Below are 72,089 nucleotides of genomic sequence, written 5' to 3'. Positions count from 1 at the left end.
AACCTATTGAGTTGAAACTCCTGCTGAACTTTTATTGCCTCCTCAGTGTTCTTTTAAAGTTGTTTGGTTTTTTTCCCACTTTTTTCTACTAAGAACAAATCGTAAAATGTAGTGAGGAGACATATCTTTGGATTGAACAACTGCTATCTATTTAGTCTTTGTTTCCAGGGTCATTTTCAGCTAATTATAAAATCTCCAGTCATAACATGAAGGCTTTTAGGACAGCTGAGTAATGGCTTTTAAAGGGAGAGAAGAATTTGAAACATTTCTTAAGGATACTTGTTTTTCTAATGACTCCTGAACAATTCAGTGCTAGATACCATGGAACCAGAGAATCACCAAGGCTGAAAAAGAACTCCAAGATCATTCATTCAGTCCAACTGTCCATTTGTCACCATTTCTCCACTAAATCATGTCCCTCAGTGCAACAGCTAAACGTTTCTTGAACACCTCTAGGGAAAGTGACTCTACCACCTCCCTGGGCAGCCCGTTCCAGTGCCTGACTGTTTCACTGACTATTTGTATATGTTGTAGATTTCAGCCATAGGGAAGTGAAGAGAGCTAAAGGGAATTACCCTTTCATATTGCAAAAAGGGCTTGGATTTTGCTATTTTTACACCTTCTTCAGATGAAAAGTATATGCTGACATTCCAAAAAGAGGTAGAGGCTGAAAGATTTTAATAATCTCAGGATTTTTGGAGTTAATAATATTTCAGAAACTTAACAGCTAAAACAGTTTAGAGAAGGAACAGAAACTCTTGCTAACAAGTGTTAAATCACAGTGTGAAACAAGGTTTTGATTGCTATCAGATAGACACAGATTTTGAGAGGAAGCTCAGATATGTGCCCTTGAAAATTTTGTATACCAGTTGAACTGGAACAGCACAGCTGGGTGCATTTTTGGAAATTATTCTACATCTCTCAGTATTAATATTTCATCTTTTTTTCAGATTTTTACATGTTTCCATGTATCTTAGAGCAGAAGCCAAATTTTTCTTTAGTGATGTGGAAACTGCAAGAATTTGATTGTATAAGTGAGAAAGTTCTTTGGAGTTGTGATGATTATAGATAAATATTCTTTAATAATACTTAAGTCAGATGTTATTATTGAAAATACTGATTTTAAATGTTGTTTTGAATTTGTATAAATATTAAGGTTCTGTGGTTAGAAGAGAGGACTAAATCCTCTCAATTAAAATTCTTGTAAAACATAAAAATGGCAGGTAGCCCCACACAAAATAAAAATGTACCTTTAAGGTTATAGCTTCAAATGGAAGTTTTGGGGTTTTGTTTGTTGGCCTATTTATTTATTTATTTATTTTTACTAGCTTTAAAGTTGTTTGTTAGCTTTTTTAACAGTAGATTTCTAAAAATAAAAACCAAACCTTGGATAATTTAGTGGCAATAGTACACATCAGAAACTAATCTCTTAAACTATTTTGACTGTTAAGAGGTGTTTTTATTACAAATTGAAGAGTGTTCAGTGGCTGGAGATTTCCCTCCTTTGTAAAGGCAAAGGTACTTCCTGGAAATAGACTGAAAGGAAAAGAGCTTAAAAATCTTTAAATCTCAAAAAGAGTGCAAGACCACAAACAGCAAATAGTGCTTTAAAATAAATGTCTATAGAGTAGTGGGGAAGGCATTTTATGCTTTCTCTCTCTCTTTTTTTTTTTTTTTTTTTTGCTTTAATATATTGAGTTAAACTAATTATTTTACTTCCTTTACACTGCAGTTCCCTGATTCAAGAACTGTTCAAAGCAATGGCTGAAACTTAGAGAATATGGCCCTCATTACAAATATCTTATAATATTAGAAAGTAATCATGTTTTACAGCTTTGTCACTAATTTTAATTTTTGTTCTATAGTATATAAACTACTCACGATCACTATCTGTCTTTCAGGACCTTAAGCCTTTCTGTGATTTATCAACTGAAAAGAGCTTCTTTGACAATTCTATGGCACTGTCTAGTGAGGAATTACTTCCACAATTCTGTCGATAATGCATATTTATTGAGTATACTGTTTCCTGTCTTTCCATCAGCATTTTTAAATAGCTTTGATTTTTTTCAAAACACGTTTTAAATTACAAATTTAAACTAAAACAGTATGAAGTTAAACAAGTCTTACCAATAGGAATTCTGGGGACATTTCGATTGGCTAGATGGATATGTCACCTTTGTCCTCTCCTGTGTAACTCATTCAGGCCATGTATTACCAATCAGTAGACGGGTATCTGATGCTATATTATGGCAATTTGTTATCCCATGTTATGGCAATAAAACTGATTTGTTTGTCCCATCTTTGGCTTACCTTATATTACATTTAAACAAGTCAAAGAAATTTAGCTGTAAAACCTGAAATGTGACAGGATTCAGAAAGATTATTTTTTTATTCAGTTAGTGACTTAGTTTTTACTTGTATTATATACAGGAAGGAAGCAAAAGAAATACAGCGATCTGCTGAAAAAAAATTCTTAAACAGTTTTATCTAGTTATTCATAATCACCTAGAGGCATGATATTGAGAAAATCTAGTTTGAGTCAATAAATACAAATATATTTAGTACTGTTAACATCATCTCTGTCAGCAAGGACAACATTGTTAGCCTCAAGTGCAGCAGAAATCAGTTTAAAGTTCTGACCAGAAACGAGGGACATCAAAGTTTTGATAGTAACTATTGTCAATTAAATTTTAATAACGGATTTAATTCTGTAAAAATAAATACTGCGAAACATTGAAATTAAGTGACTCTTGCAGAGTTTTTTTTTTTTTTTATGAAAGACATCACAGCTTTTTTTTTTTTAGGTTATGACGTGCTTGTTATTGAGTGGGAGTGTCTCACTTGGAATTGCTTAATCTCAGAATTGAGCTTGCTCCGTTGCTGTCAGTAACTTAGAGAAAATTAGGTGCTATTTTTGTTGGGTTTGTTGTTTTTCTTTAATAAGAGTGGCTAGACAGGAACTGTGAGTGGAAATGGAAGTTTTGGGCCATTACCCTGAAATGAATTACAGTGTTGACTCTGAATATACACATTTCTTTTTAGCAAAATTAAGAGAATTTTCTGCTTTTTTGTTAAAGTCCATGGTGAAATTCATAGTGGGATTCAGTTTCACCATAATATAAAAGTAGTGAAGCCGGTCTTGACTTTCACCTTACAGCACAGGCTCTTGCCTTAGGACTTTTTATTTTAATACTAAAAGCAGTGTTATTCTTTCATTTATTAAACTGTTTAAACAGGTATTGCTATGGCAAACTTTTAATACGTTCCACCAGAAATTGTCTAGTTGTGCTTGCAAACAGATCTATTCAAATTATTAGAGGTGTTTCTTATGAAAAATGATTTTAAAATTTTCAAGTCATTCCCAATTTTAGTAAGATTTTTTTAGAGAATGATTTATGAATTATGAATTTTTGAATTATGAAAGTAGCAATACTTTTAGTCTCTTAGATAACTTATGCTATTGCATCAACATATGGGAGCCCTCTCTTTATACTTTTTTTTTTTTCAAAATAGTGAAAATTTAAATATGAAGGTAATTTTTGCCTTTATTTTTCCCTATGAAACTTTCAGAAGGTTCCCTGGTTCTGCTTTTCATTCATGCAAGACTCTTTTATATCATAACATTAAATTCTAGGCTTTCATTTCATGCTCTGTTTTGAAGTCCAAGTGATTTTTTAGCTGTTTGTTGTGGTCAGTGATTCTTGCCATGTACAGTATTCCTTTACAGCACGTAGTATTCCACACAACAAGAAAACACCATCGCATACACCATGTACACTGTATAATGTTGTTGCTTCTATTACTCTTAAGGGAGCCTGTTCAGTCATTGTGTGATTGTGTATTAAATAACAGAGTAGTAGAAATCACTGAATAAGTAGAAACAGGTTTGTTAGCCATCTCTGCCTTCATAGTCAATGTACCAGTGTGAAAAAACCTTGTACAGGGATAGTGTTACTGCTTTTTACTACTTTCAGGGATCAAGCAGTCTTATTCAGAGTAATGCCTCAGAACACTGGCTGTGTTTTTTCTCTTCAGTATAGATGCAACTGAGTCATTTCCTCATCTCTGTTCTTTCCTATTTCTAGTAGAGCTATTATATAATGTCTAATGATATCTAATTCTGTTGAATTATTATTATTTGTGTTCTATGGGTCATCCATGCCCTTAATCATGCAAGGAGGACCTTAGAAGAGGAAGAGGCCTAAATGATGTGTGAGGCTAGTATGCAATATAAGGATGTGTGTTGGGAACAAACGTAAGGTAAATGATGTAAGGCATGACATGAGCATAACTTTTTTATTAAAGAAATTCAGATGATCTGAAATACTTTGTTCCTCTTTTTCAAAGGAGATGGACCATTAATTCAACTAATGAAATTTTAAGCAAAAAAAAATAGCAGTTGTGGTTAAGATACTGTGACATAATTACATTGTAATACAAATTGTCAGATGATGTTAAGGAGGCCAAAACCATAAACGGGCTCAAAAAGGGATTAGTCTAATTCCTGTCTCAGGAATTTATGTACCTAGGGATTGACAGAAGCTTGAGAGACAAACCAGAGAAGAATTCCTCTGTACATATTTACATCAAATTATATGTGCTGCCAGACAAACTGGCCAAGCTGATACTCAGTTCAGAAGGATGAAGGATCCTTTTCAGTTGAGAAGGATGTGTAAAAAAAGCATAAAAATTGACAGCTCTGATACCAGGAAATATTTGAATATCACTATGACTGCTGACATACTAATGAGGACCACAAAATAGGGGTGAAACGTCTGAAAAGACAGTGCCTGAACCTTGAATTTTTTTCAGCATGAATACTTCTTCCAATCACAACTAAAAATTGATAGCAAAGTGAATGTCTTCAGTTCTTAAGTATTCATCACAGTACTGCTGATATCGTGGTGTTTTAATTGTAAAAGACATCATTATACAGCAATGATGCTGCCTAATTCAGAGAATAAAACTGAAAAACTGACTAGTAGCTACAGACATCATTGTATACTGGTATTGCTCAAATATTCAACAAAAAGAAATGATACAGAGATGTTCTGTGATGCACAAATAGGTATTAAAAATGGTGGATGTACCTTCTATTTTGAATGGAATAGTCAGATAAATAAATGTATTTCTTTAAGTTATACTAGATGAAGATACCAAAACATTAAGGTTAAGACTAACAAGGATTCATGTTAAAATTTAGAGAAACCTTAGTGTTTACTGTAAGGCAGAAGAGAAGCACTGCCTTTCACATGAAATAACCTGACTGTGATTAAAAACTACTTAATACAAAATTTTGCTTTTAGCTATTTAATTTAGTATTAGAAAAGGCATTACCATTTTGCCCACAAAGCTAGGACTTGTCTGTGCTTTCTGTATCCTCCAGAATTTGAGAGAACAGTAGCAACAAAATTCCTGGCACACAATGATTTCCTCTGTTAGCTCCATGAGCTGACAATAACCAATTTCACCCATTTTGTATCCTAGGAATCTATTAGATTTTTGAGGTTAAAAGAAATTTGGAACAGATCTTTTTTTCTGATTTTTTTTTTTTTTTGACACTGCTGAACTAGTTAACTGTTGAAATAAGAAGCTTAGTGATATATTTAACATAATAGCAAAGGAAACTGTAAATTTCATATGACTATGGTTAATGTTTTAGAGACACATGCCTGAGCTTTCAGACGCTGAAAAATATCATGTGCTTAATTTTCCTAAGAATGATGCAGATTCTTACAAAATATGTTATTTCTAATCAGAGACAAGTGTCAGGAAGAAAAAAAAACACCTGTGACATTGTCTCCAGCATTGTCTCAGACAGCTAAAAAATAATAGCAACATAGGAAGGTGTACAGAAGGGAACTTGTCAAAGTTGGAGAAAAATATTATCTTCTTAGCACTGTACTTTGATAAGGATAAAAGTGTTTTAATTGTCAATAATATCTCTTTTAATTCACCAACTAGTATACGGTTTTGATTTGCTATGAGGATATGCTATGAGGAGTTTCTTCATGGAAACTTGTGCAGTATATAATGTATTGGATATAGAGCTTGTCACCAGGGCTATAAATCTGTGCGTATGTTTAATGTAATGCTCTGTAAAAGCCAGTTTGAGTTTGAAGTTTAAGCAAATGCCTTGGGAAACTTCATTGTTTCAGACTGAGACTATATATATATATATAAATATATATACTAGCTCAAGTGGTGCCTATTTGTTTCCATTTCTTTGGTTTTCAGCCTGTATTTTTCAATGGATCTTACATTTTCTGTACATCTCTATCCCTCTGGAATTCATTAACTCTAGCTCTAGAGTATAAAGGTGACAATTTAGATGTAGCAGTGTTTTTGCTACTCTCATTTTGAACTGAGATGTCCAATCAACACCTACAGACTTTGTAGGTATTAGTTTACTCTGCATGCTGTCTTGGAATTGTAGTCTAATGATGTTTTTGACAGAATAAACATTTATAAAATATAATTTTATTATATATATTCCCAGTTCTGTGAGAACAAAGCAAATAAATCACCTTAGTGACTAGTTTCTTTGGAAATTAATGTGTTTGAATTTAATTCTTTTCCACTTTTTAGAAAACTGCTTCTCAGAATATTCAGAGCCACACACATGTTTATAGGTAAAGTGGACTATTTCTCCTTATATTTTGGCCTTTACACTATTTAATCAAATGAGTTGCATCTTAATACATAGTGGTGACATTGTCCCTATAAATGTAAGTAATTTTATATATTAATCTTGTACATAGCAAAGAGTATGAGAGAGTTCTCAACAAGAGTATTACAGATCTTGTTACAAAAAAAAAAAAAATGCGCCAGCTTTGTTAGATGAAACCATTTCAAACTTCTTTCATTACTTGAAGACATAACATTGTCTTTACAGATCGTTTGAAGTTGGGATTTTTTTTAGATGTTTGAAAAAAGTGTTCCAATATTTGAAAAGATCAACTAAAAGAGATGGCGGGTCATAGAACTTCAGGGCAAACCCCAAGAGGGTTTTGATCCACAGTCCCTTAAGTTGCTGTACATTCGTGTTTTCATTCATACCAGTGCCTTCAAATACTTGCCAAGTTTAAAAAATATATATCTTTGTTTTATTTCACACTAAAGGTCTCATTCAGAGAGGCACTGTAAAATGGTATATCTTCTTTATGTTGCTCATCTTGGGAGTCAAGGAATAGTATGGCTTAATGAGGTACTACATGGGTTGTCAATAGGATTTTATGATGGACTTCAATAGCTTTACATCAGAAACACACTTAAAAGACTTATGAAGAGTTAGTGCCCCATTATATCATTTCTCAGATAGTTCAATAATAATACAAAATAAAAAATACAGATTAACAAAAGGAATTTCTTGATAAAGTACTGTGGTTTTTTTGATTAATTCATGGTAACTAAATAAAGCCAAGGATTAAATATTTAGATATTTTTCTAATTCTTCAAAGCTAACAGATATTGTTACCAAACATCAAACTTATTTCTTCTGAGTATTCTAAGTGATGATTTTCAAAATAGGTAAGGAAAATGATAAAAGGCAAAAAATAACACAATATTCATAATATTTTACACCTCTTTAAATGTGGACGTGCTATATTGATAGTATCAAAATAATTGCAAAAATATACTTTTTATTTGCAATCTGCATATTCCTCATTGTTACGTTTTATTTCTGTGTAACTCCTGTACCATTATATTGTGTCTATATATGATAGAATTAAATGCAGTGCATGTAGAAATGGAAAATACATTTTTTTTTCCCTGCTTTCAATTACTCTTTAATTTAATTTCCTTAGGTGTTATATGAATTTAAGAATGGACTTAGTCCAGTTGTCCAAATTCATCTGTCGTCCTTTCTTTTAAAATTTATAAATTGTTATTTACAGGAAAGAGTAATGATTACAAACAACACATAAGTTTCTCTTACTGATGAACAAAATAAAACTGTGTAACAGTAAGCTTACTCAGATATTTTATGGGCTACACGATATAGCTTGTACACTGAAGAGACCAGAAATAGAAATTGGAAACTTTGCATTGCTTTGTGCTATGTTTTAGAGATCATGAAAAAAAAAAAAATTGAACTTGGGAATATGTAATTTTGGCCACATCTGGTGTTTAACTGTGTGCTATTGTATTTGTGCAAATACGGCTATAATAAAGCTACAGAATGGTTCAGTAAAAAAATGTTCAGGCTTTCTGTCAGGATGCCAGTAGGACAGTGTCTCCCCTGATATATCATTGCAGTTTAGCTATAGGAAAAACTGAGGCACAGCGTAAACACATGAAAAACTTACAGTACGCAGCTCAGATCAAAGCTCTGTCTTGTGCGATATTGTGTTTGATCAATTATGGATACCTAGGGAATCGTATGAAAACAGGGCAGGTATACATTGATAGCTCCCAGCCTGCTCCTACAGAGGTGTCTGAATCTACTTCCAAATCCACTGCCATTCATTTTTCCATGGGTTGATCTTATTCACTCACAGCTTAATTATTTGTGTGAGAAGATTTAATTCCTTCGGGTGTTTTGAACCTTTTACCCCCTAGTTTCATTTAATATCCCCTAATCTTTTTATTAGAAAAGATAGTGAATTAATAGTTGCCAAGTGACTTTCTCCATATCCCATATGAATTTCTGGATGTCTGTCAAGCAGACTTCAGCCTTAGATTTTACAGGCTGACAAGTTCTAGGAAACCAATCTGTCTGATGCATTTCGATTACAGGGGATATATGGAATCTGAATTGCAAATAGCATATGATAGTGGTTGAGGCCATAAAGTCTTGCTTCAAAATGTTCAGCAGTTCAGCATCTCAGGCTTTCTGATTTGGATCAGTGCCATCTCAAAATATTTCTCCTTGATTAAATTCACATGTAATGACAATTTAAAGGAAATGACTCAAAAAAATTATGATTTCCTGTGAAAGATTTGGTTTTGCAAACCATAATCTGGTGGAGAAACAAAATAGCAGAAGTTACCAACTGGTTCTAGATATAAAGAAAAATATACAGAGATACTTCTCAGTTCCTTTGTTATATAGCATAATGACAATCCAGACATAGAGGTGCTGCAATGTTTGTCATAATGAAATAATTATGACAGGACCATTTAAATTCTGTTTTGAATTTTAACTGAGGAGCAATATTAAGAAAATAAATAAATAAATAGGCATTATACATATATATATACATGCATATAACAATTTGTGTCTCTTTTATACATAGAAAAAATATATTAAAAATAAGTTAGATGTTGAACCTCTTTTAATTTAAAAGAAGACCACTTCTAACCTATTTACAAAGAAGGTATTGTTGTATTACTTCTTAAAATGTGCTGGCTCTAAAACTTGATACTGTCTCAGGAGAACACACAGTATCATGCTTTGTGACTTTTTGAAATCTACTGTTTCTCTGGCTCTCATAAATCTTTTCAGAACAGCAATTTGCATTTCTTCTACACAATAGTTGTTCTTAAACTAATGTATTTAATGATTAATGTAATTCACTGTTAGAAATGTACTTGTTTTTACAGTTTAAAAGATTATGTGATAGTACTTGGGGATGCATAACATAAACAGCACTCAGAATAAATGACACTTAATAACTTACCATATATATTTAAATCTTATGAAAAGGTCGAGCTGTTTCATCTATCCTTATTTGTCTTAGTGATTATTATTTCATAATATACTGTGATTCCATTTCTGTGTAACTGTGTGATTCAGATGAAACTGAGGTGATAGGGGTTAGATGTGTTGCTAATCTTACCACTGCTACCCTAGCTATCAGTACTCAGAATTCTATCATAAAGTCTGTATTAAAAAGAACAGTTTAGACAGGTTAGAAGTCCAGAGAAAACACTTAGAAAGGTGAAGATTTTGTATGAGAGGGAATGTATTGCATTTTAAATTTATGTTTACTTTTTACCTTAGAGTATATATACAAAAGATAGAAACATAAACTATTTTTATATTAATATCTGAAAATATTTTTAGCCTCATTATGAAAAAAACTGTGTGATGAAAGTTCTCCTATTTTGCATGGCTAAAAGTATTAAATAGCTTCAAAAGTATAGGTTAAAAATACTTGGTGCAATTTTTAAATCTGAATTTATCAGCAAGAGGGAAAAAATACAAATATTGCAAGTGCTGACAAATACAAATGATTTTATTGTTGGTTAGAAGAACTCATGGCTGATCTCAGTCATGGAATATACTCAGTTCCATTCATTAAATGCCCCATGAAGCCATAATAAGGGATTCTGTATGTATTTGTTGCACATTAAGAGTATGTGGTCAAGCACCATATTTAGAAAATAAGACCCGAGAAATATCTTAAAATTCTCATCTTCTGAAAATAATTTACAATATTGCTGCCTTTTCTCATACCAGAAATAGAAACTGAGTTTTCAGTGTAAGTGGATGAATAATTGATATTGATCTGTTTAATTTTTATCATTAATGTCCACAGAGTATTTAAGGAGAGCTTAAATTGCCTGTATGCAGAATGATTTAAAATAATTTGTGCATTTTTTTTTTCTTTTTTTAACTTCAGTCACTGAAATATCCTTTTGTTCTTAACCGGATGGCTGTTGACTTGATTAAACATATGTAAACAGATTCTTACCCTTCATTTAATATAAGAAGGGCATATGATATAACCATGCTTCCATACATATTTTAATTATTCTGTTAAAATTGGAAATGCTTTTTCATGTCTACTATGTGAAATAAATAAAAGCTTGATCAAGTTCATTTAAATCTGATCCTAGTTAGAGTTCTGTGTGTAAGTAGCAGTTGAATTGAGGGCTTTAAAAAGAAATTATTTTATGTTGATATATAATTCTTAAAATTATTCCTCAGTGTTGCATTCTGAATAGGAATTGATACCGTCTTTCAGCTGTCTCTGATTCAGAACAGATAATCAAAACCAGCACAGACTACTTTAATATACTATGTACTGTCAGTTTAATAAGAAGTTAGTCTTCATTTATGTGTTAATAAAACACAAAAACAAAAACAAACAAAAAAAAAAACCCTTGTAATTTTATAGTAATGAGTATCATGTGAAATGATACAAAAGTGGGTCCACAAGAAACTAATGAGGTTCCATAAGATCAAGTGCAAGGAGCTGCACTTGGGTCAGGACAATCCTAGATATGAACAGAGACTGGGAGATGAACTCCTAATAAGCAGTCCTGAAGAGAAGTACTTGGGTGTCCTGATAGATGAAAAGCTGGACATGAGCCAGCAGTGTGCTCTCACAGCCCAGAAGGACAACATACTGTTGTATGCTGGACTACATCAGAAGAGGGGTGGCCAGCAGGAAGAGGATTGTCCCTCTTTACTCTGCCCTTGTGAGTCCTCACCTGGAGTCATGGGTCCAAGCCAGGGGCCCCCAGTACAGGGAGGATGCAGAGCTATTGGAGCAGGTCCAGAGGAGGGCCATGAGAATGATCAGAGGGCTGGAGGGATTGACCTTTTACTCAGGTAGATAGTAACAGGGCAAGGGGGAATGGATTTAAACGTTAAGGGGATTTCTAGGTTAAATGTTAGGAAGAAATTCTTCACTCAGAGGATGGAACAGGCTGCCCAGAGAAGTTGTGGATGCCCCATCCCTGTAGACATTCAAGAACTGACTTGGGTTCCTGGGTGGTCTGATCTCAGATCCCAGGGGGATTGGAACTAGATGATCTTTGAGGTCCCTTCCAAATCAAACCGTTCTATGATTCTGTGATTTTATGAAAAGGCCTCTTCCACTAGGTATGCTGAGGTGAAGCGAGGGTTGAACTAAGAAGTAGTAGATCATCCTTTGCACTTCTAAGAAAGGGAATAAATTAGTTCAGGTTAATGCAAAATTGCATTTATTGTCATATTAACAGCAGAGGTGTATGTTAAATGTAGAAAGATTGTTTGTCAGCGACAGTCACCAGCTACTGAAGGATGGTGTGTTACTCTTAGTGTTAAGACACCTAGCTATCTGCCTGAACTAAATATTTAGTAAGAATACATGAAGAACAACAATAAGATCCTGGGAAGAATGTTCGCAACAGCCAGTGTTGTTTGGTAGCTTGAAGAAACTATTTTGAAACTATTGCTTTTAGTGTGATCATGCAGTACATGGAACACTGTGCAGAGCCTTAGTGCTACCAAAGAGCTGCTTCTGGCAGCAGCTCACAGTAAGTCTTAGCAACATAGCCCTTTTATTAATGTAGCTGTGAAATTCTTGAATGAAAAGAACACTGTAAGAGTTAATTAGGACAGTAGTAGTTACTACTACTCCAATTACTAACATGTTCTTGTGTCTTGTATTTTATAGAATTCTTCTGTATTCTAGTGCTTAAATTTCTCATGAGCTTATATTTCATACATATAGTAAGTAGATGAATACTGACACCACTACAGGGCTCCTCCAACACTTAGAGTAAGTACTGATAGAACAGCCATCCAGATATCACAGCAGAAACATTTCAGTGTTTACTAAGCAATATCAAATGACTACTGATATTATATAGCAGCTTTCTTGCTTCCTAGTTGTAACACTTCAAGTACTTTTGAAGCAAAGGTGTGAGGTATTTCTAATCAGAAATTATTAGTACATGTTCTTCCAGGCTTTGGAACAGCATTTATTATTTTTTTTTTCCAAAAAAGACAGAAAACAACGTTTTAAATATTTAATAAATTCTACAATAGTTCAAAGATGAATACAGCATGTATTTGCATTTGTTCATTCATATGGGGCTCATGTTGTTTTTCAGAAAGTGACAGGGAATATGATGGTAGAATAATTCTATATGTACAATAGTCATTTGGAATACTGCATAAAATGACCTGTTCCATGGAAATGGCTCAATAGGATACTTCAGGTGTATTTTTAATTATGATTTCTTTTATAGCTTGTGTGTAATTACTCCCATAGAGATGGCACTAAGTAAACACTCTTTCTCTTTCAAACCATTGCATATTTTCCCAGCTGGAGACTAATACATATTAGGACACTTTACTGATATTTTGCCATTGGAAAAACATCTATTTATCTAAACTACTATCACCAGCATATTGATTCCCTAGCTTGCAGCATTTGTAGCCCTGTGCAACTGCAGAGCATGAGAAATTACAATGCTAAACCCTCAGTGAGAATCCTCACGGTCTTCAGGTTTCTATTTTAAAAGTAATTCTAAACCATTTCAAGTTAACTCTTGATAAATATTAAGCCTTGCATATTCTTACACACATTTCAGATTCTTAGATTCAACAATTAAAATTTACACTGAAATTTGACTCAAAATTTTTGGAAAAACTCATGTTTTTATGTTCTTAAAATCAGGAATCCCGGTCCAGATTAAATAAACATTGAACTACAAGAGATGTAGCAGAATAGAGTAATCTGGAATCCTACCTTGTATTTTATGGGCATGTGCATAGAGGATCTACTGTTCAGTTAATCGTTTTTAAAATCATGGGTATAATTGTCCCTGTTTCCTGACTGTTACGTGGTTACCAGATCAAGGTAATTCTCTAACTTTACTCAGGCATGCTTTTATAGACAAATGTCTCTCAGCAGCTTTCAGTACTCTCAGTGGAGTGCACAACTATTCCAACTGCTATGACTAGCTAGCATCAAGTAGACTAGAAAGAAAATTCACTCCTGCTCTTGGAGTGACACAAATTACTCCAGGAAAAAGAAGAAAAAAAAAAAAGAAAGGAAAGCAAATGATGTCCCAATCTAAATCAGCAGCAGCTCGAAGGGATTTAATCATCCACTGTGCCACATGATGTTAAGCCTAGTTGTCCAAAATTTTGGCTTCTCTGGGCCACAGTGAGCGAACAGGAATTGCCTTGGGCCACAAATAAAATACATAAAAATTTAATGTATGTATGTAAAAAAAGCTTATTTTAAATGTACTTTTTATTAAAATATAAAACTGGTGGAATGTTTGACCTTGCTTTTGTGAAAATAATTCAACAGCTGTTCAGTGATTTCTAGTTCTCAAGATGTTAATCACAGATTTTTGATGAAAAATTCTCATCCTGTACTTCATCATTGACAATAATTGTTCATAAATGTATGTACTGCTAAAAATCATTGACAATAATAAGGCATGACTGTTAACCAAGAGATATTTTTCTCTAGTAAGATAAGGATTGTAAAAATCTAGGAAAGTGACATGACCAGCTTTGTCTTTGAGTTGAATATCTGATTGCAATGCTATACATTCCTTGTGAAGATTTTCAAGTAATGTACTAATTTTGATTGAAAATTGAGTTGCAAATATGCAAAAAAAGGAAAGATTTTTTTTTTTGAAATCTTGAATCCTATTTTCAAGTTTATTTGTTTGTTTTTATCAAAATGGAAAGCACAGCTGTATATTTTTCACACAGGACTGAGGACTGTGGACTGAGTTTAGACAGTGAATCAAAATGCATGAAATTATTTGCCAGAAGTTGAGTTTGCCATAATTTAAATTTCATTTTGAATGCTGTTATTGTGTGAAACATAGCACAGATAAGGTGCTTGAATTCACCTTGACAATGCATATTCAAGTCATTTAAATGGGCAGTCATGTCCACCAGAAATGATAAATCTGTGAGCCATTTTTCATCTTCATGTTCTGCCACAAATTTTCATTTTGATTCCATAAAGGACTTGATTTAATTTTGCAAATCATAAATTCTTTTTAGCATTTTTCCCAACTTAACCACCTTCCTTCAGAAAAGTAAATGATGTCCCCATAATCAACATCCGTACTTTTAATGAGCTCCTAGAACTAGTGATGATTCAATTCCTTGGACTTTGATGAAATTCACAGCCTTGATGAAGAATTGCACAACAGTATCCATTTATGAAGTTTTCACATATAAATTTTCTTGATGCCTGATGCAGTGATATTTCGTCAGACTTGTGCTGCTGGTGGCCATTGCATCACTTCAATTACCTCTACCCTCTTTTTCACAAACCATCATCAGGGCACCACTGGTGACTATACCAGATATGCCGACAAAGGTTAATGAAAATCACTTTAATTTTTTGTTGTTGTTATTATTATTCTTATTTCTTTTTACTTCTCTGTACAAATTAAGAGATTTAGTCGCATCTTCCAATGGCATCAAAAAAGCTATTTATTTAGTGATATTCTCTTTGTTATCAATACTTCTAACAAAAATGCAAAATGAGCTGTGTCTGTAGGATCAGTAACTTCATCTAGTGCCAAAGCATAACATTTGAAATTAGCAGTTTTACTCTCCAATTTTTTTTCAATAGATTTTCCTGTTTCTTCAGTTCACTTGGCTAGAGTCTGAAGAGATAAAATGATTTTAGCAAAAATTATTTGCTATGTTTTCCATTCATTACTTTACAAACTCTCCATCAGGAAATGTTTTTGATTTATTTTGCAGTCAGTCTTGCTATCATGTATCTAGTTTTCATAATAGAGCCAGTTTGAGTTTTAACTTTTTAAAAAACGTTTTGTTGAGGTAAGAGACTTCTTTCTGTTCTTCTTTTTTGTCTTTATGAGGCGTTCCTTGATATGCATCAAATTTGGCAGCTTGTTTCTGCATTTCATGTCTTTTGAAATTGTAAAAACTGACTCAACATCCTTGCAAATTAAACACAGTGCCATATTATTTGTTAGCACTGCACTGCATCCTTCCCATGTCCCAGGGCTGAGCTGTGGTGGTCGGTGGGACAGAGCCACCATGATGGCACAGCAGCAGGGGGTACAGGCCGCAGTGCAGGCAGAGCTGGGCCATGGGTTGGACATGCCTGAGTAACACCTGTCTCAACAGTTCCACTAGTAATCTTCAGACTCTAGTCAGATTTTTCTGTGTATCAGAGTTCTCACCACTCCCATCTCCACTGTAACTACCTGTGGTGCCAATATGTCAGAATCACAGAATGGTTTGGGTTGGAAGGAACCTTAAAGACCATCCAGTTCCAACCCCCTGCCATGGGCAGAGCTGCCCCCCACCACATCAGGCTGCCCAGGGCCCCATCCAAGCTGGCCTTGAACTCCTGCAGGTATGAGGCATGGTCATATGAAAAGCTTCAACAGGATCAAGATGAGTCAAATCTATCACATTTCTCTCTTATAAAAAATGTTTTCAGGTTGCTTTAAGCTGTCTGTTTGCCATCAGAGAACCTAGGAAAATTTCATTACTTTTTATTTTCCCATCTCCTAAAAACTATTTTGCTCCAAAATTTGTAGAGGCGTTGTTTATATTATAGTCTCTTTTCCTAAGAGCGCAAATAGATTTATAGTAGATTTCTCAATGTCTTACAGTTACGGAGTGACATAATTCCTTGTAGCATGTTAACATTTTTAATTTAGGATCTCTCCTACTATGTATTTCAGAAAAATAAAGTAATATAGTTTATTATAATGACAATCAGTTTAATTATACTCATATTCTTTATTTAGAAAGTTTTTCCTGATTTGTTCTGATTTCTAGACTGAAAAGTATTTTACAAGAATGTAATATGAAAAAAAAAGCAAGATGCAAAACGAATGGGTGACAGGAAGATCAGCTCTTGTTCTGAAGCTAGTCCTCATATCACTTCTACCTGTGCAATGCAAGACGAGTACAAATGGCTTTATAGAAAATCCACTCTGTATCTCACTGTTCCCAGAAACTTTTCCAATCCTCACAAGCAGAGTTCTGACTAAAAGTTTCACTCTGTATCATTTTCATTTTCAAATCTATCGCTTATAGCACAACATGGAGTTATGAGATCCTTATTACAATTATATACAATTTATGAATTATAAATAGATTGCTGTGATAAAATGTAGCATATACATACCTAAAACAAAATGACAACTTAAAATGAATGCCAAAATAATACCAGTGGGGATCACCATACATGAACTTGAACACATTATGTTATAGAAATATTTGAAATATTATGAAATATACAACCTTAAAGTAATTATTGAAAATACATACAGGCAAATCTCACAATATAAAAACAAAGCAGTTTAAGGCAGTGACATGAAAAAAAACCAACAACCTTTTAAGAACCCTTTTTGCACAAGTGATAATATTATTGATATTTATCTTGTATCTTTAAATATTTTCTCCTTATTAAACAGAAAGTATGTAAGTGCCATTGAGAAGCTGTGAAGTAACTTTAAGATTAGTATATATGTTTTCTTATTCTCTTGGATTAATATGGTTTTATGAGTAAGTTCCTCAACATCTTGCATTTGCTGAAATTTGTGGTTCACAAGTTACAAGACATGGGAATAACTACAGCGTAGTAACTCAAGGTAGTATTTGAAAATACTGTTTTTTACGAATTGAAATCCAGCTTCTGTAAAACTGGAAATCACACTGACATCCTTTAAGATACAGTGACATCAGTAAAAGCCTTTTGTGTACCTATCTAGTTATCCAAAATAAGAAAATTACCTACTTCTGAGTTCAGATGAAAAACATTAGTATCTTTAAAAACTTACTGCAATTCTTCATGCTAGTGTTAATTGAAGTACTGATTTTAATAATGTAGTAGAAAATGCAATCATGTAAAGAGGTGTTTCATTTTCTCTAAGTTCCCTCCAGCCTTAATTCTGCCTGCGAAGATATTTCACAATTCAATATTTTGATTGTGGTCCTATTTATGTGAACACATAACACATCATTCTAACAGTATGCAGTAATCAACAAAACAAAGTTCTTTCCTGGTGTAAAGTGTTTGCTTGTCATAAACATGTCAGGTCCTGTTCTGTTCTCCAGCACTGAATTTGGCAGATACACTCTGTGCTATCAGTGGTTTACGCTGCACTGTATAAAGGGGAGGCTGCAAAAGCAATTTGTTTCAAAGAACCTGTATTCAAACTGGAAAAATAGCAGAGCATCATCATGGAAAAAGATGCCACAATTATGAACTTAAGAACAGCACTGGTTATTAATGTATTAATACATTAATCTAATATAAGCCTATAATATGAGCTTACCTTTTTGATGCATCTTTCTGTAATATGCCTGCCTGAGTTAACTTTGTACAGACACAGACCGTTGAAAATTGTGGGGGGAAGGTGGAGTGAGTCCCTTCTCACACCACAGGCAAACTGTTAGTGAGGGCTGAGCTGCTTTGAACTCTCATTTTTCTTCACCCTTTTTGATAGTTTTATGTCCCACAATATCTGCGACATTTTAAATACAATAAATAATCCTATCATCAGTAGCTTGTTAGCAAATTTGGTTTCCTTTCCTTCCAAACGAGAAATGAAACAGACATCTGTCAGGCTACTCAATTTTCCTATCCAAAGAGTGCTGTTTGCACTGAGCAGAAATTTTAGTTGCAGTCAGTGCTTTTTAAGGGTCTGACAGCCTATAGCTCTCAGCTTTCTCTTTCCCAGGCTGAACAGCCCCAGATCTCTCAGCCTTTCCTTGTATAGGAGATGCTCCAGGCCCCCAGTCATCTTTGTGTCCTTCTGCTGGGCTCTCTCCAGTAGTTCCCTGTCTCTCTTGAACTGGGGAGCCCAGAACTGGACACAGTACTCCAGATGCAGTCTACCAGCGCAAAGCAGAGGGGGAAGATCATCTCCCTTCACCTGCAGGCCATGCTCTTTATAATGCAACTGCTGGTTCATGGCCAGTGTGTCATCCACAGGACACCAAAACCATTATTTATTTTCATCATAACCATCTGTTAATCTCTAATGTAATATCTCTAATCTAATATGGTAATCGAAATTTTCAAGATAATTTGTCATATCCAGTATTGCTATGGAGTGGGTCACACTACCTGGACTCATGGGAGCCAGGAGGAGAAAGCAGTATGAAATAGTTCTTGGAACTTATTTTGAGATATTTTATATCAACTACTGACTATAGTCACTCCTGATGTAAGGGAAAGAACCTGTTAATTAGGTTAAGCATGCACTTCATTTCTCTACTTCTATTTATACACCTTGTCATATAGCTAACTTCACTGAGGAAATTGTTCCCTCTCCCTCTGTGCCCTCATGGGTCTGTTTTATCGTCAGTAAATCTAATATAAAAAGTCATGTTTTGTTGAAAATACAGAATAGATTATATAAGAGTGCAGTGAAAAATGCATGAATAAGGTATTAATCTGCCTAATCTGGAATATGAATATTAAAGAGCATCATTGCAGTTTCTAAAAATTTAAAATTCTAATGCATGCTGACTTGGTACAGTATAGGAAAATGTGGCTGTTCTGAAAAGGACAAAGAGCAGCTGAAATATTCGGCATTGCCTCACTCTTTTACTTCATTTTGAACTCATAATTTGAGTTTACATTCACATAACTCCCTCTTCTGCCATCTTCTGAAATCGCAGTACTTTGTATCGAATTGCAAAGGCAACACCTGACATCAGCTTTTATTTGCAGCACTCTGAATTATTTGATCAAAACTGTATTTTGGAGGCTTCTGCTGTAGGTATCTTATTTTTTTTTTTTTACTGGAGATATTTAATGTCATGTAAGAGGTAGATGTTTAAAAGCAGCAAATGTCTTTTAAAGGAATTGTTCTATGAAATTATTCATTTTGACCTCTTATGTGACAGTGGTAGTAAGAGATATTTTTTCGCTGCCCTAAGGAAGATGTCTGAAATCCTCAAGATATAGGTGACTGTATGAAATGTACATGACTTTATAACATGACTGTAATGATATCAGCATATGACTGGATAATTTTGGATAATTCTGAGATGATTTGGAGTCTTAAAATAATAATTTGGGCATGGAGGGAAGAAAAAAAAATCACTATGCATTTATTCCAATGTAAATGTGTTCCCCAAAGTTACAAAAATGACTTCAGCTACTGAAGCTTAGGAAAAAGGAATCAATAAAGGAAGTCAGACATAACAAATGAGAATTTCAGGCCCAGTGACAGTAGACAGGAACCTGGGTGCCTTATATCTACACACCTTTCAATCAAGTAATCTGTGTATGGCAGAGAATAAACTAAAGACACTCTGGCAGCCAAGTAGACTTTGATCAGTTTTGTTCGTAGATGTGACTCATATTTCAGTAGCCCCTTTTTTCTCAGCCACTGATCTTCCCTAAACTTTGGAGTAAGTGCTCAGTGAACTTAAATGAACCTTTACTGGTTCTGCAAACAGATACTAAATACTCATGCTGAGCCACAGTATTTTTTTTTCTCTTAAAACATTAGATGCAGTCTCTTTGTTTCAGATCTTTTTGTCATGTCCTTCACATGCTACACAGAAAAATTACGTGAAAGATGAGTTACTTTTTATAATCATATTGTTTTCCATTTAACTCAGTTTTAAAGTAGAAATTGAAGATATTAAATTTCTGTATTTTTATTTTATTTTTATTTATTTTTTTATTTTTGTTGTTTTTTTAATTATGACTTTTTTTTAATTGATCTTGTGGAAATTGATATAGTATGCGCAATTGGAAATGGCAGATATACTTTCATAAGTCACCTTAGTATGTCTACAGGGGAGGCCAAGACAAGTTTATTTTTTTTTTTCACAATGACTTTTCTGGGAGAAAAAAAGGCACAGTAGAGACTGCTTTGTTTTTTGGTTTTTGTAATGGCAGGCTGCACCATGGTTGATAATGCTCTGGTAGAAACACATTACTTAGCCTGCTGAATGTTGTCTCATGAGATGCGGTCTTACTGGATCTCAGATGGTATAATTATTGGTGTATTTTGTCCTCAGAGCACAATGGGTAAGCTGTGTGCAGTTTGTGAAAGTACTATGTACACAATGTAAAAGTGAAGCTGTATGTTACTTATTTTGGGTATGACATGAAGGCCTGTGTGAGTCTGGGTGTGCAAAGTCTGCTGAGTTAATGCTAGACAACTGTAGACAATCAAGACAAAGCTTTATGCAGTGTTGGTATACTTGGTGCACTCTATATTACCTATTCAGTGTGACCACTGCAGCAGGCTATTCCTTATGCTGTATCAGATTTTACTCAACAAACAAACAAGCAACCAAACAAAAAAATAAAACTAAGAAAGAAATGTAGCATTGATGAGAAGATTACCAGGTCCTGACACCAAGCATCAGAACTATTTCTCAGCAGTGTAGTCAAAGCCATAGTTGGCTGCCTTTAGATCTGCATTGACATTGCGTTTTTCCATGGCATAATATCCTGCTTGTACCTCTTCACCAGTCCCACACAGAATACATACAGCAGTCCACCTTCTGCCTTCCCCTAACCTCTATTTCCAGGGATAAAAAGCATCTGTGCTGTCCTGGATCTCCTAGAGGCATCATGACCACCAGAAGCAAGGTGCTACTTAGAAGGTGTAGAAATGGCATTGCATTCCTACACAGTCCATTCTGGTTTTAATAGGAAAACATTGTTATAACTTGCCTTAAAACATCTTAATCTCCAGTCTCCCTAGGGCAAAGTCCTAAAAATAATACATCTTAAATGGATGTTGATAGCCAGAAGTACCAGTTTAAAAGCATAGTATGGTAAAACCAAATCAAAAATGCATGAACTGGGCCTTTTCTTGTTTTCTTTTTCAGAGGGATGTTAAATCGTTCTAAAAGAGATAGTCAGTAGTGTTGGGTTTAGAATTTGAACTCTCTAGGAAGTCTGAAACAGTTTTTTGTCTTTTAATGTCTTTTAATTAATGCCGTGTGATAATTCCTGGCATTAAAATCCAGCAAGATACTTTTTCATTCTTTTTCTTTTAAACTTCATTCTTGCTCTCTTCCTGACAATATCAAAAATACCTATTAGGAGTGATCATCGTGGTGTTTCACAGCTACGGTGATCACAGAAAATCAGCATTTCATGCATAGTAAGGTTCTTAAACCTTTGCAAAGATGTGAATATTTACAATGGTTTAGGTGGATGAAGGAGATTTACCAAGAAAATATACATCCTTCAAAAAATATAGTCTTTAATTTCTTAGGAGATGTATAAATAATGATTTTAAGAAACCAAGGGAGCTTCCTGCTTTGTTCATATTTTAGTAGTATACTCCTCTTTGCTGTTTCAGTAATTAAATCTTATGACATTCCAGAAAGCATAAATCCTGCTGAGATGTTTAAGTTTGGAGCAACCTTCCTGATGTACAAACAAATTAAATAAATAAAAGACTCTTACCCAGGATCTTAACAAGCTGTTTTGCTCGTACCTTTGAAACGCAATTGAACGGTAAAGCGATATGGTCTATTCAAACTGTTCTAGCCTCCTTATTCACTAGAACCTTCTTTTGAAATTCATTGCCTTCAATTACATTTTTTTAAAGAATTTTAATTACATGCCAGAAAAGAATAAAGATGCTCCAGGCTCCATTTGTTTATCGTGGAAGGCCTAAAAAAATGAGGACAGAGCTTCCCAGCTCATGCAGGGGTTGCAGAGAGAGAGAGATGACTTTTAATTCGACAAGTTCAGAGAGATTTCTTAGTTTGACGCGCACAGCAGGGGGTCTTTGAGCGCCTGGCAATACTTCAGCATTCTGAGCTTTGAAAGTCTTTCCCTGCAGCAGAAATTGTATCAAAAGCCAATGATAATATTCCCTGCAAGGTAAAGGACCCTATTGAAGATTTCTAGAGCTGTTTATTTATTCATCACAGTTTTTTCTTTTAGGACGTACCAGGCGTATAGGTAATAATTCACATGGATGCTAGAAAAATATAATAAATAAATAAATAAATAAATAGGAATCCCTCATTAATCCTTTAACTTTCCCTTCAGTTTTCCATAGGCCACGTGCATCTATACAATTCCCTATCATTTTCTGCCACATACTCTGCGTAAAAATCTTCACTTTAGATCACAGTTTTTCCTTATTTTTAGCGGAATTGTCATTTCAGTCCGCTTTCTACCACCGAGTACATAAGATGTTTATGGCCATTTCTTTCCACTAAACCCTCAAAATGATTGACTAATTTTACAGAAGGATGTTCAATTTCTTAGGGGTCTTTTTAAATCTTATTTTTAAAGTAGATTTGTGATAAAGCGTTTCAAAGCCAAGATTAAAACCTTATTTATATTCCAGAGATCAGAGTTTTAACATTTTGGCATTACTTTTATTTGAAAAGTATGCACATATGTTTTTCTGTTTTTGTTTTGTTTTGTTGCTGCAGCAGAGCTGGGAATGTGAGACTACGACAACCTTTCCCTTGTGTAATGTCAGTGTCGGCTATCACTTTGGCAGAATCAGCCAGCTCAGTGAAGACACGAAAACCCTCCTTCCCTCCTGTTTTTCGTCTGCTGGTGGCATTCAAAGTGACCTTCCCTTATAAATATTGGTGAGTGACCACATGGGGAAAGCATTTGTTTGGTGCAGAGAAACTTGCTTCAAAAAGATGTGTTGACCTAAAGGTTCTTCTTTCTTTTTTTTTTTTTTTTTTTAAGTATAACAAAAACCACATGTGCAGGTGTTTGTTTTGTGTTATTTTTTTTTCCTTTTTAATGATAACTTCAGGTTTTTAGCAACACGATATATTTTTCTAGACTTGCAAGCATTTATAGAACACTAGCCCATGTTACTTATTACCACTCTAAGAAAAAGTCTCTTAGAAGGACTGTTTTTAAGACAGTGAGATTTCCTGACAGTAAACAAGAATCTCTCATCTCTTCCTGTTGCTTTGTGTTGGTTAAATGGTCTGGAATGATATAAATTTATTATAACGCCCCCAGTCTGGCAAGATGAGACTTTACCAAGTGGAGGAATTAAGGAAGATAGCCAGAGGCTGCTTTCTGGGACCCTTCTGGTTTGGGAAGCATGCCTAGAGTGAAATCACAGCCCTGCAGAAATTCTGATACCCATAGGGCAGTCCAGGAAAGCTGTGGTAATGGGAATAGTTCCAAAAGGCAGTCTAAATTACACAGTTCGGTACTGAATAAGTTCTCAGGTCATCTAAGGCTATCTCAGCTGATTTATCCTTCTTGAGACATCCAGTATGCCTGAAGAGATTTTCAGTGTTGCAAACAGATGTATAGATAGTGGAATAGCCACCCGTGGCTAAGGAATATTTACAGCACCATAACACAGAACACTACAAAGTATATACTCAGGTACAAGAAATATTTTATCTACCTAGGAAGAGTATGGAAGTTGTAAATACATGCAGGATGTAAGGCTGGAAATTTTTGAAGAATTACACATATTTAATCTAAAGACGTTGCCATAAAAGTCACTTAGCCAGCTGCCATCCAGAATTATCTACATTATTGCAATTATCTCCTATTCAGGCTACAGTCAGACAACTGTGATGTATCATTTATGACTATATGATATGTAATGTTTGATTTTATATATTTTTTTTCTTAACCGCATGTGTACTTGAAGTCTGTCAATTTAAAGGATCTGAGAAGCTTCAAAAGAAATATTAATAGGAAAGTTATCATGGCACCAGTCTAACAAAATAATGCCTTTTCATCAAAGTAACACTTCTAGCAAAGGGAAAGGCAGGTTTATATAGTGTATGTAGATCTTGCGGTGCAGAATGAAGAGTGATGCCATTTCTCAGCTATGTATTAGAACTGCCACTGCTTTCCTTGACTTCGATGAGCAGCAATCAGGGGACAGCATGTGAGAAGCAAATAAAGAGGGCAGAAATTCAGCAGACTTGCTTAAGTGCCTGTGTTCTGTTAGTGTTCTTTCTTTCTTCCTGTATTAGCTGTGTGCCAGAGTCTTACATATTTGGGGGTTAGCATTCGGATACACAAACAAATCAGTGTCAGTCTTCTTTTCAGGGATCTCACCAGAATTTACTTGTCTTCATCCCAGTCAGGGATCATTGTAATAATTTCAGAGAATGAAGGAATAAATAAATATTGTGCAGATTAGTTTTTTGCAACTTTGTAACATTGCACCACTCATAACCATGTTCTACAGTGCACCACTCATAACCATGTTCTACAGCTTTTAGTTCACTGATGAGTGATGGTAAGGTTACACACCATTTAGAACATAAGGGGAGAGGACAGTTTCAAAACATTCAGCTTTTGGAAAACGCCTTCTTTAATTGTGTTTCCAAGCTGATATTGTCAGACCATTTTCATAGCTTTACAGGATGTCAAATAGCTTTACAGTAACTATATGGAAGGGCGCACTGTATATCATACAGCGATATCTAGTGCATGGAGCAGTTCCTTAAAAAGGAATTATATACAGATTAACAGTTAAAGATTCAATACTTACTGTTTTCCGTGTGAGATTCGTATAGGCATGCTGTAAATTATAGTGACACCGTTGCGAGTCTTACAAGAGCAACTCTTACACCAGTAGTGGGTAACTGGATGACTATGGCAGCTACTCTATTCTTACTAAGAGAGTGTAGCAACTTTGTAGAAGCTAGAATGTTGCCCTTTCTCATTACTGGTAAATCAGAATGGTAGCTTTTTTATTCTGGGTGAGCATGCAGCATTAGTAAGAAGTGACAAGGCATGCAAATAATTTTTGGTACTTTGTTTTCCTGATTTAGTTTCTTCTGTTTCAGTAAGATCTGCCAGATGGTTGTAGATTCAGTAGTGCACTGCTTCCATTGCATTTTGCACATATTTGATATTTTATTCAAGGTTGACATTTCAGAAGAGTGAGGGGGCATTTGAAGAAAATTGAGAAGAATAAAGAGTGACAAATAAATTTACTAAATACTGCATATCTTTATACAATTAGTTATTGAACTGAGTAAAACTTTTACTGTAATTTATATAGAGAAGGTGGGATTCTTAGCTTTAACCTGTTGTGTTTAAATAGGATTAATCCAACTCTGATTATTTTTTATATTTTTTTAAAAACCTCAACTATTTTTCAGGAAGTTGGTAAAAAAAATTCCAATGTAAGCTCTAACACAGAAAGCTTAAAAGGCAAGTTTACCCCTTTGAAGCCTGTAGCTCTGAACTACAAATGAAGGCTTAATGAGGATACTTCCTTGCAGCTTGGTTCAAATATCGATTGATTGCGCACACTGCATTAACTTACAGAAGTATAAACTTGCATTAGTCTTAAACAGTATTTCTTTTCCCTAAGTAAAGGGGGGAACAATACTGCCATGAAATAATATACGTTTCTCTTTTTATCCATAAGTTTGTTCTCCATTTTATTTCATTTTCTTTCCATTTTTGATCTTGCAGAAATCTGATTTAAATGGAATCATGACACTTCTTTTTTAAATCAAGTCACACAAACCGCCAAGTAGCAGAAACATGGTAATAAAGACTGATTTCCTTTGCAAATCTTGTTTGCTTTGTACCGTAACATCACTAATTTCGGCTGCAACCCCAGCTTTCCTATTCTTTTCTCTTATTACCCTCTTTGGCTGAGAGACAAAAGAGCTCTGCTTCAGCTCCAGGAGTACTAAGCAGGCCAGCCAGCTCCTGTCAGAATGCCTGATTTCTACCTACACCTACATGTATCCCTGGGATTGTTAATTTGGACCTCCATGCTTGAAACTTGTAAGGTCTCAATTATCTTTTAGACATCCTTTCACTGATTTGATTAACATTTGACAGTCACACAGATGACAAATTACTGAGAAAATGGAGTCAGTACACACATACAGGGATTTTAGTCTTAGCTAAGGCTAAAATGAGCAGAGATTGAAAAAGATCTGATGAGTAGCTGGGATGCATATACTTCTAGTGAAAATTAGAGACAACACAATAGCGACTTTTTCCATGAACATTTTTCTTAAATAAATGTAAATTTAGTTGAACTGTACTTTAGACTCCTAACTCCTTACTTAATCTTCTGTTTGTTCAAATAGTAGATAAAGTGATTCTTCTCCTCCCACTCTCTTTTTAAGGTTTTAAACTGAGAAAACATATGAAAGAGAATTACTGATTTTGGCTTGAGAGTTTGATATGCATGTATTCTCATTACTTTGTTACAGTAATGCAGCAAATTTACCATGAGATATTTTATGATTATTCATATAACTTAATGCAAGAGAAGGATGGAAAAGATAATTCAGAAATTTATTTTTATTTCTATTTTTGTTGGTTTCTCTTTCCCTGGGTTCTATTTCTTGTTTTATGCACATAGCAAACTTAGTTTTAATTTTGATTCAGTTTAAATACATTTTAAGGAAGGGTTTGTAATTGCCAAGCTGTATTTTCGATTTTATTTATGTAAGTACTATGGTAAATGGCATTGTTTAGCTTTCAAGCATCTGGTACTTGGACTGGCATCCAGTTCTGTATTATGTGTTGTGAACTAAGTGATGTGTCTCAGTATATGAAGGACTGAGGCAGATTCAGGCCTTCTGGTAAGTGGAAAATGTGGCAAAAAGAGATATGCTGTAAGTCGTATGTTCTTGGCCTGCAAAGAGCCATTTTTGTCAAAGTAGGAGTTTCAGCTATTAGAAGTAACTGTGAGAAAGGTTGCGAAAGTAAGGATGCCCATTTTCACATCTAAGTTTTATCTGTAGCTCTCTGACCTGTTGAAATGATAGATTTCTAGCCCCTGCTGTATCAGCCTGTGTCTGACTGCACACAGAGGCCGTCCCACAAGGACTGCAGGGGAAGCTTCTGAATGAGCTCCATAGCTCTACCTAGACTACTCTACACATCTGTTGTACAGAAGTCTCCTTTTTTTTCTCACTAGTGCTGAGAAACTTTAGAAAATGAAAAGGAACAGGAGGGGAAGAAGAAGCACAGCTGTGGCCTTAGTGGAGTCTCTGCTAAGAAGAGACAGTGGCCCCAATCCCAAACCTAAGGACAACTCCAGCACTATTTACTGAATAGTCATAGGAATAAACATGTTTCAGCTAAAGAGCTTGTTTTCTTATAAACAAATAGTTACTGAAAATACACACAATAATAGAATTTGTATCTGTTTCTGTATCTTACAGGTACAAGCCTGCAAAAGCATATTTGCTATTGAAAATTACTTCTTTTACAAATTTTGTCTGGTAGAAAAAAAAAGCTGTTATTTTAAATATCCTACATTACACTTTGTTACACTTGAATCCAATGGGATTTAAGGGACACCATTTCTTTGCCATTTCTTTTTCAGTCAGGTTTACAGCCTTTCTGTGTATGTTTTTCTATGATTGCTTTGCAAAAGTATGACTAAAACCTGAATCTTGATTATATAAGGCTTAGCTAAAGAAGAAAACAGCATTTAATCAAAGGGCACTGGCAATAATCAGATTTGCTGTGAAGTAGCTCTGGTGATTCCTTGACTTAAGTGATGTTATCTTGATTTTGAATGTATGCTACTAAGCCATACTGAAAGTGCAAATATTCAGAAAAACCGAATTCAGTTAATTCGCTAAAAAGAAGGAATTTGAGGTTAGATGTAATTTTTCATTACTAGTTAATTGCTTTTATTCCTGGAACTTCCAATTGATGTTGATGTTGCATTAGAGAAAACAAAACAAACAGCGTGTAAGCCTTTGCTTACACTTTTGAATCATTAGTGACAGCACTAGATACCAAACTGAAGCTTTGCCAGCCAGCAAGAGTTATAGAGAAATACATTGATTAGTTTCTTGCAAAACTACATGTTCAAACATTCTAAGGCAAACATCATTGATGAAGATAGCTTAAAAGAATTATATTCTTTTACAGTCCCAGTTTAGCCACTTTTAGGGTGTCCATGGTTTGTAGTTTCATCCATCTCTGTCTCTGTTGCAGTACACTTTAGCAGATTTTCCAGTTCCAGCTCTAGGAATTAGCTCTTGTACCCATAATAGACTAAATTATCAGTGTCTCTTTCTCTTGCATGTCCATAGCAAGACATGCCAACAAAGTCCTTCTACCACTAATTCAAGCATGAATATAAGTTTATCTCAAAATCTGTTTGTTCGTTTGTTTCTTCTATTCCACTTCTCCATTCTACTGTTTTGGATTTGGCTTGTCTCACTCTGTTTATGCATGTTCAGACTTTGTGGGCCAGTGTGAAAAGGAATTTCATACAGACTCAACAGGAGCCAAATTCTACCTTCAGAGCCAAATCCAAGATCTTTTAGGTGGTAGCATGGTAGCATTTCTGCCACAAAGGTTAATCCAGTGAATTATGCTAATATACTTCTGAACTGAAGGATTCCTACACCATGAAATATAAAAGATTAAAAAATTGACATTCCCTTTTCCAGTTCACTTTTTAATATACTCACATAATGGGCACAGAAAAATGCAGAATGCATACATACTGAAGGTATTGTATTAGAAAGGAAAGTTAATACTTTAGCTAGCACAGTCTGACCTGCTAATCAGAACCATATAAGGATACAAATATTCTTTTGGCTTATTATTTTCCTGTGCCAGCATTAGATTTTTATCACGTCTGATTTATATGCCAGCATGAAATTCTGAAACTAAATGTACTTAGCTTTCAATTGAGAAAGACAGCAAGAGAAAAATAAAATAAAAGAGGTCTTTAGGGATAAATTAGCTATCAGTCTGGTTTACAATTTTCAGAAATGTATACCTGTAATATAAAAAATATTTCAGATATTCAAGAAACTATGATTTATTTGCTTTCAGTTTTGAAAATCCACCTACTCGCTTGAGAACTTTCAAAAAGCAGTATTGTGTTTGTTTGGATTTTTTTTAAATCATACAATACTTCAGTGCATGTTAGATTTGTAGCAAATTGAGGTCCAAAGCCCGAAGCTATCTTAATTCTGAAAACAGTTTCATGCAGGTAAAATCATTTTTTGAGACGTAGATGGTTATAAATGGGAGGCCTTTGCTCCATTACAAAATGTCCTTACTGTGTTAAGGCAAAACTGTACCGGGAGAATACTGAGGTCAAACTAGCTTCAGGCATTGATAAATGCTAAGTTACCAGCAGCTGAACACTGGGAGAATTTATTTTCCCATCCAAGTGGTTCTTTGCTCTCTAACAAGAAAGAAACTCATTCAAATGAATTTGCGTCTCAAAAAAAAAAAAAAAAGAAAAAAAAAAAAGAAGAAATCCAACCACGATTTTTCTTCTGAAAGACCCTCCTTAAATGTTTCATTTAACTGGGTAAATCTTACAATCTCTTTTAAAAAGGAAATTAACTGTTAATATCCTGGGAAGTATTTGTGTTAAAGGTCATATTAAGCAAAAGGCAAGTATAGGCTATCTGAGGATTCTGGAGAAGATGTTTAATGCAAATTTTTTGAAAAAAATGATATGTGTCACTGCAGGTCATCTCTGAATATTCTTGTTGGGGTTTCTCTGTTGGATATGCAATCTCAGCTAAATGTTTTGAAGAGGAGGAATCAAATAAATTGCCCTATTTTGGGTTTTTCTCATCTGTATACAGTTGTGCAGGTCTAGTAGACCTGAAAATTGCCCAGAGACAAACTTTTAAAAAATAGAGTGCTTTTGAGGCAGAAAATTGCTTTTCTGCAGTATAGTCTAAGGGACAGGATGTGACAAGAGGACAAGGAGTTGTCACTATGCAGTGATATTGTAAAGCAAATAACAAAAAGGATCATTTGCCTATTTTTTTCTTTCAGTTAAACTACAAAAATTTTAATTGAAATAGCTGACTATGTGCCCTAGACCAAGAAAAATGCATTATAGTTTACAATTAAAACTGGAGGCTCCTACTTTAAACACCCTCCCCCCTGAAATAGCCATTAAGTTGTACAGTGTGTGTGAAATGTATGTCTGTCCACCACTTCAGAAGCCTTATTCTCAAAAGGGGAAATAAAAAAAGTGAAAAAGCTCATTGTACATGCATGTCAAATATTAGCATGATTCTAGTAGTATAATAAGAAAAGAAAGTGCTTTGTGCTTTTGATTAGCCTCTTGATGTTTCAGAGTGTTTTTGTGTGGCTTAATTTTCCTTTTTATGGCAGTTTACACATATAAAACAAAATGAAGAGAGGAGTGGAAGGGGAAAGAAATGTGCCATTTATATACTAAGGATATGAGGCCTCCTTTGGGTCCATTATACATTAATGGGTCAGCTGAGATTTATTAGGATATGTATATTAATCTTTATACACATTCACATACTATAATTGTTCCTTTGGTACTATAATGTGATTAGCTGTGAATTTGTGCAATATTAACAATAATATGGATTTCCATATTACAGAACAGTAATAATAAATGGTTATTAAAAATGCATGTGAAGTATGGGATGTGAAAGTACTCCCTACCTCTCAGTAATCCGATTATGTTCTGTTGTTTTTAAATACCAAAGTGGTTAAGTCTTTGCTGTAAAGTGAAATCTTATATAAGATAAGCCATAATTTTATGTTCTGTAGAATTGAATGAATGAATGAATGAATGAATCTAAAACTAACAGAAAGATTACTGTCTCTTCCTTGTTCACAACGGATTTGTATTTTTTGCATTATTTCTGTTTAAAAATATAGCACAAAATAGAATACAGGAAGGAAAGAGACATGTCCTTTAATAAAGTTTTCTTCAAGTATGCTCTCCTACATTGTAGTTTAGTTTGGGATGGAAAGAACTGTCTAGGATTTCAGCTGTTTGCCAGATAGCCATTCAGCAATGGTAGCCGTACAGTTCAACACTGCTTAAGAAACAAACATAAACTGGCGTGAAAAAAGTAAACACTAATTCAAGTGAGCAGGAGAGATGTGACAGTCAGATTATAACAGATGTTCTGAAGAGTGTTTCTGGCACTCAGTTTTTCTACCACTGACCAGACTTGGGCAGGCGCTGCCTTTTTGTAACTGCCCGTGCTCTTTTGCCATCAAAATCCTGTGCAATTGTGGTTGAACTAGTGCATCTTCCCTAATCTTATAAGATTTGCTAGGAATTTTGGAGTGGTGTTACCTTCAGATGTTGTAGTAGGTGGAAACGTCCCACTGCTTTTACACCCTGTGGCCCTTAAGAACCCTGGAATATGTTTCTGGTGGTGCAGAGTTAAACACCCTAAGGTGTATTTTGCTCAAGTCTGTGTCTACAAGTCATAACAGATACTGGATTGTATACCTTCACGTTGGAGTGAAAGATTAAAAGTATACCAAGGACATACTCTCTTCCTTTCTTGATGTCTGTTGTACAGTCCTGGCGCTCATGAGATTTAGTAACAATACTACGAAAATTCAACACATTGTGTAAGTCACAGGCTACATTAAGTATATGTCCTTTACAATCTAATAATTTTATAACAGCTAATTCTTACAAGTATGTGAAGCAGAAGAAGAAGAAAGATATGAAGAGAATGGAAAAATAATCTTTATTTTTAGCCAAACATCCTAATTCAATAATCATCCAACTGCACAAGTATTCAGGTCCTTTCAGTTTTCCATCTATATACAGGAACTACTTGGAATTCTTGATTACAAAATAGTTTGCCAAAGTAGTAATAGACCATGTTACTATTAGCATAATATCAAATAATTATTTTTCTATTATTATTTTTCATTTTAACAGAAGGATGAAAGGAAGAGGGTGCATCTTTTTCTGAAATGTACTTTGGTGTTTCTTACAGTTCAACATCTTTTTATCTCTTGTATTTATTCCTCCCACAAAATGAATCCTACTTCAGTTTCTTTCTACGTTGTTGAGTTTACTGTGTTCTTCTTGAGCTGGGAACTTCATTGCACAAAGCATTCAAAATAAGATTTTGAATAGAAAACTATCTATGGGAATGCCAGTAGCTTACATCTGAAAAGCAGTATCTTGTCCTGAATTTATTCATATAAAGTTGGGATATTTTACCCTACATCAGTTACAGTGTTTTCATCAGCCTAACTTTATTTCCCATCTTATTGTCTATTTATTCAGGCTTGATTTTTATTTTTTTTAAATCTGATTTATTGCTACTTTGAGTAAATCAATATTCTGTAGGTAATTAATATGTTGAATGTCACAAGCTTCAACATAGATTTCTTTAGCATTCCCTTGTTGTGTCTCTCCTTATTGACAAGGTTGACAACAAACCAATACTTTGGTTTTCTGTTTTACCACCAATTATTTATACTTCAGAGGCACTTTATTTTTAGATAGTCCAACTTCTTTAATCTGTAATCTTTTGAACCAAAGTAGTTTGCTCCAAGTTTGGTCCCAGCTTGCTACTGCTATTAGAAAGTGAACCAGATGGTATCCTTCATATCAGTCATGTTTATATGCTCACTGATGACTCAAATAACAATTAGTGCTGATTTTCTTTTCCTTTCCAATGTTTTTGTTAATCCAGATGCCCTCTCCCTCCTACCATTTGCCACATACACTTAAAATTCACTCTTAACTGAAAGTTTGAAGTTTTATGAATAGATTACACATGGCAGTTGATGGTGAAGAAAACATTACTGTGATGGAGGTAGAAAATCACTCATTCTGGCTGCATTTTCTGTTAAGTGCTCCTTCTCCAACTTCACTATCTGTTTGTCCTGCAAGGCCTCCTGATAGAGTGTGCTCTTGATATGCATGGGATACAAAATAGATTATTTTTTGTTATGCCTTAAAAAATGGTCCTTAGACTTATTCTGACTTTTTTATTACGTCAAATTTAATCCAATAATTTTATAATCTCAACACTGAATGAGTTTTCCTGAGCTCAAAAAAAGACACTCAAAGACGTTGGAAATGTGATTTTGCCGATATTTCCATTTTCTTTTCCAATACTGAGAAATCTTAAAAAATGAACAATGTTAAGTAACTTAAGTATAGGATTTCTAGCTGATTTATTTTTATACAAAATATGGAAAAAAGGCACCTACCTTATTCCTAGTCATAGTAATATGCAATTTCAGTAGAGGGACTTTTGTCATGCATTTTACATGAAGACGATGAGCATTCTATTGTATTCAAATGATTGTAGAATTGCTGTAAAATGACATACAGCAGGTGGGCCAGTGTCATTTGTGGAACGTCTCTCTGAGCTGCAACTTGAGCTGCGAATGTCTCTCATTGATTTACCATATTGCTTCAAGGCAAATACTCATTGCTTGCTTATCTATTCCACTTTATTTTGGTGCAATTTGATGCCTTATTTTCAATTCATATTTGGTCTGTCTTTTGCTTCTGCTTATTAATTTGAGGCTGGAAAAGGGGACGAGTAAAATACAGCCATAAAAAGCATAGTTCTGTGCTGTGTAGTTTCAACAGCAAGTTGAGATAGTCTAGGGTCTGTGTTTAAAAGTGCCTTTTGTGGGGTTTGCTACTGACTTGAAGAGTTTCTCTTTGAATTTTTCAATAATCTCACTAAATGTTTTGGGGTTTTTTTGTTGTTGTTTTCTGTTTTTTTATTTTTATTTTTATTTTTGAATTTTACCTACATCAGATGATTGATAAAACAGTTGTAAAGTCATCCTCAATATTTTATCTCAGAATTGCTACTTCATAACTTTGAAGGTATCTTTGGGAACTGTGTATAGCCAGATGATGAAACAATAGAGATGCTTACAGATATTATGTATTAAACTCAGCTGACATAAATTAATCTCATCTTATGGAAAAAGTATGTATATGCATTAGCAAATATATTGGAGAAACAGAATTAGAACATTCTATCGTCCTTACCTTTCTGGCATAATTAATATTGTAAAATAAAAACTATGTTACATAACATCAGCGTTACAGAATTTCCAACAAATTTTCATTTTCTGTTTAATTTAGATTTTTACCTAGTTTAGAAAACATTTTGGTAACATATTGTTTTAAGTAATTAAGTAGAAGATTAAAACTGCTCATAGAATGTCTTGGATGGAAAGAGGCCTTAAAGATCATCTGGTTCCAAATGCCCTGCTGAGGACAGGGACATTTCCACTAGATCTGGCTGCCCAATGCCTCATCCAAACTGGTTTTGAAAATCTCCAGTGATGGGGCATCCACAGCTTCTCTGGGTAACCTGCATGACTACCTCATCATCCTCAGACTAAGATCTAAAGTAAATCTCTCCTATTCTAGTTTGAAGCCATTGTCCCTTGTCCTTTCAATATCAGACCATGGAAGAAGTCAGTCCTAATCCTATTTATATGCTACCCTCAAGTACAGGATACTGTTGCCCTTTCAAGCTGCAAGAGCACACTGCTGGCTCATGTTAAGTTTTTCATGTACCAGGACCTCCAAGTCCTTCTCCTCAGGGCTGATCTCAATACATTCTTCTCTCAGCCTGTACATGTAATTCGGATTGCTCTGACCCAAGCACAAACTCTTGCCCTTGGCCTTGTTGAACCTCAGTAGATTCATTGGGATCCTCTCCTCAAGCTCTTCCAAGTCCCTTTGGATGACATCCCTTCCTTCTGTTGCATCAACTGCATCATTTGGCTGTGTTATCTTCAAACTTGATGGGAGTGTGTACGATTGCACTATGTAATTGATGAGATTATTAAAGAGCCCCAGTGGCAAAATGGACAACTGGGAACACCAATCCTCACCTGCATTTTGTTATAGCATAAATTTTCCAATCACGTTCCTGTCATACACTTGAACTACAGAATATTAAACCATGACTTTTAATTTTTTTAATTGCATATTTTTTGCAGAAAAGCATAGTTTTGCAGAAGCTATGGAAGGATATTTTCAACTATTTGTGTTACTAATGTTGCTCTGACCTCAAGAAAGACTTTAGATGGAATTCTCTTGTTTTCAGGCTACAAATACTTCATAATATTTATAAACTATATAACTGGTCAAAATTCCCCTGAAACCAACCCTTTTTCATTTCCCTTGAAGGGCCCCACTGGATTCATTGCAAACACTGCAGAATGTATTGAGCTTAGATCTCTGGTGGAAATCCACAGATTCATACTTACACTTATAAAGAAATTTCAATTCACAATCAAGGTCCAAAATGATTTTCTGGGTTGATCTTTGTTAATGAAAACTTTATTAATCATATGTTAAATAAGAATAACAATAATATCATTTTCATATTTTGATAGTATGTTCTCATCTTCTGACCAAATCCATTTCCCAGTGTTCTGGCAAGCTTTTTTACGTCAACTTTTCATTTCCTAGAGAAGGGAAGTGACATTTCTGAATAAAGCTTGCAGTCCTATAATGTGGCTAGCAAGAAATTCCTTTAGAGGAATAATTTTCAAGTTAACTGGGATACACAGGGACAAGACAGGCATCTTTCAGTAAGTGCTACAGACATATGCATATTATCTAATAGAGAGGTTTCCCTAAGCTGTGTCCCATACTGCTATAGCCCCTGAATAAATGTCAGTTAAGAATAGGGGGGCTTATTGTATCCTTAGCTGCCCTAGGCCTTTAGGAAGCTTCAGTTGCTATTAGCTAGTATTACAGATTCTACCAATTTCCTCTGATCTCAGAACACTCCAGCACAGCACTTACACCTGACAAACAGACCTCATGTGCTAATTGTATTCACTGTGTGTGCTGACTTATACAGGATATCTGTACCCTTTGGGACAGTACAGCCATGTTCAATTACTCCTAAAATCCGCAGTAGTCACTTACTGATGCGTGTGACGCATAATTTGTACAATGATCACATTTTAAAATGTGTGAACTTTCCTTCATGACAAAATTACAGTTCCTTTGTATTCTAACAATGCTGTGAATGAGCAGATAACATTGCTAGAAAATTATCACATCTTATTTGAATCGTATTCTAATTTGAAAATGAGATTTCTGTTTATAAAGTAATGTTTTAATTTTTTTACATTTCCTGTTTCTGTTAGAGTTCAAAACCAGTTAAAATTAGGCCAAACACAACAAATTAATTGTGTTTATATCTGACATTTAAATCTGCAAGTGCGTCTGTATTCAGCAAATGAGTCAAACTGCAGTGGCTTTGCTAGAGAACTCAGGTCTGATCCTGGTACACCTTTGGTAGAGAGGAAAATAAAAGGATAAAAATTCACTTTATAGAAGTGCATAGACGTTTTCATTGGGCAAATTTAATCTTCTGCATCATACAACTCTGCACTTTGGCATGCTGTTTAAACAAAAATTCGTTTTATCTACCCTCCCTGTTTCTTAGTAATCTTGCTTCACTTTTTAAAATTTTTCTTTTTTCTGTAAATACTTTGCTTTGAAAGTACAGTTTCTGACCCCTAAAGAAATAAGGGGAGTTAAGCAGTTTTGTTCTTCGGATGGATCAGATTTCCTGAAGCTGTAACCTACCACACAGTACAGGTTTAGGAAATTAATTTCCAGGAGACATATGTGCTTCCAAAGTAACAATAAAGTCACTGGTTCATTACATGTGTTGAGATGCACTAATTTACTTTCAGCTTAAATAATATTAGATCTGTATCAAGGAAGCTTTATAATGCTGTTTCTTTTCTATACCTGTTTTGTCACTTGTTCTTCTTTTACCTAGTTGCCAGGCAATTCTACCTGCCATTAAAATAACATTAGTTTACAACTGAAAATCAGATTATATCCTTCCATATTTGCATCTATAAATCATTTTTTTGTCAATAGGTCCATAAGCAAAAATATGTTTAACTTTGTGTTTTATTTTCAAACTTTTCCAAATAGTATAATTTATACTTCTAGACTCTTGTAGCCTTCTAGCCCAATTTATATTTTAAAGCATTTATATTATTTATAGCAAGGAACAGACTGTAATGTATTTAGCAGAGTACTGTAGGCTCTCAGGGTGAACAAAAGAAAGATAAAATGTCTTAGGATTTTTCACCTTTTTTCTGTCAGAATAAAATCTGACTCAGTGTGGAGACAACCTACACAGACATTCTCTACCCGCCAACCAGCCCAATGGAGCTTTCTTTTGACTCAGCTGGATACTGCTGCTGTTTTCAGATACAGAATGATCCTCTTTGATTTTGTACTGTATTACTGGATAAAGAGCAGGGAGGGAGAGGTGAGGCGCACAGTAACTATTTTGATGTCCTGTTTATGGCTTGGCTGTAATCTTGTGGATACAATCAGAGTTTTTTGTTTATTACTAAGAAAAAAGAATCACTTAAAATACTTCTAAGTTATATTGAATTATATTTTTTAATAAAAAATCATTATGTCATCTATTTTTGAAGTATGATTGCAAACAGCAGAATCACAATTAACTTTCAGATAAAAAAATAATAAATTGGACAACACCTTTGTGATTGAATAGAAGTAGTTCAGGTGCTCTCTCAGTTATTTCCTTTGCCAATTATTATCATAGGATCAGAATTTGTGTATTTATAGGACTAGCTTATGATCAGCCTGGACCAGGCTCTGAGCAGTCTGATAGAGCTGTAGGTATCTCTGTTCATTGCAAGGGAGTTGGACTAGATGGCCTTTAAAGGTCCCTTCCATCTGAAAAGATTCTATAATTCTACTATTACTGGGCTATGGTCAGTAGTAACTAAATATAAACATGTAAGCCATTCAGTTTCTACAGCAATGTAATTTCATTTCTTATCAGTCTGTATTGTTTCTGTAGCCTGGTCAGTAGAAATGTGTAGAGGAGGGTAACATGAGACCTTACAAGTGTTTGGGCACTGAAATACCCATAGGTAAATATTTTCTGTATTTAGTGAAATTAAGATAATTCTTTTGTCCAGTTCTTCTAGGAAAGCATAAATTATACACTTCTTATTCCAATAAGAAATATCCCTTGGAACATTACAGGAAAATGGTACTTTAATTGTACTGGGGTAGAATGGACTATTTTTAATTTAGCAGAGGGATCGAATAAGAACTCTCAAGTGAGGCTGTTCTCAGGTACCACTGTTTCATAAGTGTCTTTCAAGCAGAGCTAGACCTAGGAGCTTTTTTATTATTGTGAGCATGTAAGGCCTTCAAATGCCAATAGAAATACTGATAATATACATACTGCAGCCAGGAATTCCCTTTATCTTCTATTGTCAACAGTTTCCTGGCTGGTTTGGCCCTATTCCATGACGATTGGGGTGGGGGGACCTAAGGAGCCACTCCCCAGGATAGGGGAAAGGGAAAAAAGGAAAAGGGAGATGGGCTTAAAAACAAAGCAGCGCCAATGATCCGAGTAGGAAAGCTAATTTGCTAAATAAGATATCAGAATGCAAAATAACACAAAATAATACAATGTAATTGGATTTGAAGCTAATAAGTAAAATGAGAGAGAGTGTCTGGAAACTGGAGGCCTTATACCAATGCTGAAGGCAACATGGCTAGGGAGCACCTGCTGCTGGTTTGATCCAAAAGGGAAAAAAACCTCGTGTCTTGTGACACATGAACAGTTTTCATCTTTCCCTCTGAACGGAAAAAGGAAAAATGCAAAGCAAAGCGAAGTCCCCTGGGGTATGTAGTTTTTTTTTTCTTCTGAGACAGATGTACCCAAAGCTATCGATGATCCATGGAGCTGGAGCGTTAACTCTTTAATTCCTGATGCAATACATGATGTTATGATGTGGAGAACCAATAACAAAAATCATAAAACCACGACATCTAAGCAACTGTTTTTCAGTAATTGTTAAAATCATGTATTGTGTGTTGTGCCAAAAATAGCAGAGAAAATACAACTGCCTAATTGGAAAGAAAAAGTTACATGTTTTCATAATGCCATCCTGATAAATATTTGAGTTTAAAAAGAAATAGCAAATAAAACCAAAATCTATCAGGTGATAAATTGGCTATTACAGTTACCGTCCACAGTTGCATGTACTTGGATGATTTAATTTCTTTCATTTACTTGATCCACCTGGAAAGGTGAAAAGAAAAAGAAAACATTCCTTTTTCTGATCTCTGTGCAGAAGGATCAAGGTTCATACAATTCATTTTTAACCTAAATATTCCTGTAATGTTTTATAAAGAAAATAACCTTTTTCTGATGGGATTCCTTGGTATAAAAGAAAAATACTGAAGATAGTTTATTTAAACATTTACATTGTATTTACTGTTTCTCAGCTCAATATGGCCTTCCTTGAAACTATGGGACTGAAAAGAGCTGCCAATATTAATGATATTAAACTTACATAGACAGATGCTTTGCTTTTTTAGTTCTTTCACATAATAGGCAATTTGACTTTTCAAGGTAGTCATCTGAATGAACTCACACAGAATTTTCATATAATGACAAAAGAAACTGTAATTCATTACTTTATTATTCAATAAAAAACACATATGCAGATATTGAGTTGATCCTGAGACACAGTATGTATTTCTTCTTCCTTGCAGACTTCCATACAATCTTATTTTGCCATCACAGAGGAACATCTATCCTTTGCCATTATTTCACTCTGTGGTACAAGTACCAACTTCTCTCTAATCTATTTAAATTAGACTCAAGTCTTTAGATCCATACTTGAAATTTTCTTTTCTGTCCCAGCTCTGAAAATGTAGTGTGCCCAAAAGTCTATATATAGTTAACTGCATGAGCTAGAAATGGGTTGGATGTTTATCACTGACTTCCTGGTACACACCTTCTTTGAAGATAAAAGTTAAGGAAAGAATGTCTGACATTAGTGGGGATGAGTATTAGTACTTCTACAGTTACTGCTGTTGGGATTTTAGATTTAACATTCATAAGATTGTAAGCCAGCTTAGTAGTGGCAACTGCACTTTAATGGATCTGTTACAGAACCAGACAGTGCTTGAAGAACCAAAAGGAAAATTTTCCTTCTGTACTTAAAAGTGCCATAGGAATTAATACACATACACCATTTTGAACTCTGTTAAATGAAGGTTAGTAAGTATACATGCTTTATTGCTGTAGTTCTACCCTGCAGTGCAGGAGCATTTTAACCAACAGAAGCATCAAAAATTCAATAATATTCCCATTACTGCAATTCATAGAGTCAATACAAAATAAAACCTCAAATGTTAAACTGTGAAGAAAATGGAATCACCCTGCTAAAAACTTTGCATTTCATAATAAATCTGAATAGGTATTAAATCTAAATGCAATAGGAAAATAACCTTCAGGAGACTTTTGCATTAACCAGACCAAAACCATTTGTTTTTCATGCAGTTGTGGGCACGTTTTCTATCTGGAGTCACAGAATTGTAGGGGTTGACAGGGACCTCTAGAGATCATCGAGTCCAACCCCCTGCCAAAGCAGCTCCCTAGCCCAGGTTGCACAGGTAGGTGTCCAGGTGGGTCTTGAACACCTCCAGAGGAGACTCCACCACCTCTGTGTGCAGCTGTGCCACTGCTCCGTCACTGCACTGCGAAGAAGTTCCCATGCACCTTTCTGCAGAACTTCCTATGCTTCAGCTGGTGGCCATCTCCCCTCGTCCTTTTGCCACACACTGCAGATAATAGTCTGGCCATGCCCCTTTGGTCTCCCATCCTTTAGATATTTATAGATGTGGACCAGATCCCCTCTGAGTCTTCTTTTCAAGGCTGAACAGACTCAGCTCTCTCAGCCTTTCCTCATAAGGGAGGTGTTGCATGCTCTTTATCATCTTTGCGGCCCTCCACTGGACTCTTTCAAGTAGATCCCTGTCTTTTTTCTACGGGGGAGCCCAGACCCAGAACTGGACACAGTACTCCAGGTGAGGCCTCACCAGGGCTTTTTTTTTTTTTTTTTTTTTTTCCTGAGACATTCAGTGCCTTCTAGTGCTTGCATTTCTTTTTCTGTTTTTCCTTTCTAACAAGGACTTTCAGCTTTCAATGTAACTTCCCTCTAAGCAATACACAGTTCTAAATTTATACATTTAAATTATTGACATCTATTTAAAATTGTGACTTTGCAAACAAAAGTAAGCCCTCATATTATGATTATTAAATAAATTCATAAGTTACTGATAATAAATGAGGACACTAAAAACAGTATCAACAGTTTCATGTATCATTTTGTTTGCCACTTTCCCTAATAGCAATTTGGTATGTGGTGCATTTTTCCTGTCACAAAATTGCTTGTGATCTTGAGGAGGACACTTAGCTGTACTGCGCTTCCAGTATATGTTCAGAAAAGCAATTTTTATTATAAAAGTCATATTATTCTTGAAAACTTGTAAGCAATATACATTCCCCTTTGTTACTAACATACAGATTTCATGTTGTAATCAATGGTTTCACAAATCAACGTGAAGCAAAAGAAAGGATGTAATGAATTCCTTGTCAGGATATAGTCATTTATCTGGGGTTTTGTGTCATCTTCATAGTGCTTTTTATAATTCTTTACCATCTCTCTCCAAACTGACTGTTGCTTATTGCAGTGGGGATCTGGTTCACCCATGTTCTCCTACATCACGCTTTCTACATAAGATCAGCTTTGATTTCTCTGACTGTATTTTAGCAACACTTCTGAATGCAATATAAATGTCTTCTGTAGCTTTTAAAAGTTATTTTTGTAAAATAATTTTAGAACATATTAGGCATAATGAACATTGGCCTTCCTACAATCTGCTTATAAATCTCTTCAGTCTTCATAGTTAAATTTACAAATATGTTTTGCTAAGTGTTGTTACCAATTTGTACTGGTGATGTGGTATTTGTAGGAAAGAAAAGAAACTTTGAATAAAGTCAGGCAGTCAGAAGGATGCATTTAAAAATATGTTTGCTGAAAACACAAGATATGAGAATAAATCTCTTGAGGGAAAAACCTGTGAGGGCAAGTTAACTAAAGTCTTGCTCTCCTTTTTAAGTGTTTGCCTATGTCTAGAGTCTGGGTAGCAGTACTCTAGAAGTATCACAACATTTTTATGTAACCTATATATATGAGGAACCACTTGAGAGTCATATAGGTTTGCATGCTTTTCACACCTTGAACATATCCCTGGCTTCATCTTAATCCCTCTCTTCTCTTGGCCAGATCAGAGCTTTTCCTCTTCAAGTTCTTAAAGTTTGCTGTAGACCACTGTTTCTTTGTAGCACATTCATGATTCTGCATTAGCTATCTCCTTTCCTTCTCAGCCTTGCACATTTCTTTTCCTATCTTTGCTTTGAAACCAAACTGAATTCCTAGCTTCATACACATGCCTTTGATGCTGTGTATCTCTTTGAAGCTCATCCAAACCTGCTCCAGTTTCTTTGAAGGAATGAGGGAAACTAATGTTGTCTCGACCCTTCCTCTTAACTTTGTCATGCCATCTTTGGAACAGAACATGAAGAAATGCTGGCATCTGAGCCACTTCAAAAGGTGCAAAAATCTCCTCACTTATGTTACTGCCACGTGGAAAGAAGAAATATGGCATCAGATATTAAACTTATCTTTCTTTCCTACAAGTACACCCCTGGTGTTCTTCTGTGACCACAAAATTCCTCAGAAGGAAGGCCTCACTAAGAACAAGTGATATTTCCCCTTCATGCATACACAAATATTTGTCATTTTATGTAAGTGTGACTGATCTAAAAAATCAGCAGTGCTTATTCATGGAGTACCCTGACATCCTCCTTGCAGTGTCCATAGTTGCTTATGGGGCTTCTGACTGATCAGCCCTCAGCCCCAATTTATAATTTGACCAAATCTGAAGTAGAAATCAAGTTGAGGAAATCATCACTCCCTGACCTATGCACAACTAGCTTCCCAAGCAACAGAGGAGAATATGATGAACTCCCAATGCTTTTCAAAATTTTCCTTCTGGATGGTGTCATATGGTATGGAATATCCCTTTGGCCACTTTAAGTCAGTTTCCTGATTCTATTCCCTCCCAGCTCCTTACCCTCCTACACAGTCCTTTGCTAGCAGGAGCTGAGAAACTGGAATGGCCTTAGCTCTGTGCAGCACTGCTTAGCAACCACTGTGAACATAGATGTATTATCAATGTTGTTTGTCTCCTAAAACCAAAACATAGCATCATACCAGACACTGATGAAAGACAATTCCGTCACAGCTGAAACTAAGACATCATCTCACTTATTAGTAGGTATTCTCTACCACTTCTTTTTTCCATTATAGATCAGACTCTAACCATAAAGAGAATATTCATGCTGACCTGGAACCTGCATTTGTCATTTGGTGGAGCTGTGCAGGTTCCTGTGAGACTATGCCTGGAAGACTAGATAGACCAGGGAAATAGAAAATATATGCATTTTCGTTCTTTGTTGTCTACAGTAAGCTTCCTGTATAGAAAGAAGTTACATCTTTCTTTAGAGTAAATAAAGAAATCAAGGTTTTGCTAATGTAATTTTTCATTTTTCTTCATTGGAAATGAGTTTGCTGATGTAATAAATAAAAATAATAATTTAAAATAAATTCTTTAGGGAGCTCATCATACTAAACTTTAGGAAACATCTTGATTTTTTTCCTGCTTTAAAGTAAACTTGGCTCTGGAGAAGGTCACTGCTTTGGGGTGCAATTGATGCCTTTGACAACAGTGTGATCAGTAGTGGCAGCAGTTGCCTTCTGAAGACACTTCTGTCCCCAGCCAGGTGTACTATCACTGCTGTAAACCGTGGCTTCAATTGAAAAATCATAAAAGTACACTGGAGAACTCTACCTTCTCTCTTAAGGAGCCATCCTTACATTCTGTTTTTCAGGTGTTCTTCAGTATTTCAGTTTGCCTGTCAATATGACACCCCCTGTGGAAGCTTAAAATATTTGATAATAGACTTTGCATACTATACCCCATAGCTACAGAATTCAGTTTCTGGACATACCATTCTTGAGGTCTCTCCCTGAGACCCTTCTCACAATATCCACCTTGATACAGGTGCAATTGTAATTGTATTTACAGACCACAGAACAGAGTCCTTTAACAGATAAAAGAAGTTTTATGACAACTACTCTATCTGTATTTACAAAAAGTAATTTGTACTGAATTCCTGTTTTAACCTTAAGGATCTACATGTTTTAAATGAAGTTCGCTATTCCTCTTGCTTCCACAAGGGAGGTTGGTTTGCAACTCTCACTCTGCAGGAGATACCATAACTCAGTTTTCACATCAGAAATACCTGCAAGTCATGCTAGGCTACTATTAGTTGGCCTATTGTCAGAAACGAACAATTCATGTCCTTTATCTTCGTATGTGACAACCTTTTGAATCTTTTGAATGCTCTCTTCTGCATTTATCTGTGAAAACAGTCTTTATGATCTCTCTCCTCTGCAACAAGTATAGCTGGGATTCAAGTCCTTACAGTTAATTCCTTTGCACTGTTTTTCATGAGGACAAGTGGTAGGATCCAACAAAACCTTTAACCAAAAGAGAATTTTTACTTTCATGTACTGAAGGAACTTAACTTGCCTGTCATCTTTCATAAACTTCATACTTCTTCTCTGGAAACAAATCTCCAAAAATTAGATGTTGTAACGAGGACATGACCTTAAAAGAACAGTCTTTTTTCATCAGAAGCTGAAAGACCCAAGGAACTGCCAGTCCCCTCTCAAAGATGTCTGGTGTGTAAAAGAACACCATCAAAATCACTAAATCTTTTTTTCTTACAAAAGGTCCACTTGGATGCAATTCAAGCAGAAACAGTGGCTTTCCCATGAACTTTCTAGTATTTGACATTTGTTGTACAGCCACCTGGAGCTCCTTTCAAACTTTCACTAAATGTTATGCGCTTCCTGAAGTGTCTAGAAAAAAACACAGTCTTTGAGAAGTCCACCTCTGAGTCTTCACTTAACTAGAGAGTGTGAAGAACTCTTCCATATATGTTTACACAGAGACAATTGCTTCACAAGAAGATGAATTACAGGCATGAAACTTTTAATCTTCAATGGTTGTGTGCATATTCAGAGCTCTCTCATATGACTGTTCATTTCAAAATCCTGTCAGACTTCTTGGCTACACTATCAGAGAAACTGAGGATTAGAAGTATAGTGTGCTTCTTCCTGTTACTTTGTTGGTAGCACACGGGGGAACAGAGCACGGAAATTGTCTTTAAGGAAATTGCTAAGGTAGAATCCTTTGGGACTACAAATGCTAATGTACTGTAAACTACAATGTGAACTGATGTATAGATAATACCTCTTCTGAAAAGATTGCAGTGTTACCTGTCTTCGTATCATACTGATTATTCCTCTCTATCAGCGCTGTACAGTTGTTACTAAGATTATATATCTTCCTTAACAAAAAAGAAGAATAATGCATTCTTATTTCTCTTCCAGTAAAAGTATTAAAAAGTTGTATTTCATCTATGCCCATATAACAGACATAGCAGAACACACTCAGCCCTCCATCTTTCCATGCTACAGGTCAACTTACAATCCCCAAGTATTCAGAAAAACTTTTTAAAAAAGGTCTGGTGTCTTATCACATTAAGTTGTTGTTAAAGGTGATCCAGAAGAGGGCCAAAAGGATGATCGGAGGGCTGGAGCACCTCTCCTATGAAGCTAGGCCGAGGGAGCTGGGAGTGTTGAGTTTGGAAAAGAGAAATCTCTGGGGAGACCTCATAGTGGCCTTCCAGTACCTGAAAAATGCTTGTAATAAGATGGAGACTGACTTTTTACTTGGACAGAGAGTGATAGGACAACTAATAGGGCAATAAAGATGATGACATACTTTTTCACACAAAATAAATATAATTAGGACAACAAAAGGAAGAAAACTGATGATTTTTAAGTCAGTGGTTACTATTTTTTTGCTCATCAAAATGAGTCAAATACTGAATTCAGTGAGGCTGGAGGAGAAAATTTTGACAACAGTAAACATATTTTAATTTCAGAAATTGCAATGATATCTCAGTCATTAATTCAAGATGTGTTTCATAAATGTCTGCCAAAGGTGAAATCACTCATGATTACATTCTCATTGGAATGGGTCCAAATTCTAGTTTTAGAAGATAAAGCTTTAAAAAGATCTCAGTGTTTATTTGTGTACTCTGTTTATATTTGGACTCCCACTCACTTAATTGAAATCTTGACCTTTGCATTTAATTGTAACCATCACTTCTTTTACCAACGTCTTGTATTTTCCTGCTTTTTATTATTTTTTTTATTTTTGTTTTTGTTTGGTGGTTTGTTTAAGTGTATGCACGGTTCTTTTTTGTTTTGTTTCATAACTGTAATAGATGTGAAAAAATTGTTTTTTATTACATTGCCCTTCTGACGTATACAAAAAAATGAATTACAGACTCACCTTTGACTTGCCATAAGAGACAATCCTGCTTTAATATATTCCCTGCTAAATATCCCTCTAAATTTTTATTTGTTTCTTACTGTAGTTTAGTAATACTGCTGCCTGTGTTGGAAGTCATCCATGCATTATCACTAATATGAGAAAGTGCTGAAAAAAAATTTCTCATCGTGTTACTGCTTTCATTCAAAGATGGTAAAATGTTCTTTCTTCTGGTTTACATGCAAAAAGCAAACATCCCTTTAATATTTAAACTTTTGACATTACTGTGCTTTCACTGGGAAAATACGTAAAGCTTTCTGCATATATCTATTCCTTTTTGTTGTTGATCATAAATAGCTTTTGTATAATTTGACAGCTCGGATGTTCCCTCCTGAATTAGGTTCAGGCCATTTGTTGGGTAGCAAGGGGAAACTCATATGACAGATGCCTACACTGCCAAGCCTAGAAAAGTTCTAACAGCACAGTAGTTACTCTTCAGGAATTACTCATCTGATAACAAAATCCTATTTCCTCTCCTAGATAATTTAACAAATACTAGTCTAGTTCAGAAGTTATTTTAAAATAAGGTGTAATATGAAAGCCATAGAAAAGTACTTCTGTACAAGTATTTAAAGTTTTCCTTAGGTTTATGTATTTGAAAAAAATAATGCTGTTATTATATGACCACTTCTTCAAAAATACAATAGTACGAAATGTTGTACTTTGTGATTATTTAATACTGCAAATATTACACATTTCTATTGTTATCGGTGGCTTCAGAAATGTATTTCTGACAAAATATAACATTTTATGAAGCCCTCATCTCAAACATCCTGAAATAATAACATTTCTCTGAACTGCCTGCAAAAAAATGAATGCTTATATGAAACAGCAAAAGGTATTTAATAGAAAATAATTGTGTTCTTGGTTTTAAGTGTCTTTTAAGCATTTGTCAGAGTTATCCACATCAAATACTGTTTCTCAGTTAAAATTAAAATGCAAACATTTAAAAATAAGCTTGTGAGAAAAAAGCAAATGCTTGCACCAAATTCTTGCATGCTTTTTTTTTTTCTCAGGAATGGAAAATAATTTATGTAATGCTTATCTTTCCTACTATCATAGGACTGGATAACAAAACTAATAAATACCCTTCCCTTTTTGGAATCAGAATTACCAGTGTGTCAACCAAAACAACATTCCTGTACGTATAGCTGCAGCACACCCTGATTCGATTATTACCATGCTGGAGGCTAGACTGTGATTTGATACTATGAGGTGTCCAACAAAGGAGCAGGCCGTGAAAAAGGTTACACTGCTAAAGCATCTATAACTTTATAAAGAGAGGAAAATAGCCTGGGTCATGGGAGTAGTTTTGGGAAATAACATGCCTCCTGTGAGACACAGAGAGTAAGGTGTAACAAGGGGAAAGAACAAAGGCTAACCATATGAGGTTTGCCCATATTAAATCACAACAAAGAAGTTAACCTCTATTCTTATTTAGACACTTTAAGTAGATGACTGGATACCTATACAAATGTATGCAATTATTTGCCTTAATATGGTGTTAGACATCTAATTTTAGATGTAATAATGTTGACTATATTTTGTCAGGACAGTGAATAGTACAGAATTTTCAAGACAGTGGGAGATCTTTAGTGTATGGAGTTCTACCTACTGAGCTGTCAATTGATTCTTCAGTTACTGTCTTTTCTCCTATGCTAAGCATCCTGAAGACCAAAAAGTTTAATAACAGTCCTTAAAATTTCAAGCAGAAATGCATTTGCTTTTCTAGGTATTATAAAATGATACATAAAGCATATAATTTTTGAATCCTCAGCACTGAAGTAACAGCAGTGTCATGGTATTCTGTTATGCTGCAGTGACGTTTATCCATACTCGACCAAAGGATCTGCATTGTGCTTTACCACTTTCCACTTACTTTAAGCTAGAAGACCAGATACTACTAATAGCACATGACAAATATTGTAGCATATTCAATTCACCTATATGTAGGAATTCATCAGTTCTCTGCTCAGTTTCTGACAGTATTCATCATGTGCAAATGAAAAAGGCGCTGTATATTTTTTTTTCTACTAGGAATTGATGATGCCTTCCCCAGCAACGTGAAATCTCTATCCCTAAGTTTTTGGTGACTAAGCAGATTGCACCAGCCCATCGCCTCATCTTTCACACTGCTTTTTCTTTGGGGCATGCAGAAAACAAAATAAAGGAGAGTTCATCTTTACCATGCAATACATCCAAAACCTGTGATGTCTATTCTTTTGACTTAAATGACTATTCTTTTGTCTTAAAATTTGTCTATTGTTTTTGAATAAGCTATATATTTATTTCAAGCATTATCTTAGTTGTTTGATTACGACAGGGTGATGTTGAAATTAGGTCTTTTTTCTTTCAGTAGATTCTGATATGTGTTAAGGCCTCCAGCATGTTGACTCCTGATTCCTCCTTCTCACTAACCACTTCTGTGCCACCTTATTCCCAATGTTCTCATTCTCTTTACCAGTAGTTCTTTGTCCATGGACACATATGGAGGCAAAAACTCATGATTTTTTATCAGAATGCTTGATGATCTATTTCAGCTATTTCTGATCTCATCAACTATTGATGAGGTCAGAAGAACTGATGGAGTTTACCTTTGCTATGCAGAATTCAGATCATTTATATATACACAGTCAAAACCCGTGCCAAAGACTGAGTGGTACAGGTAGCCTCTGAAAGAGGAAAGGAGAAATAAAAGTTCTTTGTACAGTTCTTCTGTTGCTATTTTGATTAAAGATATATCCATCAAAGAAAATACAGTAGAGATTTAGCTGTTGCTGCTTTCAGACAAACATTCAGATAAAAGGCAACATGGGATCATTTTGAAACAGTCAAGTTGAAATCAAAGAGAATTTTCAACAGGTTGGCATTCTTTATGTCTGAGCAAAACCTAAAACTCTGTTCTGATGCAATGCGTAAGATAAAGTGTGTGAGGCTTCATGAGAAATTGAAACTAAAGGTTTCATGTTATTTGTTATTGGTGAATCAATCAGTAACTGTAGGGAAAGTGTTAGGTCAGGGCTTGAACTGGTGATTATGCACCTGGTGAAGAGGTGTGGCTGGCCAGGAGGCACAGCGAGCAAAGTGTTTGCACCTGTGATCCACCAGACAGGGTGGACCCAGGATGGTTCCATCTTGGGCTCACATAAGGGTCAACCACTTAAGGGAGAGTATCTCTAGGATCTGGGCTGCTTTCTGAAAAGGAGTGCTGTATAACCAGAGGTTCCTTTTACCAGTTGGGTGAGTTAAACTCTTTCTGTATGTATGTAACCGTTGGCCTACAATGAATGCTTTGTCTGGTGTTGCTAAGAAGCTGTCAGAAGCAATTTTGCAAAACAGTAGGTTTTTTGTTTTGTATTTCTACATTCACACAATCACACGTGAATAGTGTTGTTTGTTTTTTTCTGGTTTGTTTTAATGAGTTTTGTGATCATTCTGTTGTGGCATGCAGCATGTTAAGAGGGAAAAATACAGTGGTTTCATTTCAACAGCATTTGCTACAGTCAGATAATTGTGCTTAATTGCATACAGTTTGACTTAATTTTTTTCTCTCTACTGTGGAGAAAAGTAGTGGAATATTTGCCTTGGTCTTCTAGATTAGGAACTTTGCCTTCTTATGAGTAGTAGTGACATAGTTTGTAGTGTATTGGAGGTGAAGTGTGTTTGTAGTTTTCTCTGGCATACTTAGATGTGAATTAATGGAATGATGATTTTAAAGACTTTGCTTACAGCTGAAATCATTTAAGAAAACAGCTGTGATGTGGCAGAGTTTGGCTCTTAATAGCAGAAGTCATGTATGTGTCTTGTTTCTTTTTGCTGCTAGATGGGATCTTAGCAGAACCATGTCTTTAAATTTTCTACGTTGTCTTTAAACTTTAGCAAGTGTCATTTTTTTTAGTTCTTAAGCATGGCATTTTTTTAAAGTATCTGTTTGAATTTAAATCCATCAAACATGCCTTTGGATTTTCCAAGACGCTTCTTTTTTAGTTATGGTAATTCAGTGTCAATTTTGAAGACAATATTAAGAGGTGCATTTTATATGGGATATGTATATTTGTTCAGTTTGGAAATAGAAAGTATTACCTCTGTTAATGCTAGGTGTAACTGATCCCTGTAACTCATGGATGTATTTGTAAAAACACATTGTAAGGTTACTTTTATGTGCCAGTTTTTTGTGTGATGCCTATAAAATCAGAATGGGTTAGCCTCTGGTATTTGTCAAGCCTAGGTTGTCTTCAGGAAGGCTGTACAAATTTCAGTAGCTTGGCTTGAGACTGGGAAAAAAATCTAAGTAGTAAGCAATAGGAAATCCATGTTAGATCAAATAGAGCAAGTATCTGTTGGACTTTGATTTCAGTATTCATTCGGAGTCGGAAGGAGAAGTAATTGTCTCACTGAGGACACGTGGAAGGCCTCAATATATTCAAGTGCTGGGATCTTGCTTCAGGTGTGATCCCTGAATTGGGGAATAAAAGCTGAAAAGAAAGTGTTTCTTCAAAACTTAGTGTTCTTGCTTATATGTGGAAGGCAGATACCCACTTTGCTTGCTGTTTCAGCTCCCTCCTCAGGTGGTGAAGGTGCTTCATATTGCAGTATGAAACTTTGTGCATTTGTGTGCAGCTTTGTATAATGCAAGGACTGTATTATACTCACATCTCTGCAGTGAGGGTACTCCCTCCATGTTTTCACAGCATCTGTACAAGGTGGTTGTTGTGGTCCCGAGGTTGCATAGTTGAGGACAATGAGGTACACATCTTCAGAAAGAGTAATTCTACCAAACAGTAGGATTTCTTTCAAATCCTTTCACTGTAAGAGAAATCCCAGAGATATCAAATGGCAATGGAGTCTTTCTAGAAGGGGAAGAAGTGCACCTTGTATGCAAGCACAGAGGTAATGTAGCTATCAGCATTTCCATAAAGCAGCATACTTGAGAACCTTCTATATTTTTGTGGTATACTGACCCACAGGAGATGAAACAAGGGAATTATTCCTTTCACTTTTGCAAAATAACATTCACTAGTTCTGACCTGGTTTAATTTTGTTAGTTGAGGTTGTCATGGGCATCCGTACTTCATCCCTTGAGTTTAATTTTACTTGACAAGTTAGAATCTTAATATTTGTTAATTAACAGTTCATCCTCTCATCAAAACTGCAGAGCTCCCAGCTGATTGGTTAGTGTATCCCTAAAGCTGTACTGTATGCAATTTGTTGCACCTGTTAGAGCATTGCAGGGGGGCTTGCATAGCCTCAGGATTTAGATCAGTATGAAAATCAATATATTGTTTTATTTTTCTGTCTTTACAGAAAACATTTTCTTGATGTTCTTTAAGTACTTCCTTTGCATCCCAGTTGTCATGTGCTGATAGCATTTTTCTCATCTACGGATGGAAGGTCTATCATCATTAGTTAGTAAATTAATTAAAGTAATGCTATAGTCTTATTATGCTCTTTGATTGTGTTGAAGATCTCTTTCATTTATTAATGCAAGTGAATCAATCAAGTTAATACATTTTTGTGGTTATTATGATTATATTATAGAAATATTTATTCTATGTGTTGTATGCAAGATTTCTATTTTAAATTTTGGAAATGTGGTTATAAAAATGCAATTATATTGTCTCAAGTTATGAAGAAGCATTTTTGAAATGACCATCCAGATTACCATTGTAGAAGAACAAAAGCATTATTTGAGTTTGTAAATGAGGCATTGGTTAGTGTATGTCAGAGGGAATAAGTGAAGATGCCTGAGAAGATTTTAATGGCAGCTCGTAATTCAGTTAACAGTTTACCAGGACTATAAAGGCTCCCATTGTATTAGCAGTGGTATTTTTAACCAGCTCCATTCAGAAGAACATAGGAAAAGGAGAGGGAGGGTAAGAAATCCCTGGGAGAAAGAAACTAAGATTTTGCTTTCTGGCTACTTATAGTACAGGTCATGTTCCACCTAATTGTTTAAAGCTGGAAGTTATTCTAAATGCTTATTGCTGCAATTTCTATTTACTGCTATCACTGTTACCTCAAACAATGAGGTAACAATGAATTTGAGAAGTGCGTGATCAAAGTGTTTTGGCTTGTGATGTTTCTAAGAAACATACCACAATAAAAGATGATATAGTAATGCTCTATCTGAGGTTCACAGAAGGCACATGGTGTACTGAAACAGCTTTCATTTCAGAAATAAAGATTTCTTAAGGGTATAAGGTTTCATGGGTGGGTGGATTTTTAAAGTTTCATGTTCATTGTTGAAAACCCAACTTTTGAAACTGCGAGCAATAGGATGCCTTAGGCAATCAAGCATATCAAAATACAGTCCATGGAGTGATTTTGACTATTCTTCCTATTTAAAGACCTGTTTTTACAAGCTATTAGCTGCTAATGATCCCTAAGGAAAAATACAATTAAAACTTAATCATACCAAAAGCTGAGGTTCTTCTGAATCAGCGAACATTTAATCTTTGATATTTAGTAGTTTACTTGTAAATGTCTTAGTACTTAGAAGCTAATTCATGTATTTAACATTTTCTTTTCAGTAACACTGCTTCTCCAAATTCACGTGTTTTGCGCTGATTGTACGTAACTTTATCTTGTCTGGTATGTGGTAGGACTTGTTAGGACTTGTAGGAGTTCTAATTGGCAGAAACGTTTGAATCAGAGCAGAGCTGTTAGGCCCTTCAAAAATCTTACTGCACAACTTCCCTATCCAAACTCTCATTCTCCTCAAAGTATTTGTACAGTAAACTGTGAGGAAATGAATATCTTTTAAAGTGTCTTTGCATTCAGATGTACAGGTATATGGGAACTGCTGAATCACGGCCTGAACCACTGATGGATCACCTAAGGTGAGCACTGAGTCAGCCACAGGAGCACAGGTGAAGGCAATGTACCTGTGTGATTGGAAGGGGTGGAGTCTGGCTCCTCCTCTCCCAGACCCCATTTAAGGGCTGACCACCACTGGGGAAGGATCTCTTGTTGGAGATCCCTCCCCTGTGGAGTCCTGGGTGCGCCTCAACCATCAGTGACAGGTGAGCCTTTCTTTATTTACTGGTTGTCTGTATACCATCCAGATAAGCCATACAAAATATACCTTCCACCTCTATTATTTTCTGTGGCTTCTGCTCTTTTGGGTTATTCACCCTACAACAGGTAACTGATTTTATTGGTTATCTTGTTTTCAAATTTGAAAACTAAACAATAACTTGACAGTTCTTCCTAACAGAATTCATAGAATTAGAATTCAGAGCAGATGAAATGTTTATTCTGAAGAAATTAGTTCTTTTCTTTTAAGTCAAATCGTGGGAAGAATATCATAGTTTAATCAGTGCAGTGTGAATACTTCCATTAATCGTACTGTTTTTGCTCAAAGCTTTTGCAGAAAAATGCTTTATGTCTCTTCTGTGGTGTGACTAAACTGCAGAATGCCTGTAAACAAACAAGAACTTTCAGGATTGTTCATTATAACATTTTGGTCACAGGACACGGCTCTCCTTTCCCTGTGTAGACTTTTTCTAGCCAACCTCTGAAGAGAACCTGGGGCAAACCCTACTCCTGCTATTGCTTTGATCTTGCAGTAGAATAGAAATGACACATACTGTTTCTTTTTCAAACGAGTAACACTATTTCAGTTCTCTTAGATGCAGTCCAGAATTCTGTTGCCTCTTGTCTTAGCAGAAATGTGATTACAGCAGTCACACCATTCAAATCAGAGCCTTTGTCTTATTGTTACAGAATAAGTTAATTATCTAGTTGTCATTTGTGACTGCTTACATTATGAAAAGTTGACGAATCAGGAGATCTCACTGTATAAAGTAAAACCTTTTCTCAGCAACCTACCCCTTTTTCCCTAATAGGGATGAGATCTCATTTCAATTTCTTTATCTCATTTCTTTAAATTCTAGTCTATTGATTTCACCCAACTCAGGTTTCCATGTTCAGTATCAATAATGAGCAAACATAACCAACCTTATTTTGAATCAAAGCATCTTCTTTTAAAGTCTCTTTGAGGCATAACTGTTTGTTTTCCAAGGCAGAAAAGGTCGGTCTGTCCACAAAGCTAGAATTCAGGGTTAGGTTTGGATTTTGTTGGTTGAGAGAGCCATGAGCTTTTTAAAAACTAGCATTTACTACAATTATTAAGGCAGTTAGAAAGGAAAAGGAGCGGTTCAAAGCAAAATGCTTTATTACTATTTTTCATAGTGAGAATTTAGAGCAGCTTCTTTACTATCCACACTCTAGGAAGTAATACAATTAAAAGACTCAGAGAGAGTCTTTTACCTTTAGTAATTTTAATCAGTGATACATTTCCATAAACACATTTTTTTCTGTAAACAATTTGCAAGGGAATGTATTTCATGCTGTTTTAACATGCTGAGACAAACTTTATTCTGATACATTCAGGTCTTTTAAAACAACTGAAATAGGACCCATTCTGTGCTTGCTGGAGGGTGCCGTGTCACAGAGATTATAAAACTATAAACGACTGCATTCTCCCTATGACTGGCCTTGAGACATCTGAAATTACTTATTATTAGGCAGTTTGCAAATAACCCTTTCAAATATCTCATCTCGTTAAAGCTGTAGATAGTTGGTTACCATACAAGCTGTAGTTAGAGGTTATCTTAAATAACCATCTGACTTTTTTTTTTTATTCCACTGACATGACAACATGGTTCTTGTAGCTTTTTGAAGTTCAGTGTGAAATAGCATCACCACTGTCCATGGTCTAGAGTTTAACTGCAGGTATATATGATAGAGATTATCATGTCAGATTTTTCTAGCGGACATGAGAATGTTTTTTCACTAAACAGAAGGCTCATACTCCCCAGCTAAGTGAGAACTGAATGGATGTTCTTATGTACAGACAGGAAACCCTTCTGTTAAGATTGATCTGATTTCCATCATTCATATTTATAGCTATTCATCAGGATAGTCTGAACACAATTTTATTGTAAAGCAATTTGATGCTAAATTCCATGAAGTAAAACCTGAACTTAAAAATAAAAAACCTCCAGGGAATCATTATTTCATTAAAAGTCTGTCCATATGAAAAATTTCAGCTCTCGTTGAGGTAGAAAAGGGTCTTTTTTTCCTTAAATGGGAAAGGAATTGTTAATGATTCTTGTAATTGTTAATGATTCTTGTAGCATTTAAACATTCACCTTTACACCTGAGATATTGGATCTGTGATTTGTACTGGGTGATGTCTGTTTTGTTGATAGGTTAACAGACACACCTCCACAAATATGTATGCAATTTTTTATTCCTGTATCATTCAAACATCTGTGATCATTGTTTCAATGCAGAAGCACCTTTTAATCAAATAAGATCTAACTTTTATGTTCTTACCCTAACAATTTCTACCTCCAAGTCACAGGCAAATGAAGAGAGCTGGAAGTGGGACTAAGCTGCTAAATCAATTTAGTGACTCAAGACTACTTTCATGTGCAGAGAACCACTCCGTTTCATTTTAGTATTAACATATTTCTATTCTCATTGTATCAAACCATGATCAGGTGAAGGGAGGTTGGAAATCCTCAAGTGAACAGAGCAGAATTATTTTTTATGTAGTAGGTTCAATATGATGAACATTGTTTCCTGGGTTGTGGTAGCTTTCAAGATGAATGAATCGTTGCTTCTTTACTGAGGAAACTTAGCTTTTTTTTTTTTTTTCAAGGTATTTTAGCTGGAGATGGGTTCTTCCCTTTTATGTTGGACTTGAGTGTCCTGTGACTTCCAGTTACTGGAGTTTATATCTTATTTTTACCTGCAAAAGATCACAGCACCGTAATTGAAAGATTTTGGTTTTGGTTACTGATTTTTAGGTTCAGTCTCGTGTCCCAGCAGCTACACTGAGGCTACATTGCTTACACTAGTTTTTCTATATTTTTAGTAATAGAAGCAGGTAATATTCTAATACAATAAAACAAGCTTTAGCTTCATTGATTTATTTTAAGTTCTTATTTTCAAAGCTGTGAATCAAAATGGCTACGTTGGTTATGCAGAAAGACTTGCTAAAACTGAACTTAACACTAATGCCATAGTTTGTCCATTATTTTCTTATACATTCATACCCATTTACATTCCAAAGCTAGGCTCTCTTCTGTGTTTTAGGTCACTTATCTCCTCCTCTTGATCCATTTACAACCTCGTTTGGTCAAGTTTAGTAAACAGTATATTGAGCTTCCTTGGCTTCCAGTGACCTGTTGCTACAAAAATTTTTTTGCCTTAAAACCAGTGTTTTCTAAATTTCAGACTCCTTTACTTTTTGCTGCCTCATTTAGCTGGTGAGGCTAAACGTTATGTCCTCCTGTTATTCTGGCTTCTATTATTCTAACTACAAGCAGAGTGTTTTATCTGTGTCTTTCTGGTTTATTCCGTGAAAGGTGTGTAGACAAGTGAACAGACTTCCTACCCTTTTCATCAAACCCACCACTCTTTCAACACCTTTTCTTGCCATACATGTTATCACACATCAATCTGTGTGCAGTCATACACATATAAATGTTCTCAAACAGTATATTGAGAATCTGGTTTTTATGAGGCAGTGTAGCAAGTGGAACAGAAAATTATTTTTAAAAGGAGGAAAAAAAAGAGGCACTTAAACTAATTGTTTTCTATGTGGGTTTTTTCTGCAGCTATCCGTACAAATGTATTGACTCACAGAGTATTTAAACTAACTATGGAGTAACTCCTATTTTTCAATGTAGCAAAACTTTTATTTTTCCTGGATTTTCCTAATTGCTGTTTTGCTAGGACACAAAGAATCATTTTTATTAAAACACTAATCGTATTTTCTATTAAGGTTGAGTTTCTGCCTTGCATTTTGTCTGTCTGGAGCTAGGTGGAAAATAACTGCATTCATATTAACATAATAATGTTACACATGTATGTTGTAATGCAGTGCAGAAATCATAGGGCTGCATTTACAGATGTGGAAGACTGAAAAATATCAGTATCATACAGATTATCCAGTTGCAGTTCCCTATTAATGTAGACAAAGAGCAAGGACAGCAGTAAGAATTTTCTGTTTTTGATCCATAGCTGTGATTTCTCACCAGTAGAGAAGATTTGGTAGGTAACAGCAGACAGACACTAAATAACTTAGAAATCAAATTTCATGTGACTTTTAACTAAATTGGCAACTTGGTCATTGTCATGGAACTGAGTAGGATCCACTAGGGCACAAGTGGCTTCACTTCAAAACAACCTGATTGGAATGATTTCTTTTGTCACACTACTGGATGTGACCTTGTGTCCCAGTGGATTGTTATGTTCTGTGTGACTGACTTCCTCCCTCTCCCTTTGTGCACGTGTGCATAGTTAGTGATTCTGTCTATTAGACCAACCAAGTAAACATTGTTTGCCTTTTGGGAACAGAAATATGACAATGGCAGAGGACTGCAGTTGCTCCCTGTCACTTTTTTTTGTTTATTCTTAAGATTCTGTTTCATTTGATGGAAGGAAACTATTTTTTTATCCCCTCGAATGAGGTATATTAAGGCAGCAGTTATGAAACTTTCTGTGGCAGAATCTATTTTACTTAGGATCAAAGCTTTAAGGTTCAAATTTAAAAACAGCAAAATGGTCTCTGTTTCTAGGAACTTTCTGAACTTATAAAATTGTTGCACTTTTGCATTCAGTCAAGTTAGATCCTCACAGAGTTTGGCATTATTTCCTATAGATGAATACATTTTCTTAGTTCCTTATAGGCATGCTATGAGTTTTCTTTGAACCAAAGGGATTTAGGTGTGTAATTTCTGTCAAGGTTTTTTTTCTTAGTTGTCATAATTTGTTGCAGAATTCTTCATCTGGTCAGCATCATCATTGTGATCATAACTCTAAAGTAGCACATGCAGCAGCTCTCATTACTTGTGAATGCCCCAGTACTGAATTTTTGGTTCAAACACACAAAACTTTCACTGTTCTGTAATCTGTTAGTGAAAAATACAAAAAATAGTAATTCCTGGGAGTGTACTTAACTGAAGGTAAGAAAAGATGTTTATTACTGACCTGGGCTATCCTTCTGTGAACTGAAGCTTAAATCTTATCTGTTCCCCTAATTAAATTGTTATAACCATGTATGGATACATGACAGTAGTTTTGTACTGTTTTGAACTGTTATTTTCCTCATGTCCATCTTTCTCCTTAGGATCTACTAATTAAAATTTACTTTGAGTATCTACATTTCTTTTTCTTATATTACTTCTTTCACTTCTTTCTATAGATGCTCTGGAACACATAGTCTTCATACTAGATTAATAGCAAGTCTTTTTCTATAAACATCATCTGTAGACGAAGTATGTCTTCAAAAATGGAGAAGATAGAAATGTAGTGTAAAATCAGATTTTTCTCCTGTGTGCCCTGTGCCTCTTAATATGATATCAGCAAAATTAGGTACTGTATCAGAGCAAAGCAAGAAAAGATCTCTTCTGAAATTTAAGTTCTACTTTAATTTTGTCACTATCACACATTTCCTGTGGTTATCTGACTTGAATTATGCTCTTCCACATGCTTTTTAAAAAGCTTATTTTCCCTTGTATTTTCTTCTGTTTCATAAAGAAATATGAAACAATTCCTTAATAATTACATTACAATTAATGATGTGAAAGCATCTTTATTACTATGCTGCTGTTTACTCATTTGAGAAAGCCACCACAGACTGACACATAATCAGTCCACATTGCAAAGAAATTCCACTGTTCAAAATGGTAGCTTTAAGAAAAAAAGTCATAGGAACATGAGACATTATATTTGTGATAACATGCACATTTACTTTTGAGGAAAAATACTTGTCTTAAATTGTAATGTCAGGGAAAAAACTTGCAAAAGCAGAATCTTTTTTGTGGATGAAGTTCTTACTACAACACATTTGCCTTCTTAAATAAGACACTTCCACTTGCTTGACTCTTAGCTCTTGCTTATTCACGTAAACTGTAAACTCTTAAATCACAAGTACTACACAAAATTCATTCTTGTATTACAATATGTACACATTCTGTAACACAGAACTACTAAGGAGCTCCTGGAACATATATAGATCTCTTTCATAAATGTGTGTATGAAGTGGGCAGTTTGGCTGTTTAAATTTTCCTTTATGACGTAGCTTCATACTGCCAGATTTCTAGGTTTTGGTGATATTTTGTGTTTTTAAAAAGATGAAGGTTAGTGTATAAGATTTTCAATACTCTGAGGAGGGGACTGTAAAAAGGTCCTACATGACAAAGTTCTTGCCACAATGGGTGAAAGATAAATGCAGTACTCTTATTACACATATAAACTGGATTTTCTGCATTCTAAGCCTTTCTAAGCTTTTCCTATCTGTTAGGGAATTGATGTGCCATACAGTAATGTAAAAAATAGAATAATTATCAAAAGTAAGATAAAGGTGCTAGAATTAAATCAGTATAGAATAGACTGCTGATATTACTTAAGTAACAGCGGAAATATTTTGTTCAGGACATCAGGTTAAACTGGGATTGTTTTTTTTGATCTTTTAAAGAAAATAAAACAGTAACAACATAGTTGCCATCAGAAAGTATACAACTAGAGGAAAAGTTCTGATATCTTTGTTTTTAATATTTTCAATCAAAATTCTGCGTTGTCTATTTTAGTCACTTGGTGAGCTTTTTCCACAACATTACATAATCAGAAAAGACATATTGATATTTATAACACCTGTGTAATTAGAATGTAAAGAAAGCCTCATTAGGATTTTGATATTTTAAAAATTATTCTGACTCATAATGCAGTAAAGAATTAAACAGTGGTAAATTAAATGCCTGAGCAAAGTGCATTGTTAACACTAAATGTGGTGTAATAGCTTTCTTTTTCCCTGGTGATATTGACTCAGTTCAGCAGAAATTAAAAACTCTTATAAGGTGGGGTAGTTTTCAACAATAGACTTGTTAAGTTGTGAGGAATATATTGATCATATTGCTTCAGGTTATAAAATAATTGCCATGACAGATGGAGGAGGAGTTCTGTCCATCTCATGGTACAGCAGTCTACCTACACTATGGGCTTCTCTGTCTTAAGAGATACCAGTTACAGGTCACTGCCTGAAGCAAGGTGACAAATGGAATTGATGGCCCATCTTATATTAAATACTCTTGTCTATTTTGTGCAAAAATATCATACACAGAAAACTCAATAATTTATTCATCAGTTTTTGTATGGGTATCATTTGAGTTCTTTAACTTTGTTATATATATGTGTGTGTATATATATATATATTTGGTCTGTGCTAAGGGAAATAAAGCAAAATATCATCTCCTTGTTTTTGAGGTTTTACACTCAGATTTCACAATGTGAATCTCAGAAAATCTTGACTTATCAACAGTTTTACTCAACAGGAGTAAAGCAAAGCAACAAAGCATATTATCCTCTGCTATACATGGATTCCCTTTTCCTTCTCCTCTATCTATTCAAGAAGTAAACATTTCTACTTATGATTTTGTTTCTCCAAATTTGTTCTTGCACTTTAACTGTGTCGAGTTTCCCCACTGCCAAGCAGATTGATTCCTATCTTCTAGCTGAGCTTTGTGATAATTGCTAGTTCTCACTGTTACTAGCAGAAAGATGATCTAATACAAGATCTAGTACAAATCATAGCAATCTATAGTGTATGAAACTTTAAAATCTGGTTTCAGGTAACTTCTTAATGTTTCCTAAAGGGTTTCTTTTTAGAGTTTGAATTAGGAATGTCTCTTTATAATCAGTGGTTCCTGTTATAGTTTTAAGTGATAACTTCATAAAAAAATATTTGAATAGTTTAAATCTAGTGAGTTTGAAAATTAGAGATCTGTCTTAAGTGTCTTCCTCTGTTTTGGAAATATTCCATCAATATTTGTTTTAAGCTAGAGTATTGTCATATGGATGAACAATAACTTCACATTCTGAAATGCAAACTGGACTGAGATGTTCTTCTAAATACAGTTCTAGTGCTTGCAATTAATGCAGAAAAAATATATGGCTGTAAACTTAGAATTATTTTCTTTAGCATGATTGGTTTACACAAGAAATCACAAACCTTATTTTTTGCTATTTCTGGTTAGTGTAATGGCTTGAGTACAGAAATAACTTCTGTGACTATTTATGTATTTGAATGACTTTGAAAGCAATGTTTATTGCCTTATATAACACCTAGTCACAACTTATTATTAAACGGTACTGTTCCTATCACTTTACTTAACCTTTGCTCTTCTGGAGCTTATTTCTCAGTATTAAATTTTGGTGAGAGACATGAAAATGGAGAGTGGAATTATGATTCTGATTGGATTTCATAACAAAGAAAATCAGGTTGAACTTCATAATGTCCTTATAGTGAGAAGTAGAAGTTGCCAAACAACATTGTCTATCCCACCAGTCCTTCAGTATTTGCATACAGAAGTATAGAATAATGACATTAAAATATGAATATAGGAAAGAAACAATTAAAATTCAGTGTATTTGCTTATACTACCCATAAATAAAACCTGGTTATAGAAACCTTCATTACATTTTATCAGTTAGATATAGAACTGTTATCGTAACAGTTATCAGTTAGCCTGGTGATTCTATATGTATGCTATCAGTGTTTTTTATTCAGATCTGTGCAGGTTTGGGTGTATTATAGAACTTACTATGGTCATGAGCAGAAGCTGCTGATTATAGTCCATGGAGAAATGTGATGTAGAGCAGTGAGTTTGTTCCCTTCTGTTATCACAGACTCTTATAGTATTTTATCAATACCACTGTGTTGTTCTTGTTCCAGACTAATTAGGGGCTGAAACAGCTGAAAAGAGATGCTGTGCTTCTGAACTAAAGAAGAAATTCTCTCCTGCTAAAAACAGAGGTTGTTTTCTATCTTTTATTTTTGTGTCCCTGCTATCTACAGTTTTCTGGATCAATTGTGCATGGTGTCTAATGTGCTACTTCATATTGTTTTTCTTATGCCTGCTGCTTCGTAACCCTTAATTGCCATTCAGTCAAAACATAAGCTTACTAGTTACTGTAAATGTGTTTTCTCACAGAAAACATTATCTGTGCATTTCTTTTATACAAGAACTGATTAATCCACTCTGCAAAATATTATTTTAAAAGGAACCAGGATCTGCTGTGGTTTTTTTTTTAAGCATGCTGAATGCCTTTGTTTTTCAATAGCTTAAGCGAATTTTGTTCCTTGTCAGAGATGGTTTTAAAAACATGAACTGAGGGAGCCATGGATTATTTTACTGTTGGCCCAGCAGCCAAATATGCATGTGTTCCTTTAAAAGACCTTAATAACAATTAAATGTTTAGATAAATAACTAATGTTGAACAGTTGTTGAGGAAAGTATTGGGCTGACCTTAAAAACATTGGTACCACTAGGTAGGTATTCTCTTTTTTTTTTTTTTTGCAGTTAGAAGAGATAAAAAAAAAAATCAATTGAATGCTATTTTTTCCGTCCCTTGTGAAAACAAATAATACTGTAAAAACAAATACCCACTGTAAGTGGACATGAAACCAAGTTACATTCATTGCTTTCTAAGCTAATTGTTTTAACATGTAGCATGAGCAGAAATCATTTTTGTACTATATTGACCCTAAAAGTCTGAAAAGATAGCACCTCTGCTCTGCAAATGTGGAATGAATTTAAAGCAGCAGCATTTGCAGCAAACTGTATTTTGGGTGTTTTTGAACACTCTTTCCCTTTTAATTAAGAAAATTTTAATATCTGTTTCCAAACAAGGAAGTCTGGGGAGCACTTTCAGGAAGTTTCCTTTAATCTGCATTCTCTATCAGTTCCATTTATTCTGAATAGAAGGCAGTGCTTTCTTTGAGAATGCAGTTTGGTTTTCATTGCTTAATATAACCAAGACTGCTGTATGATGGAAGGTGTTCTTTTGACTGTACTTACTAAACACTTTTTCAGTAATTTCTGAACTGCTCTATGTATTTTATCATCCTTTTCAAGCACACTCTACTTCAGAGGTTTCTGTGGGCTGTCTGTAGGTTGTCATGGCTCGCATCACTTCTGTAAGTGACCCTGCTTGAGATGGGAGGTTAGTCAAGGTTCTCTCTGGAGGCTCACTGGTACACCTCCCAGCACAACTAATCTGCGATTATGTAAGCTTGCTCATTAGTATAAAGCATTAAGAACTTTCCACCTTGTTTTCCTTGCATTAGAATTGCCACTATTACTGTCTTTAATATTTATGAGTGAATGTTCATACTCAAACTCTTTACTTGGTGTTGCTGAACTAGATCATGAACATATTCTGCCCTGGGTACATCTTTCAGGCCAGTTCATGTAGCTTACTTCATATAAAGCTATGTAGAGGAAATGTGTTTAGGAGCTGAAAGGATCCTAAACCTTGGATTTAAGGTTCATCATATACTTTGGAAAGTGCTGTTATGTTCAAATTGTTTTTCAACCAGTATGTTCAATAATATATTTAGCATTTAAAATAGATGACAAAAAATGCTTATTGAAAATTGATAAGAAGTTACAGTGAATCTAGCTGTACAGAGTAAAATCCAGTAGACTTGTCATCATGTCTAGGAAGAAACTTGCTGCCTATGCTTTAATTCAGTAGTCAGTAATGTAGTTTTAGTGTACACTTTCTATCTCAGTTCATAGATTTGGGAACTAAGGGCTACATAACTGCTCTTGCTTGGAATCCTTCCAGGTTACAGCAAGCTTGAATTTTATTTGCTCATTTCCCTTTTTCCCTGCTAAAGCATGTGTTTGAGTTTAGTGATGTAGTAGACTTAATGCACTTCGGAGATAGAGAAGTTAGTTCACCAAAATGATGTCACCCTCTCATGTAGCTATTTCACTTAACAGATTAAATTTACTGTACTGACTCAGTGTGTAGCTTTAAGAATTCCCACCTTCTGACCCACATATTTCTTACTTACCTATACAGCAGCAAACAGGCCTGAAAAAGAATCTAATTGATATTTCTGCTTAAGGCTCATTATAACTGAAACTTAATACGATGGCCTCCAGGGGATAAATGATTTATATGTTCTATGGCACTTTATTCCCCCAAACCATAATTTTAAGACACTGCAGCTTCCCTGCTTAACAAAACAGTCAAGAAAGAGTAGGGGAAAAAATATGGTTGAGGCGAGTGGTGATTCTGAGGAAATTCAGTGGCTTTGATATCTGAATCATATAAGATGCAGCATGCTTCTTTAACAAAAAATAAAAAAACAACAAAAACAAATGTAGAAGCAAACCAATGGAGTGAAAATCCATTGAAACAGAAATACCAATTAACTTGCACAAGCAAATCAGTCCCACTGAAGAACAAGACTTGACAAGAGAACAGAGAGGAAGATCAAAGTTACTGCCAAAGTTGACAAAATATGGCACTTTTACCTTTTTCCTGGGTGATGTTTTAGTCTGATTATACCCAATGTCATTGCTGTTATCCAAAGACTTTTATGTACTAATTTTTTTTAAGTCAATGAGTAATTTTGTTCCATCAGTTTTCATTACTACTCTCTAATTTTCACGGCTTTTATGCTTGATCATGTGAATACTACAATGCTTACCTGACAGACTTGGACACGGATGTTCTTACTTCAGTAAGGTATAATTTAAAAGTATTTAAACTTTTTATTAAAAAAAAGCCTTGAAATTCAACATCAATCCTAAAGCAGGCTAGAAAGATCAGGAGGTGTCAGTGTTTGTAGGTAGTCAAATGGTTCAGATTATGTCAAACAATTTGGCTAACTTAATACATACATATATGTTGTGGCTTTTTTCCTCTAGTGCCCCTACTGCTCGTTGTGGTGTACCACTGGCTTCAAGATCTGTTCACAGGTCTGTTTCAAGATACAAAGGGAAGTACACCTATCCAGAAGAAGGTGTACCCTAATCCAGAATTTCCTGAACAGAAAAACTATTTGAAAGCAGGCATCCTTTATGTGTTTGGCAAAAGCCATGACAACTGGGATGCTCACCTTTTACCTTTATTCAAGTTTTGAACGGAGTTAGGGTAGACCTCTCATGGAATCTGCCTGGCAAGCATCTTGCTCTAATTGTGCTCAGTAGCAGATAATTAGAATAAAAGTACTGAACTGCTTTCCTCAGCTTCCAGCAATATACAGCTCAGAGAGAACTGGGAGTCAGAAGTTTTATATGCGAATTTGTTAGCTCTAGACTGTTTTTTCTTCCATGAATTTATCCATTTAAGACAATAGGTCCTTATATCTGTGACATACAGGTGTGCAGTATACCAGTGGAAGCTTCTTTCCATCTTTTCTCAGTTTATTTTTCTCTGTATAGTTACAGTTCTTTTTTTAATGCACCCCTACAAACTGTACTTTTTATTTTGAGGTAAAAAGGGAGCAAAAAACTGTTAGCATCTGGCAGCCACACCTTGGTTCATTCTAGCCCACAGAGTCTTGGTATGGTGCATTAATTTTTCAGTTTGTAATTTGCCAGCTGCATTTAATGGAACCAATTTTCATTACATCTGTTCTATGGTTCAAAGAGCTCTTTAAGTTGCCAAAGGGGGCTAGCTTCACACAGATTCAGAGAGGTTGCTAATACACTGTATCTTGAAGTATTAGATAACTAGGGATGGTTTTATAGCAAACAGATTATTTTCAGAGGCAAATTCTATATTCATGACTTACTACTAGTAGAATTGAGATTTAAACTGCTTAAGTTTCTTCCTTGGGAACCATATATTGAGATATATATTTATATAGGTAATTTCTTCATAATACCCACTGATTACTTGTCTTTTCAATCATCAGTTTTTTTCTTTCTATCAGTAAAAGAAGACATCACTACAGAAGTGAATCCTGTTTTTAAATTAAAAATGCTTTAGAAAACGTTTTTTGAGTACCTATAAATGCAAAGAATAATTCTGTGTAGTTTGCAGCACTAAGACAGGCATTTTTATACTGAAACAAGCTTGTGTTATCAGAACAACTCTGCACACGTTGTGCATAATTTTAATCTTCATAAAATGTGTAGCAGTTCTATAGTATTAAATTCAAGTTTCCAATTGACAGCAACTTGCAATGAAAAGGTTTTTCCTCATGGGCTGAAGAAAATTTGAAATGTTCTACTGCACTTTGAAGTTCTAAAGCATCAGCCATATGAGAATTATAAAGCATTAATCCCGAAGAGTTTCCACCTGACAGTCATGAAATAGCATACCTGTGTGAAAAGTGACTCAGTTTTACTTCCTCAGGCAATACTTTTCTTCTGCTGCTTCAGAAATATTATGCATCATGTCGTAGTGAGAAGATGGCCTTGGAATGACTAGATTCTTTTGAAATCACCAAAGTCTACAGTATCACTGTATTTATCTAAGACATTTCAATGACATTTAGGAAAGTTGTTTATACTGAAAGTTTTATTCTAGTTTGGTAAGCTATGGGAAAGTTGTTCCAGAAATGTAATCAAGAACTTATTTCTACTATATTGCTCTGAACAGCTGTTGTTTGTGAAGCTAAAAACATTTAAAAAAACAAACACAGAAGGAGCAACATTGTAGTAGAATTTATAGGTAATTTAAGAACATTTTATACTTGGTACATTGTGCAGACTGCTCAGTACTCCCTTACATAGTAGTTTACTTCCTCCTTCAATGTCAGTGGGGCTGTCTCATAGTGATTTGAGTTAGGATCAGGGCCTGAGACAACAGCTTTTTATTTCAGGAAATCTGTATTTTCTATGAAGTATTTCTTTGTTTTCTCAAAAAACAAAAATCACACACTTGCTATGCCTCTTAGACTTCAGTAATAAGCTTGTACTGCTTCAAGCAATTACATTTGAAGATTCCAGCTATGTTTTTTTAACCTCTTTACTTGTACTATGTTGCATATACGTCCCTTTTTAAGAGAAAATTCTGAGGCAAGTTTTGTCATCTGATTTGTATTAGATTCATTCGCATCCCAGTCAGAAGTAAAGCATGAGATGTGTATTCATGACTGCACAGTAATGGAAAAGAGTACTAGCACAGGAAGTTTAGTTTCAGCATTTTCAGCAATATGCTGAAGATGTCAAGGGATCTGTCTCCCAGCACAAGCAAGGTCAATCACAGGCTTGCTGTGTGGCCTCCACTTAGGCTTTACATTTGTTTATCTTCTACAATTTGGGTACTGAAAATGCATTTCCTTTTTCCAGATAAGAGGTGTGTGGGGGGAGGGAATTCAATCTTCCAAGAGTTCTAATCTTTAATCTTTAGTCTATTCTCATTGTACAAAAACTCAAGAAAGGAACCTAAGCATTTCTGTGCTCTGGCAAGCAGCAGGACGGTGACATGTCCCCAGCTCCTATGTCTCCCCCACTTCATGGTTTATCCTGAGTTAATGATCGCATTTACATTTTCCAAAAGTAAAAACAAATCCTTGCTGTGGCAGGTGGGAATTTTTGTCACTGAAACTGTATGAATGGGGATTTCAAAATGATTTACCCATTATGAGGTAATGTTACAGTGCTTCAAAGACTCAGGAGACTGTGGTAAGGGCTGAAAAGGAGTACTTGCTCAATTTCTGAGGTTTTTGTACAAATATTGTTAACACTTTAAAATACAGGTCATGTTTCCGAAGAACCAATTATTGTCAGTGAGCAGAAGTCACCATCACATAGGTCTTGTTTGTTTTGAGATACTGAAGAAAGCCAGAGTACTTGATAACACCAAGGTTTTGATGTCCCACCTTATCCAAAGAACTGGCTTTTTTTCCAAAAGGTAACCTTATGAAACTTGGGCCAGTCGCTCACTGGTTTTCTTTATTTTTTTAATCTCAGAACTGGTTTTGCTTTATTCAGAAGATCCTAGTTCAGCATTTTCATAGAATCTGTAACAACTGATAAGGAGTTTTTCAGCAAAAAGTGATAGGTAGAAGGTATGGAGGGATCACCTCTGTCATCCTAACTTTGAACAGATGCATCAATAGTGACAAGGAGATGGACTAAATTAAATGCTGAAGATTTTAGTCTCCAGAGTTCTAACTATTGTCACACCATAGAAAATAACAAGAACTCCTGTAGGAATGTCTCAGCAAATCAAAACTTAACTTTAAATTGCTTTGAAAACAGATGTTTAATCTATACTATTCATATAATATTGAACTGTTTATTTTCTTTAAGAACGTAAGAATTAAGTGTACTTCACTGAAGACTATATATAGCATTAAACGTTTCATGTACTGATAATCAAATATTTATCAGCCTTGCTGACAAAGCATGAAAGGAATAGAAAGATGTGAGTATTTGTTCTGGATAAGTCTACTTAGTTCTAGGAAGAAGTGTTTCAGATAAATAGTGAAATTCATAATATAGAGAAACTGAGGACAGGAAATGCTACTAAGAACAGTGTTCAGAACGTAAGAGCTTTGTTTTTATTTGTTATGTATTCTGTTCTACTGGAGTCATGTTCTACTGGAGTCACCTAGTTTTTTGAAATGTTCCTTGATAATTTGAGGGTGAAAAGCTAACATTACTCAGAAAGGACTTATCTAGAGAATTGTTGCTCACTGTGTTTATTAGATAATGCTTCTTTAGGTGTTTTGTCTCTCTTATAAAAGTCTATAAATTCAGAACATATGTAGTATTCAGAAATACAGTTCTTCCTTTTTTGACAATACAAACCTGGCCCTGTGCTGATTAGTGCATTTTCCATGTACTGACTTTCTATGGCTCATCTTGATTTTTTTTTTAACTGAACTCTCATGACCTAAATAGACCAAGGGCATTGTTCTGTCAAAATCAAGATAGGGAAAGCTGAAAGAAATAAGTAAAAATAACTTACATTGTTATCTGATGCTACTAATCAATCAAAACTTGCAATGGCTTCTTACAATAAATAGAGATGCAATAAATGCAATGTATCTATTGTTAACTGGACAGAGTGGCATAATAAAGGTACCAAATATGACAGAGGGCCTGCAGTGTAGAGCCTGAATTTTAGGTTCTCCTTTCTCCAGAAGTCAAAGCTAACTGCTAACCTGTGGTGTTGTTTTGTTTTTTTCCACTTTGTCTGCATCCATCGTTCCGTGTCTGCAGCTGTAGATTATTGCCTAAATGTGAGGAATTAGTAAGAAACAGCAGGTTTGAGTTTTAAAGTATAGACTCTAAATTAAAGATCACAATTACTGTCTTTATTAGACAGTGCTGTTCAGGACTTGATGTGAGGAAGGGAAGATGGGGAAGTGAACAGACATTTAAAAACACTACAGACATGTAAAAACTACTTATCCCCTTTCTGATACACATTAAGAAAAGCATAATATTTTCTTGTATTATCTGTGGAGAGCAGTCTACTGGTTTCAAGTCTTTGAGGCTTAAATTCCATAGTTTATTGGGGTAGGTCACAAATGAAGTATTTCAGAGAATGTTTTTGGTATACAGAAATGAATGAATACCAGAGATTTGTACAGGATTTGGGAACTTTAGCTATATGGGGTTATGTGGGGATGTTTCAGTTTCATACTAAGATGCTGAAGTTTCAACCCTTATTCCACTTGAAGTGCCTAAGCCTTTTCAGTTTGCACAAGATTAATATATATTCATTGTGAATATTATGTATTTTTGAGCAATTTTAGTAACAATATGACATATACTATAGGTGTTAAGAAAAATAGACAGATATGTAAGCTTGTAGTGGGATCCAACCAGCATTTTGACTCAAACTCTTTTGAATGTGTTATGTTTTTTTTGTTTAAGTTTAGTGGTCCAGATGTCTATTTACAATTGTGTCAGGAATATGCTTTCTTATGTAAGTTTGTTTCATTCTCTTCATTCTTTTCTTTTGAGAAGCTGTGGTCACTGTCAGCTTGAAATCACCTGGGAATTTAAGTAATATAGTGCTTGGAAAGGATTTAACCTGTTTCATAGTGAAGAATAGTCTTTGTTAGTGGATGCAGAGTTGTGTGACCAGAGTTCATGAACTTCTTCCAGTTTTTGTTTTTTTTAAAGGCCAGATGATAGATAGAATGGCTTGGGTTGGAAGGTCTTTAAAGATCATCTAATTCTAACCTGAACTGTTGGCAAGGATACCAAGCTCTAGATCAGGTTGCCCAGGGCCCCATCAAGCTTCTCTTTATATAGTTCATGACACTATTGGCCTTCTGAGCTGTCAAGCGCAATGCTGGCTCGCGTTAAGTTTTCTATCTGCCAGAACTCCTGTCCTTCTTTCTGTTGTATCGACTGCACTGCTTGGCTGAGTTATCTGCACGCTTGCTGAGAGTGCATTCAATCTCATTGTCTATATAATTGATAAAGATGTTAAAGAGCACTGATTCCAACACAGTTCTGAGGAACACCACCCTTTGGTGGCATAAAGTGAATGTAGAGTCATTGACTACAGCTGTCTGGCTCTGGCCACCTAGCCAGCATCCACCAAGTAGTCCATCTTCTGAATCTGTAAGTCACCAATTTAGAGATAAGAATGTTGCGTGGGTCCTCCTCAAAGACTTTCCAGAATTTCAGATAGATGACATCAGTTATCTTTGCTTGTCTACCAACGCCGTCGTTCCTTCCTAGGAGGCCACCAAGTTCATCAGGTGGAATGTGGCCTTCATGAAGCCATGGTGGCTGTCTTGAATCACCTTTTTGTCTCATAAACAAAGCTCCTAGGAAGTTACCTATGTTTTTTCTTTTTTCTGACTGTAACTTTTTAGTTTCCAGTTGGTCTTAGTGAACTCAGTGCTCCCTAGAAATAAAACCACAGAATGAGGTTCTTGGAGCAAAATTTCTCACTTAAGATGAGAAAGTCATTGTCATGGCTACCATAACTAGTCGCTATTGTTTCCTTTGTGCATATAGAGTGAAATACATCTTCTGGTAATGTCCAGGATACCTTACTAAATTACTACAATGTATTTTCTGTTAATATTAAAATAAGTTATTTCAGATTTTTCATGAACAGGTTTAAATGGAGATTAAAGCAGTACTCTTCCTGTGGTTTTTAGTTAAGGCAGCAGCGTAATCAACTACAACTACAAATAAATATGCAACAAATCTATTTCTACATAGTAGCATCTTATGGAATCCCTTAAACTATCAGAGTTAAAATTGTATGATAAATCAGAATTTGATCAGTTAAGTGATTTAGTTTACTGTTAACATAGTTGATTAATGTGGTATATGAATGTACTGAAATTAAAAAAAAAAGTACTACTATCTAAGCCCATCCTATTTTGGTGCTATATGTAAAGGTATTGCTTTGCATTATTCTGTTAAATGTCTCATTAAGAAAAATCAATTTGCCAATTTTTCATTTCTTTGCAGGTTAAATTTTAATGAGTGAAATTTCACTACTAGTAAGATCCTTTTTTCAAAGAATAATTTTTCTGTAGTGCCTTTGTAAGAGGTATGTTTAGGCATAAAATTATT

Source organism: Cyrtonyx montezumae, unplaced genomic scaffold (genome assembly GCF_038088225.1).
Source record: "Cyrtonyx montezumae isolate F1298 unplaced genomic scaffold, pur_monq_1.0 scaffold_2, whole genome shotgun sequence".
Classification (NCBI taxonomy): domain Eukaryota; kingdom Metazoa; phylum Chordata; class Aves; order Galliformes; family Odontophoridae; genus Cyrtonyx; species Cyrtonyx montezumae.
The sequence above is the reverse complement of the archived record's forward strand: the minus strand, read 5'-3'. Positions refer to the sequence as shown.